Source organism: Mytilus galloprovincialis, chromosome 8, assembly GCF_965363235.1.
Source record: "Mytilus galloprovincialis chromosome 8, xbMytGall1.hap1.1, whole genome shotgun sequence".
Lineage (NCBI taxonomy): Eukaryota > Metazoa > Mollusca > Bivalvia > Mytilida > Mytilidae > Mytilus > Mytilus galloprovincialis.
Window position 1 is genome coordinate 70,763,793 of NC_134845.1, and position 72,089 is coordinate 70,835,881.

Here is a 72,089-nt window from a genome sequence, read left to right on the forward strand (position 1 = left end):
ATAAAATTTTATATTTACGCCAGACGCGCGTTTCAAATACAAAAGACTCATAAGTGGCGCTCGAATCAAAATTTTATAAAAGGCCAAATAAAGTACGAAGTCGAAGATCATTGAGGGACAAAAAATCCTAAAAGTTTTGCCAAATACAGCTAAGGTAATCTATTCCTGAGGTAATAAGACACTCGTTTCATATGTAATTTAAAGTAATGACATACTTCCTTTCCTTTAGGGTTTTTAGTTGTAATCTTCCAATTTTAATGTTAATTGAAAAGTTATAGAGATTACTTGTTTAATATCATGAGTAGTTAATAGTAAATGAAATTTTTGGTTTGCATTATTTTATAAAGTTAACGGGACAAGAGAGATAACTGAACGTTTTATATAAGCAATGTCTAATGGATCACATATATGAAGAGTTTATGAATGCACATTACACAATGCGACATAATCTGTCAAAACTATATAGCAATATGTGTTTGACAATAAGTTAATTTATGAATAAGACACATCGATGCTATTCCTGAAGAAAGCAATTTTCAAAGATCTAACTGTGATCTTACAGAATGATTTTATTTAATGGACCTATGAGTTTACATGTAGCGTATACATACTATCAACATGACATTTTTAAAGGCAAATATCTTACATAGGATACTGTTCGACCATGAGTTCCAAGTAATGAAGTTGAAATCATTTCTTCTTAAATTTTATGGACGTCGTCACGAGTTGGTTAACCGTTATGGAATGTCCGTTTCAGAGATGATAACGAGTATGGTGCTAATGTCGAAACTACAATTCCGTACCTTTTTGCGAATATGACCTACAGAATGAAACTTGTAACAGCGTTTGTTCCACCACGAGTAACACGATGGGTGCCATATGTGAGGCAAGATCTGCTTATCCTTCCAGAACACTTAAGATCATCCCCAGTGTTTTTGGTGTTCGTGTTGCTCAGACTTTAGTTTTCTATGTTGTGGGTTTTGAGTACTATTGTTTGTCTGTTTGTCTGTTTGTCTTTTTAGCCATGGCGTTTTTAATTTATTTTGGACTTAAAAGTTTGAATGTCCCTTTTGGTATTATATGTCCAAGAACAAGTGTATGTTTACCTTCACGATTGATTTCTTGTTCAGCACATGTACAATCATTTTACTATGTTTGCTTCTAATAATATTTAATGATATATTCTATATTTATTTAAATTAAATTGTGGTGGAATGACAAATCTTTGGAAATATATAATATATTATAGCTTATGAATGAAAATATCACATTAGTATTTGATAATTTCTGTCTCGCGGTTACATAATTAGAATATGTAATACAGTCAGACTTAGTCTTAAAGAACTACCACTATTTCCATAAAACAGACAAGAACAAAATGTAAAGTTGCTTCACTACGAATTCAAACATATACAAGATCAAACAATCATGAAAACAATGATTCTCTATAAATACGAACATTTTTAGATAGGTTGTCGAGGGTATACGTATCCCAATATAAAAATGGTGTAACACCTAAAGATACACGGGTTGAATGTCCGCTGTGAAAAGCATTCAAGCGACTAGTCAAGTTCCCATAAAATTATTCATTATTATGTGCGATATCCAGTGTTAGGACGCCATTCTTATCCAAATTCTAAGCAAAAGGTTATCCTAATTTAGCAATTTTGTTATTCCAATATCAAAATGGTGCAACACCTAAAGATATACGTTTTAAAAGTCCGATGAGAAAAAGCATGTAATCGTCTAGGGGAAGAACCGTCCAGGACCCTGAAAACTAATCATTTGGTTGATTTCGCGATATTTATAATTAGAACGCCAATCTTATCATAATTCGAAGATAAAATGTATCGTAATTAAGCAATTTTGTTATTTCAATGTTAAAGGATAGAGAAAATGTCATGCCAGTGTGACTATCGCGACTAAAGCGACAATAAGACACACGAAAAATCCTAATACTACTAAAGGATTTTGCACTTTTAAAACGTTACAGTTTTCTGTTCCATTCATATACATCATGTTCTAACAACTGTTCAAATAAGAATCTGGAACCTTTGTCCGAGAATTCCTTCTCCTTTAGATAGGACAACCATGTTTTGTACCAAAAGAATGCGTTACACTTCAACATTTTCAGGTTCTAAGATGATATGATTTGCCTGATATGATTTTGCAAGTGAAGATGGTGAACCGCCTATACTTTGGTTATCAGTTTCTCCTTCAACTGAAGTTATGTCGCCTTCCACTGTAGATGAAGTAGACAACGTCCTTTGTCTATCATTTGGACGATTATAACCTTCAGTATCTGATTCGTCAGGTAACGTTATACTTCGACTGCTTCTCAAAGTTCGGTCACCTTTCAGAACTTCATTGTCGTCTGATGTGAATGCAGAGTTCGCATATGTTAACTGATCCGTATCCCAGTCTTTGATATAAGGCATAAATGGACGTGGTATTCTAAAGGAATATTTCCCACTTGATTGTCTATCAAATGAAACGACGGAATTTTTGTCACTTGTCATGTCTCGTACCATTACTCTGAAAATAAGAAAGATCGTATCCATGTTAGGAACCTACACGCTGCTTATGACAGCCTTCTTTATTATAATTTTCAATCAGACTTCATACTCTTTTTTAACCAAGTAGATAGTACTCGACTTAACGTCAACCTAAAGAAAAGTTGTCTTATTAAACTGATTTCCAAATATAAGGTTAAGTAACGATAAAAGCATGCATGATAAACGCTATTTACAAAATATAGACATCTATTCAAAAGAATTATCGTATACAGTATGTGTATGAGTGCAGTTCATCGATTTTCTTCGAACAGAAATATATAACTGTTGCCTTAGTATAAGTTCACTGACAATTTTAACCTAAATGAAAATTTGTTACCGTTAACAGTGATTAAGATGCATTTGTATCCTCTTTGGTCTCATTTTTTAGTTTTAACGATGAGAGACTTGTAAGAACACTTCGAAGACAAATAAAACAATTAATTTTTTTCTGATTATTCTGTTTCAAATACTAACTTTCTCTGATATCTGCAGTAACAAATGCCACCGATTATAGAACAAATAGTAACTACTATACCAGCTATACAACCAAATATAATACCCTGCATTTTCCGGATCCCTGCAAACAGACAATTAGTTGTAAAGAAGAGCACACATATGTTTAATACTAAGGATTTTCTTACCCCAGGAGTAGATTACCTTAGCCGTATTTGGCACAACTTTTTGGAATTTTGGGTCCTCAATGCTCTTTAACTTTGTATTAATTTGGCTTTTTGAACTATTTTGATCTGAGCGTCACTGATGAGTCTTATGTAGACGAAACGCGCGTCTGGCGTATAAAATTACAATCCTGGTACTTTTGATAACTAATTATATATCATTTCCGCGGTAAGTCATTTCTGATCCTGTTTTTTAACTTATAATTTTGAAATATGTTATTATTGAGATTGTGACACAGTACCCCTATTTTGACAATTTTACCTAGTATGTCTGTTTTCGTCACGCATCGTTGTAAATATAATGAAATGTGATGCGACTGTCATACAAGTGACAGCTTTAGCGCTATAAAACCAGGTTCAATCCACCATTTTCTACATTTGAAAATGCCTGTACCAAGTCAGGAATATGACAATTGTTGTTCATTCGTTTGATGTGTTTTATCATTTGATTAGGGACTTTCCGTTTTGAATTTTCCACAAATGCAGTATTTTTGTGATTTTATTCTTTTTAGTGTATCAATAGTACTATCGTGATTTTTGTTTCATCATTACAGGAGTGTGCTAAGTCAATAGCTGCTCGATCAATGTTATTCAGAAGAACGACTGAAATCAACACTGCACAGGTTTTATGGTCGCAAGCACGGGTTGGTTTGGTGAAAAGGGTGTGTCTGTATGTCAACATATATATATAAAATGCAATGTTTTCAAACTTGTAGACCTTATGATAAAAATAAAGGCGTCTTGCTGTAGAATTTACCGATTCTGTTATTCTGTTATAATCCCTCTTATAACTAATATTTCATTATCCAGTCAGAATTACTCTTGTCGGCTTCCTTAGAATAAATACATTTAAATTTTATGACTCAAAAAGACATTAACGGGTCTAGGATATTAGTATGTTTTGTCTCTTTAATCTTATCGTATTTGGCACAATTTTTCTTTTTTTTATGCTTTTTTAGGCCCTACAACTTCGTATGTGATTCGGGTTCAAAACTGTTTTTATCCGAGTGCAACTTATCAGTAATATGTAGACAAAACGCGCGTCTGGCGCACAACATTCTAAGCCTGGTATTTTTTATGATTATAGATTTTTAAATATTCTTGCTTCCCTCTCTTATTACCTTTTGAAAGAAAATCGATTATAAGTACACTGTAGTTTCTTGAGGTTTGAGGTTATGTAATTAGCAATTAAATTCAGCAAGGTTTAACAGTAAGACTTCATTATTATTTATTGTTAAAGTAGCAAATTAACCTGACGATATCGGGATATGGGTTTTTAGGCGGATCTTAACATGTACTTGTGATTTGTTTAAAACCGGTTTTAACGAAGAAATGTCGAAATGTTCAGAACTTAATTAAATCTGTTTTTGGGTAAGATGGTGCAAGCATACGATTTTTATTGCGTCTTACACTTTGAGAAGCGAATAATCTTTAGCTACTTTATTTAAATATTGTGTAAAAACGTTAATTATAAGCTATGAAAGTCAAGTGGCTCAAGTATTTTACTGAGGAAGTTTTAAAAAAATGCAAAGAAATGTTTTAACAGTGGGTTAGATTTCATTAGTCTTTACTATCTATAGATTAACAACTTTTGGTTATATTTATAATTTAGAATCATCATTGAAGGTGGAGCGCGATTGCACAGTTAATTAATTATATTGATGTGCCATTTGTATGCAAGAGTGACATTCCGTTGTATTATGTGCCAATTCGAAAAAGTTATGCGAGTATTGTCTCCCTTTAATAGGTTCATTATTTTACAATTAAGTTTAGGTTTCTCATATAAATTTTAATAGTTACAAAATGTATCAATTCAATATATTTCAGTTTTTGTTATTGGTGTATCAAAAACATTGATGTACGAATATAATTTCATAAATTTGAAACGTTTAAAATGATTACATACCAATATAAAGAACCGTTCATCATTTTTGAAAAAGACTATGATTGAAATTTGTATTATTTATCTTTCTTTCATGATAGATTGATTGGGAAATGAACCAAAATTCTCTGAAGGTAATCACAGAGAGGGACTAGCAAGCAATTTTTAATTAGGTCTTTCCACTTTTCTGTGGAAAGACCTATTGTATTTGTTCTGATTATTATTATTATTATTAAGTCTTTCCACTTTTCTGTGGAAAGACTTATTGTTTTTGTTCTGATTATTATTATTATTATTATTATTATTATTATTATTATTATTTTTTTTTTTTTTCCGCCAAATTTTGTTCTTGCGATAAATGTTTGTTTCGCAATATGTCGCTTAGATATTTCTCATATGGTATCGTAAAGTTTATGCGCTTTTAAATTTCACCCTGCTAAGCCAAACCATTTACTTTGTAAGAGTTATCTCCCTATTCACTGTTTATCTTCAGAGCGCATCTCCTTCGTAACAAAAAAAGATATCGACGAAATTCTTTCTACAAATTGTTTGTTACATCCTATGGATTTTTTGGCTAATTTGGATTGAAGCGGTTCGATGAAATTTTATAGGAGTAATCTACCTTTACGGAATAAATTTGTCGGTATGTTTTTTTAACTCATAAACCGTTAACCATATAACCCTGGAATGTTTTTATTTGAGTCCCCTGGGTCCTAACTTAGAAAATTAGGTCAAGGTCAAAGGTCAAGGTCATATTTTAGATTTTCGTATGTCTTTGATTTCCCTATAATTCTTGAATGGTTATAGATACAGAAAATTTAAGCAGTGAAAAATGCTTAGTACTTCAAGGGGCAACTTTGTTACAGTATGACTGTATTGGTTTTACCATTATGTAAGGGACATAACCCCCATTGATGGTTTATAAAAAGCCATTATTAGGCAAAACTCTTAAACAAAAGGTCCTTGGCCCATAGGGTCTTTTGCAATGACATTGTAAAGCAATGACCTTGACAAAGGTCACAAGGTCAAAGGTCAAGGTCATCTCAAAGTGTCGATTTGGCTACACCCGGTTGGTGATTTAACCTGGAGCCGATTTGGGCCTGTTACCTGTTACCTTATCTGTAATTTCCGCCTCTGTCAGGCGCATCATACGGTGTAACTTGGGTGTTGGTCAACGATTTTACCGTCAAAATTTTCTTCAGGGAATTTGTTAGACACCTCCTCCTTCCTACGCCCTTTCAATTTATGTTAGAAATGTAATTATAATTTATACTGCTAAATAAAAGATCCACTATTCTGTTCTGTTTTTGTAGTATTCCTCCACTATCTTGGAGAACCGTTGTTTATTATAAATATTTGTATAATATACAACGTAATACGTCCACTACTGTTCTTCTTTTGGACTGAAACACCACCTAATCGTCTGAGGAGATACTTATTAATAAAATAAGATATAGATACTTATTAATAAAATAAGATATAGATCCTAGAATTAAAATTATTATATAAACAGAAATGCAAAGATCTCCATTACAGAATAACATTAATTTTGAAGACATGACAAATCCGGAATTTATATCCAGACAGGCCCGGGGTTGTTAAAGTATTAGAAAAGTTAGTCCGGTTTCCACATCCGCTTGCATGCTCGCTTTGCATACAGACACTGACTTATATCTCACAGGGTTTGACATTTCGAAGTTAGTTTGTACATTATTGAAGAAACAGTTTTCTATCGTCATTCATCCATCGTTCTTAAGTTTAGGTAAGCACAACGAAGTATCCGTTCACTGGTTATTGTCAAGGACGTGCGTATAATTCACGCCCACAGACACAGGCATTTGTTTATGAATTTATAATTCTTTGTTAATATCCATGGGAAGGTCGACTAACTATATAAAGCTTCTGTCTATATCATATGGACAGTTGACCTTCCCATGGATAAAAAGGGTCCTTGTTATTGTTAAGCTTTTTGACATTACTGCCATTAATAGGAAATAGAAGCGACTATACATGTACACCTTGTTGCTAGATGCTATGAGGTATCAGGTCCGTTTGTGCCAAAAACACCCTACACATTTACGCCTTGCATGGTCCTACCAAAGGTCTGTTCCCACTCTCACGTTTGCATCCAATTTTAAAGAAAATTCTAGTTGAATAATTAGAAAAAAGGGATTGTTGTTTTTTAAATTTAAAAGGGCTCTCCACGGTTAGTTCGGCCATATTGGATAGGGGCAGATTTTGTTGAAAGAGGTGGAAATAGTATGAAAGTATGGGAAATCCTATGCGTGTTTCCAAGCAACAGCTCTGTTTTAATTATGTTTTCCCGTATTTTTCACACCATTTTAACCTCCATTATAAAAATCTGCCCCCTATCCGATATGGCCGAACTAACCGTGAAGAGCCCTATTACGTTGATGTAAATACTGCATGTATCCAGATATAAACATTGGTAAGTTGTTCACCTAGGGACATTTTTTTCTTACTTTTTCTGAAGACTTAGGTTTGATTTTTTATTACCATGTATTACATGTATTAAATTGTCAAGATTGGTTACTTTAAATTCACCTAATCGCTATTTATTCCATTCCGAATAAGTTCTAAAATTACACAACTTTTTCATCCAGTTGAAAATATAAATAAGCTTTATTTAGAGTTGACAAGGTATATAAACATAGACAAACATAAGCTCTAATGAGCTTTAATGAGCTTTTAACCGACATATGTCATGTATTTGACTTTTTTAAGAATACAACATTTATAACAAGGCACTGGCTACGGTTACATGGAAATGTAACAATAATAAAAATATTATTGTTACATTGGAGACTAATTCATTGTAATTGCCGGAATGCATTGTTGGGTAAGGAACCGATTAATTACGAATGTAACAATAATTATTGAGGCTACGGTTACATGGCGTTATTGTTACATGTTGAAAAATAGCCAATGCACGAGGGGGCTAGTAATATGTACTAATGATAATAAAAGTTAAAGACATTTATTTTATATACAATATATACAATAATAACATACAATTTCTTGATTTTTTTTATTTACAATGACAGTTTCTTCATATCCAGTCATTGAAGTGGTTTTTGGAGCATGTTCAAGTCCGACAAATTTTGATGCAACAACTCCAAGCAATATTTGTATATATAGGTATATTGGTTAAAAAAGGGGGAAAAATACCTTTGGTTTGGGTGAGCTCTATCTGATTTTGAAACGAAATTGTTGAATAATGATATTTATTATTTATTATTATGAAAAGTATTATTTAGTACATATGAAAAAATTTAGCAACAAAACTATAGAAGATTTAAGTTTAATAAATCTAGCGTACATTGCTGTCATATTTTGATGTAACAATAACGCAATGTAACTGTAGCCTCAACTTTGCAACTTTGCGTTCCGGCAATTAGTCTCCAATGTAACAATAATATTTTTATTATTGTTACATTTCCATGTTACCGTAGCCAGTGCCTTATAACAATACAACACATTGTATCTTTTCCAAAATAAAAATATTCTTTTAAAAGTTTGCCAGGTTTGTTAAAAACTTTGGTTTTAGATAGATTAAGATTGACCACTAAACATTATTTAGTACAAAATTTTGGTAAATCATCAAGTCGTTTTTGAAGACCTGCCATGGAACTAGAAAAAATAACAATATCATCTACATACATGAGGCAGTCAATCCTGTGACCGTTTATATCAACAGCATCTTAGCTTTCCTTAAATGCATCCGGTAAATCATTTATGAAAATCTTGAAAAGGTTTGGACTTAAAACTTGCTTTTTGAGAATAAAAAGTAGGAGTAAGCACATCACCTCCATTTGTATTTTAACGCTTTTTTGAAATAAAAAAAGCAAGCATAAAGTTTCCCACCTTTCATACTGGTGTACTTATCCATTATAGTTTTTGATACAAACATGTGATCCGATGTCCTACTTTTACTTGAAAAACCAATCTGACATGTATTTTGTCGTTATGTATGACGTCATGAAGTCATAATGGATTTCAATATTGACCCTCAATATACATGATATACATAGAAATAGAGATATTGCGTCAATATACCTCATATGTACCTTTATTCTCAATTTCATATTGTCTACTGTTCTCCGGACAATATGCAGTAGCGTCATGACTATATGAATTCCAGTCAATGTTTGTTGTATGATAATACTCTTTACATTTCAATGAAGTAAGAATTTATAAGTAGATATACATGTAGGAAGATGTGGTATAAGTGCCGATGAGACAACTCTCCATCCAAGTCACAATTTATAAAAGTAAACATTACAGGTCAAGGTAAGGCCTTCAACACGGAGCCTTGGCTCACACAGTACAGCAAGCTAAGAAGGGCCCCAAAAATTATTAGTGTAATACCATTCGAAAGGGAAAACCAACAGTCTAAACTTCATAAAAACTAGTAAGGAGAAACACTTATGAACGACATACAGTCAGGGGTACTATGTGTACAAGTTTTTTTTATTTACTTGAAGAAGTGAAAAAAATATACAAATTATATTATAAGTAATTAAATGATGTTTAAATAATCTCTCTTTAATTTTCTCAAAAAATTACTTGTATAATAATAATAGTTTTTCTTACAATCCTACAAAAATTTTCAACTTATGAGATGTGAAATCAGGGCTTTAATGATTTTTCCCAGGTAAGCTCATATTTTTTAATTAGAGTTCAATGTTTTATCTCATTTATCAACTGAAATTACGATTATCCCAATATGGTGATGGTAGATATAGGTAAAATCTTTTCTTAAATGTAGAATGTTTTTGTCAATAGTTACTCAGCTGCAAGGTTTATCTATACCATTTCATCATATTTAAATCGTAACGGTGCACTGGAATTGTCTAAGCGCTTTAAAAATTGCCATTGAAAAATTCTGGATGATTATCGTAACTCGGAAAAAAGATAATCGTAATTATGGTATTTAAAAATGAAAAGATAATCATAACTGGAAAGTGTTTTATTGATATTGACACTAAAAACGTATATCTGATAGCATATTATGAAATTATGGCGATGAATTATTTATGAAACGTTCCAACATCTTATGACATTTCTTTTTATGCATATATTATTAATAGTTCTTATGAAAACGGCTACATACTAATATATAATAAAATTGGAAGGGTGAACAAGCTTCAAGAAATTTGGAAATGGGAAAAAAAACGAACTATTTTAATATACAGAAATCTAAAAGAACTAGGTATGCCACAAAATATGTGAATGAACGATGGAAATTATGATACATGACAATAATTGTCAGGCGACAGGCGTGTGTCACCCTACACCAGATTTCTGATTGAGACAGTAAATAAAAATTAATTTATCCTGAAGTAAATGATATAGTTAATATTGTTTAAATTCATACATTGCAGGTGGCTATATGGGCTATTTCTGCTCCCGGGAAGCCACTGTTGATTTAATTCTAGAACATATCCTATTATGCCATAACGAAGAAGGAAAGGCATTTAGTATTCGTCAAAAACAGTTTGGCGAGAAATTAGGGGCTACAGTTTTCATGACACTTTATTTTTCATGGATGATAACACAACTTAAAAGTCATAAAGAACAAGGGATAACTTTGAAAATTAACACAACCGACAAAAAGATTAAAATTCATACATACTCGGTATATATATGTAAAGTATGCTGCATACATATGCATGGAAGATATTGTAGAGAAAAATATTGAAGGTACTTAACAAGGAACATTTTTGTATTTGCATACTTGCCATATAGTTAGTACTTTTCTAGTAAATGAAAACAAAAAATATTTAAAATCATACATGTATTATATCAGTATAAAAGAGAAAAAAGTGAATTCAAGGGTAAAAATATGGACGGCAATATTTATTGAATTATAAGAAAAAGGGAAATATGAACACTCATATCTCCCGATAAAAGTATCAACTAATAAATCTGATAATGCAGTCATAAAGTTATTGATGGAAACTTTTGTTCATTTCGCACATAATTTTAGTATAAACGTATATATTGGAGGCAAAAATATGACATATGAAAATGTGGTATATGGACTTTCAATTTGAGCAATGAATTGAAAGGATTGCACTTTTGGGATATGGGATATAACTTATCCATCCTTTTTCTCCCCGCCCCACAAAAAGAAAAACAAAACCAAACAACCAACAAACAAAAACAAACTTAAAAGCGTACACAACATTGAAACTTTGAAAAAAAATAAGGATATCTACTCACCACAATAACTGACTTTTCCATATATCTTTAACAGGTACATGTATATATCAAAAGATTATGCATATCGTTGTCAGTTAATATGAATAAAAATGTATAGGTAAATTTGTCCTAGATATTAACCTGGAAGTTTCTTTATTTATTTTTATATGCGTTAATGTCATTGTTAAACTAAACATTTGCATTTTTAACACACAAAATACCATTGAAATACTGAAAGACACATTTATTATGTTCATGATGTTTCAGTTACTTTTATCATGTTTATCCGATAAAGAAAATTACGATTATCAAAGAAGAAAAATACTATAGAGTTATGATTATCATCCGGAATTTTTCAACAGCTATTTTCAAAGTGCTAAGACAATTCCAGTGCACCTTTACGATTCAAATATGATGTAATGGTATAGATAAACATACATTTAAGAAAAATGAGTATTAAGATTTTTCCTATATCTACCGTCGCCATATTGGGATAATCGTAATTTCAGTTACGATTATCTCTTTAATACCAGTGATTAATTCAACAAAGAAACTAATTGCATAAAGATCTGAAGTATTTGCGCAAGGTCTTCAAAAATTGCTCCTTGGGGGCTTGTAAATGAGCAGTGTTCTGAAGATAAAACCAGGAAGCAATTCCCCTGACATATTTTCTGTATGCAAAGTGACCTCAGTGTGACCCATCTTGTAAAATTCCCATGATCGCAATACGCATGGATGTCCTTAAAATAAAGTTAAACTATTATCTGAATTTTTATGTTAAACACGTTCTCAATTGCCATGCTTTTTTGTTTGTATTTTGTCCATTGTTTACAAAGTGGTGACAATCTTTAAACTTTGGGTTCAAAACACGAACTTCAATTACCTGCCATATTTTCACAACACAGACCGATTGAAAAAAAAAATTGACAATTATACGAAATTTACACGAAAAAAATGATAAATGTGTGCTCAAAAGACTAAGTTTATGATTTTTGTATCCATTGGTTCAAGAATTGGAAGACCATTATTTTTTACCGGTCACTCCTTTCTTATGACTTTAAGTATCCTACAAATTTACTTATAATGCGTATATTTTTTTTCTACTTCTAAGTAAATAAAAATAACTTAAATAAGTAGTACCCCTGACTGACATAAATAAACAATAAGATTCATTATGTTTTCTTATTTATTTTCAGATAATTAGCATTGGAGAATAAGCATTTGACTGGTCTTATGGTCACAGTTGGTTGCATCCTGTATAATTTAGTAAGGATAATTCAAGAACAATGTAAAACATTAGACAAATCTTTTCATACCATCAGGTGCACATGACAGATTTCTTAATTAAGCACATTCATGACATTTGAGACCAAAAATCTAAAAAGTTGCCAAAAGATCATAGTCATTCAACACATCTGAAACCAAAAATTTAGAAAACAAACAATTAATTTCATTAAACACTTTCAAAAACCAAAAGTTTAGGCAGCTAACAAAAGTAAAGATCAATAATATTGAGAATGGAAATGGGGAATGTGTCAAAGAGACAACAACCCGACCAAATAAAAAAAAAACCAACAGCACAAGGTCACCAACAGGTCTTCAATGTAGCGAGAAATTCCCGCACCCGGAGGCGTCCTTCAGCTGGCCCCTAAACAAATATATACTAGTTCAGTGATATGAACGCCATACTAATTTCCAAATTGTACACAAGAAACTAAAATTAAAATAATACAAGACTAACAAAGGCCATAGGCTCCTGACTTGGGACAGGCGCAAAAATGCGGCAGGGTTAAACATGTTTGTGAGATCTCAACCCTCCCACTATACCTCTAACCAATGTAGAAAAGTAAACGCATAACAATACGCACATTAAAATTCAGTTCAAGAAAAGTTGGAGTCTGATGTCAGAAGATGTAACCAAAGAAAATAAACAAAATGACAATAATACATAAATAACAACAGACTACTAGCAGTTTGAAAATCCAAACTTTGTAAAGAAATATTCAGTGTAGTATTGTCCACTCTTTAATTACAAATATATAACAATATGTCAAAGCTAAATGGTATTTTTATCCCAGTTGCAGTAACTACTGTAAATTCAGAAATTAATGCGAGGGTTTTATTATTGCGAAAATTGCGACAGAGTTGTAAACGCAATAAATTAAACTCGCATTTTGAAATATTTTATTTGAATTTAACAGGAATTTTCTCAAAATCGTAAAAATTAAAATCGCATTTAAGTCTAAAATGACAAAATCGCAATATTAAATGCACGCAACAATTTCTGAATTTACAGTACTATTTTATATTGATACTGAAAATATTAGTGTTAAGAATTTGTCAGTTTTATTAACTTTGCATTTTGATTTTCAGATCACAATATAATTACTGGAGAATTTGCAGTGAAATTAGCTAAAGGTCACAGTTGGCTGCCTACTTTATATCCTGGTAAGGATAACTCAGTCAGAACAAAACAAAGATTTGTGATAAAACAAATCCTGTTATGCTTGCAATATGCACATGACTGGTTTCTTACTCAAACTCATGTTAGACCAACAGGTTAAACAATGAAAAAATAAATGGTGCCTACATTTAATACATTTAACGCCAAAAGTTAAGAATCAGACATGTAAAGGTACAGTATTCTAAGGACATACTGGGATTGATAACTTTGAGAGGCATTGTGTCTGACATGACAGTCTTAAGGACAGGCACAAAAACCAGGTGTGATATCATGCTGTTTAGTAATTAAGGTTACCTGAATCATGAAGCATGAATGATAAACTCTTAAAAGTCTTCATCAAACACATTTTTATTATCAAAAGATTTAATAGAAAGCAAACACATATATTCTGTATAAAGTTACCTCCACCTATGTCATAGCAAAAGATTTATGAATTCAATAATACTTAATTTTAATTGTAATATACTGATTGGCATGTCCACAACATGAGTCTAAAATCACATCTTTTACATCACCTACTACCGGGCTACAGTCCATGCTTAATGCAATGTTAACTGAAAAAAATGAACATTCTTTACCCATTGGTGCTTACAAGCACTTTTATTAATGTTTTGTCCCTTAATAACCTAATAGGATATTTTTTTTCTGTTCTCTTACTTAAGTTTGTCTCAACTAAATTTAATAAAATGCATCTATAATGTTTGTGAACACTGAATTAACCCTTTATAATGTTATATGCTAGATGGGGCAGCATCTGTGTCCCTATGGACACATTCCTAATATTTATCAACAAATGCACAGAACTTAAAACTTTAGTCATGATTGTAATGCCAATGTATATGCTATACTTAAAAACTTTTTCTCTTATAGGTCACAGTGAAGTCCTTGAACTATAAATCTGGTTGTTATTCCTGGATACATAAACAGATTAGACTTGGTAGGAGTCATTTGAAAACAAAGAAGAATATATTGTAGATGTATATAATATAATTTTGTTTGATCTTAATTATGGATGTAAATTACCATGAGAAGAAGGGAAGGCTTACATGTATGCCCTTGCCCATGTTGCCCCAGAGCAAATGAACATTTTAAAATGATACATCTTTATGTAAGAAAAAATGTTTGCTTTGATTACTTCATTGCCACTATTAAGGAAAGAGCTATTTCAGTATTATGTATGGATTCACATTGATATGAGACACAACAGTGTTACCTAAAAAAATTGAAATTATAATTATACATTGCTCTTCAACTTCATACTTGGCCTTTATAAAAAAAAATATTATAGCATCACTGATGAGTTTTTTTATAGATGAAGTGCACGTCTGGCACAAATATCAAATTTCAATCCTGGTATCTACATTTATGATGAGTTTATTGTAAGGTCTTCTATGATGAGATGGATAAACTTCAACCCAAATAAAAAAAAACAGGATTGAACTTTATAATATAGCAATATTATCAGGCTTGTTGTGAAAAAAGTGTAGTTAACATGATTAATGAATGCTATTGTCATTTTATATTAAAGCAGACTAACATCTCCTGGCTTCTCCAGTGACATTTGAATGTTAAAATTGTTTGTCCATCCATTGGACAATGAGTTCAACCCATTGAGGCTTTTTTTTTTTACTTCTTCAACACTTACTCATTATTTTTTATGCCCCCCACTAAGCGGAGGATTTTATACCCCTTGTCTAAGCCGAGGGGCATTAAGTTTTACCCTTCAGTACATCCTAAAGTGGTTTTCCTATCTCTAACTCAAGTTTGCCTCAACCAAATGTTATGAAACTTACACACAATTCTTATTTTTAGCAAACTTAGATCAAGTTTGAATTTTTGTGTCGCAGATGTCACTTTACCACTCTTGAGTCATGCCCTTTACAAATTGAAAATTTACACAATTTTTTGTTTGGTTTCTGTTCTCCAACTTCAGTTTCCTCAACCAAATGGTTTGAAACTTTCACACAATGTTTATAAGCACAAAATACAGGTCAAGTTCTCATTGTGGTGGTATTGCTTAAACCGTTCTAGAGTTATGTCCCTTTACAAATGGAAAAACTGCTGAATGGTTGTTTCCATTTTCTTACTTAAGTTTGTCGAAATCAAATGGTATGAAACTTATTCACAATGGGTATTACCACAAAACACAGTTTACCCTAGAATTTTGGTGGCGTCATATTTTCTGTTCTGAAGTTATGTCCCTTTACAAATAGAAAAATTGCAGAAATTTTCATTTCCCTTACCTTACTTTAATTTGTTTCAACCAAATATCAATTTACTTATACACAATACTCAGGACTTATAACCTTGTAACTCAGATCAAGAACAAATTTGCGTCACTTTTACAGTCATAAATGGTTATGTCCATTTATAACTTTATATGATATGCAAGTGGGGGTATCATCTGTGTCCCATTGACACGATCCCTATTTACATAAAGATAAAAAAAAGTATAAATATCCTGTACATACTTGACATTGATGCCTTATGATTGGAAAATTTTGTCATGCATATGTCTTGTTTATGACTGCGTCAAAAAGTACTGGTATAGGGTTTTTATGAGCAATCTTTTATGGGATCATCGATGATAAGTTGTCTCTATTTTACATTTATATGTAGAATCATTGCAAGGTATATATGTTATCACAGGGAAATTGTAAATTCTTAGCATACTATACAGTTGGATATTTGTGGTACAATCATGTAGTTGTTTCATTTTTGTCTTTCGGGTTTTGGTGGATATATGTCTCATTGGCAATCAAACCATAAATAACACATTCTTATAGTTTTTAATTCTAGGGAGTTGTGAAACTGTAACAACACTATTGTTGGCATGATTATTCTTATTCTTCCTGAAAATGCAGGAAATATTTGCTACTGGATATTAAGCATAAGACTATCAACATAATTATACTTCTTGTCATCTTTCAATGGTAACATTAAGATTAAAAATCTAGATAGTTAAATATGTTCAAAACACCTCTAAACGAAAAAAAATATGGTTTACTACTGTGTGTATAACTGTTTGCTAAATATCTGTCAAATTGTAGTTTTCAGGTATATGAGAATTAGAGACATGGGAACATAAGTTGTCTATTGACAATAAAATAAAGAACTATATTTGATGTGCAACAAGTACCAATTACAAACTATCAAACATAGATCAACTGCAATAAAGTTGACAAACTACAATAAACTCATTATAGATACCAGGATTAAATTTCGTATTTAAGCCAGACGTGTGTTTTGTCTACAAGTTAAAAGACTTCAGTGATGCTCAATTCCCAAAAAGTTAAAAGGCCAAATAAAGTACTAAGTTAAAAAGCATTGGTGACCAAAGCCACTGTATACTATGCAACAATGATATAAACACATACATTAGTAATTATTAAAAATAACATGATGCTTTTATGAAAATGATTGTCAGTCTGCAAAAATGATGACAACAAAACAAACTTTTTAAGGAAGCTAATTTACTTTCAGGTATAAATTCCCTGATTTTGAATACAATATTTGATAGCTCAAGAACGATTCGGTGCAATAATTTAACTGTTTAGTATCCAGGGTTGTGTAACTGATAAATTACAAATATATTTTACTCCTTCACAACTTGTTTTCGTTATTTGAGAAACTAGAATATACGATATTAAATAATTAAATAATATATTAATTTTCTTTTTCAGATAATGCCAAAAAAAAGCAAAAAGTCAAGAAGTACAAGGGTGAAAGAAAATAAAGAAAGACAGAGAAAAGCTAGACAGGAAAAAAACAACAATCTTAGGGATGGTCAGTGCAACAACCAATCAAATAGTAAAGATCAGAGCAACACCTCTCTAATCTTTCAAAATATAGATCAGAGCGTCATCTCTCAAAACTGTCATGATTTAGATAAGAGCGTCATCTTTCAAAACTGTCATGATTTAGATAAGAGCGTCATCTCTCAAAACTGTCATGATTTAGATAAGAGCGTCATCTTTCAAAACTGTCATGATTTAGATAAGAGCGTCATCTCTCAAAACTGTCATGATTTAGATAAGAGCGTCATCTTTCAAAACTGTCATGATTTAGATAAGAGCGTCATCTCTCAAAACTGTCATGATTTAGATAAGAGCGTCATCTCTCAAAACTGTCATGATTTAGATAAGAGCGTCATCTCTCAAAACTGTCTTGATTTAGATCAGAGCATCATCTCTCAAAACTGTAATGATTTAGATCAGAGCGTCATCTCTCAAAACTGTCTTGATTTAGATCAGAGCATCATCTCTCAAAACTGTAATGATTTAAAGCAGAGTGTCATCTCTCAAAACTGTCATGATTTAGATCAGAGTGTCATCTCTCAAAACTGGCATGATTTAGATCAGAGCGTCATCTCTCAAAACTGTCATGATTTAGATCAGAGCGTCATCTCTCAAAAATGTCATGATTTTGATGTAAATGAGAGAATTATATTAGAAAATGAAATTGAAAATATATTAGAAAATGAAATAGAAAATATATTAGAGAATAGAATTGAACATTTATATGAGAATGAAACTGAAAAACTAGTTCAGAGCGTCAGCTCTACAAACTATCAATACAAGAGAAATAAATATGATGATAATATATATCAGAATAAAAGTGATATACAAAATCAGACAGAAAAACTAGACCAGAATCAGGTTGAAAAACTGGATAAAAAGCAGATTGAAAAACTGAATAAAAATCCGAATAAAAAAATTGTTCAAAATCAGCCAGAAAAACTGGATCAAAATCAGATTGAAAAACAGGATGAAAATAGGATTGTTAAAAAGAAGTATGAACATTTTATTGAACAACTAGATCTAAAACACAATTATCCATATATAGAAACTGAGAGTGAAATAGTACTTATGAATAAAGTTCAATTGGAACAATATCAAAGTAAAATAAACAACAACACTTCAATCAAAGCACAATGTAACAACAAAATAAACACAGCTATGGTTAAGGATTGTGTAAAGGTTAGTAGACCAGGTATTAGAAATACATTTGTACAAGGTAGTTTTCACCAAGGAGATTTAAGGTTTGGTTTAAACAGTGGTAAGCAATGTGTGGCAAATTGTTGTTCAGCTCTTGCTTTTAGTAAATTGAAAGATTTAACGTATTGGGATCAGACATATTTAGATAAGGTTCTGATTTATGGGAATGATTTATATAGCCGTGTTAGTGGTAATAATCATCACTTATTAATATCCGACCTACCACCAATATTAGATATATCAGGAAAATTGATGCAATTGTCACTAAAAGAGTCGATAGCTGCTGTAATAGATACATCAGAAAGTATTGATTTTAGTGAATTTGGTAATTCTTTGCCATTAGACCAAGCTTTACAGGAATCCCTCGTAGATTATGATGCTTGCTTTATATGTGCATATGATACTTCATTTTTAGCCTTGAAACATGGCGTAGATTTATTTTTGTTTGATTCACATGCAAGAAACGAGTTTGGTTTAAAGCACAGTAATGGCAAAAGTTTACTTTTAAAATTGAGCAGTCTAGATCATCTTTATCAATACTGTTGCAACATGGTATCAGGAGCAAGTCAAAATCAGTGGTTTGAAGTAACTGGAGTAAGCATATCTATAGTTGGAGAACCTGTAGTGTACAATAATGGTGATAAAAGTCCTGAAAACCATAAAGAAATGAACATCAACTATAGCAATATTGGAAATTATGAAACAATGAACACCAGTGACTATGAGCTGCCTGAAATTGTTGAAGTAGAAAACAAAAAAGGGTCAACCCTTACAAAAGTATACGAAAAAATAAATGTAACATTTGACATCTATAGCTCTGAAAGTAATGCCAATAATAATATCAACAAGAATGAGTCTGATGTTGAAATTGTGTCTGCAACTGACATGTCTTATGATTTTAAACCAATCAACACTATTGCAAAGAAAAAGCTTTGTCTCATTGTTAAGATACCAACTAAGCATATTCACAAGCAAATCACCAATACTATTTTTGATATGGGCCCCCCATCTACTACAAAATCTATCACAGGTGATGGAAATTGTTTGTTTCGAGCTATTTCATATGCACTTTCAAATAGACAGGAGTTTTATGGAAATATAAGAAAAGCTATAGTTGATCATTTGATAAAAAATGCAGATATGTTTAAATCTTTTTTACAGCCAAGATTCAAAACTATCACAGAGCACATACATTCTCTCCAGATGAAAGAAAATAATGTATGGGGAACTGAGTTGGAGATTATAGCATGTGCAGACCTGCTAAAAACTGACATTTACACTTATTACAATGATTCGTGGATTAAATATTCTTCATCTCAATTATGTAGCAAAAACAAAATTAATGTTCAGGCAATCTATCTTCAACATCTAACTGGCATCAATCACTACGAAGTTGTCACAGCTGTAAGTCAAAAGTCAAGGTATCAAAACAGAATGCAATCTAGTCAAGTTGAAAGGGAAAAGTCTGAATTGGATGATTCGGATAACTCTTCGGATGATGAATCAAAAGTCTTATCAAAAGCTGAAAAAGAAAGGATTAGGTACAGGAAAGATGAGGAATTTAAAGCAAGAAAGATTTCCACTCTGAAAAGAAAATATAGGGAAAATGAGACATACAGAGATATTGCAATACAAGCAGGTATCAAGAAATATCGAGAGGACAAAGATTACAGAGATGCTTTAAAAGAATCTGGAACTCAGAAATATAAAGAAAATGAGGATTACCGAGATAACTTAATACAATCTGGAATTCAGAAATATCAAGAAAATGACAAGTACAGAGAAAAATTGAAACGATCTAGTATATATAAATATGAAGAAGATGAACAACACAAGAAACATGTCAAACAAGCAAGTGTTCAAAAGTATAAGGAAGATGAAAAGCACAAGGAACTTGTAAAACAAGCAAGTGTACAAAAATATAAGGAAGATAAAAAGCACAAAAAACTTGTGAAACAAGCAAGTGTACAAAAGTATAAGGTAGATGAAAAGCACAAAGAACATGTGAAACTAGCAAGCGTAAAAAAGTATAAGGAAGATGAAAAGCACAAAGAACATGTGAAACTAGCAAGCGTACACAAGTATAAGGAAGATGAAAATCATAAAGAACATGTGAAACTAGCAAGCGTAAAAAAGTATAAGGAAGATGAAAAGCACAAAGAACATGTGAAACTAGCAAGCGTACACAAGTATAAGGAAGATGAAAAGCATAAAGAACATGTGAAACTAGCAAGCGTAAAAAAGTATAAGGAAGATGAAAAGCACAAAGAACATGTGAAACTAGCAAGCGTACACAAGTATAAGGAAGATGAAAAGCATAAAGAACATGTGAAACAAGCAAGTGTACAAAAGTATAAGGAAGATGAAAAGCACAAGGAACATGTGAAACAAGCCAGTATAAAAAAGTATAAGGAAGATGAAAAGCACAAAGAACATGTGAAACAAGCAAGTATACAGAAGTATGCAGATGATGATTCACACAGATGTAAAGTTAAACAACAAACAGAAACACGTCGTGAAAATTTAAAACAGGAAAACAAACAAATAACTGAAGTTATCAGAAAATTTAAGGATGCGGTTAAGAAAGGTCCAGAATGTGTTTGTTCTTGCTGCTTGAGGCTTTTCTTTGAAAAACAGGTTCTAATCTGTAAAAAGGGGTCCTATGATAGTTCTATATATGATTCATGCACAACAGAGAAATATAAACACATATGTACAGATGACTGCAATACTCATTGTGCTTTTGAAGGAACATGCAGAACAAGTCTATGGATTTGTTATACTTGTCATCGTAAAATGATGAGAGGTAAAATACCTGCCGATTCGTTTTCAAATGGTTTAATGCTTGAAGATGTTCCATTAGAATTAAAACAGCTAAATTCAATAGAGCAACAACTAATAGCCCTGAATATTCCATTCATGAAGATAATGGCTTTACCAAAAGGAGGACAGAAAGGTGTTCATGGACCTATAGTTTGTGTGCCATCTGATTTGAAAAAAGTTACTACGATACTACCACGATCAGAAGATGAAAGTCTTTTACTTAAGGTTAAACTGAAGAGAAAACTTAACTACAAAGGCTATGACAAATACCAATATGTTAGACCAAACCATTTGGAGCAAGCACTTGTGTATTTAAAGGATAAAAACGTGTGGTATAAAGATGTCGCTATCAATGATGAATGGATAAATCCTATCCCTGAGGTAAATGATGATCAAGTAGTGAATGATGAATCCGATTCTGATTCTGATGATACTAAGATGATGGGGAATAAAGAAATACAGAAAGATGAGTTAGAAAACATTTCAAAGTCTTCGAAAGTAGACAATGAAAGAGAGGTAGAAAGCGAACAATATAGCTATATTGATGATAAGTTACGTGGTGTTCAATTAGATACTTGTTTACAACCTGCTGACATAGGACAAGAGGCTTTAGATTTATGCTTTGATCAAGTATTTAATTTAGCCCCTGCAGAAAATAACAATCCTCTTAGTGTTCTAAAAGAACCAGGTATTGAAGCTAAAACTTTTCCTGTGCACTTTCCATCAGGTAAAAATACTTCGGATGAAGACCGTGATGAAAAACTGACAATTGGAAGATACTTTAATCTTCGATTAATGAGTGTTGAAAACAGATTTGCTAGAGATACCAACTACATATTTTTCAGTCAATATTTAACAGAGCTCAATAGTGTGATTTCAAACGTTCAGATATCTCTTAGAAAACAATGTCCTTTTTCGAAAGAAGGAAAGAAAGTTACAAGAGAAATGCTTTGCAACAAGGAAACCTTAAAAGAATTATTTAAGAAAGATGAAGCTATAAAATATTTAAAACCCATTCGTGGAACTCCTCCCTATTGGCAAAGCTCACAAAAAGATATATTTGCAATGATAAGACAGTTAGGAGTCCCCACATTCTTCTGTTCTTTTTCTTCTGCAGACTTTAGATGGTTAGAAATTATAAACACAATTTTAAAACAGCAAGGTGACACGAGAAATAGTGAAAATATGACATGGGATGAAAAATGTAAAGTTCTGTGTAGCAATCCTGTTACAGCAGTAAGAATGTTTGATCATAGATTTCATATGTATCTGAAGGATGTTATCATGTCAGAAGCTCAACCAATAGGGAAAATAATCGACTATTTTTACCGAGTTGAATTTCAACAAAGAGGTTCTCCCCACACACATTGTTTGTTTTGGGTAGAAAATGCTCCAAAATTTGGCGAAGATGATATTGATGACATTATTACCTTTATTGACAAGTACATAACATGTGAGATACCTGATGAAAAGGAAGACAAAGAATTGCATGACATTGTTATGGCAGTACACCAACACAGCAAAAAACATTCAAAATCTTGTAAGAAAAAGGGAACAGTATGTCGGTTTAATTTCCCAAGACCTCCCTCATCTAGAACATTTATCTCAGAACCAAGTGATCCAGATAAAGATTCAGAGGACGATGAAGAATTAGCAAAGGAAATATTGTCCGACTTATGGGAAGTTATAAAAAATCATGAAGATGAAAACTTAGATGTTTCTGAAATTTTCAAGAAGATAGGACTTACTCAAGAAAGCTTCGAAACATATTATCGTTTTATCACCAATCGCAATACAGTAGTTCTTAAACGTCAGCCAAATGAAATATACACCAATCAGTATAACCCACATCTTTTGAGGGCTTGGGATGCAAACATGGACATACAATATATTTTGGATGCATTTTCCTGTGTTGTATACATTATAAGTTACATAAGTAAAGCTGAGCGAGAGCTAGGATTACTTCTCCAACAGACTAAAAATGAAGCAGAAGAAGGAAATCTAAATGCTCAACAGACTATGAAAAAAGTTGGAACTTCATACTTACACCATAGAGAGATAAGTGCACAGGAAGCAGTGTTTAGAGTAACTGGATTGAGATTACGAGAGTGTTCAAGGAAAGTAGAATTTATACCTGTTGGTGAAAATCCATGTAGAATGAGCGTTCCTTTGAAAGACCTAGAGAAGCAACAAAATTGTAAGTCTTCTAAAAGAAAAAGACAAAATAGTGACAGTGAAGATGAAGATGAAAATAGTACTTGGATGAACAACATTGTTGATAGATATAAAGGTAGACCACACATTGATATCTTTATCAAATTGTGTCTTGCAAGATTCACTTCTGAATACAGTGTTATACTAGAATCACAATTACCACAGAAAATTAATAAAGACACAACCTTCAAACTTGATGGCTCACTTGGGTATATTAGAAAACGCACAAGAACTTCACCTGCAGTTATAAAATATCCACGTTTCTCTCAGGAAAATAATCCAGAAAAATATTATCAAAGCATTTTGCAACTGTATTTGCCATACAGATATGATGAACAGTTAAAACCACTCTTATTTCAAACATATGAGAATTTCTTCACATGTGGAAGAGTTAAGTTTCAAGGGGATAACACATTAAGTTCTGTGAAAGAAATTGTTATCAAAAACATGTCAGACTTTGTGAAAAATGGTCATGATTTAGAGGAAGCAGAAAAGCAATTTCATGAAAAAGATCCTAAAGAAGATGCTTGGTGTGAGTTATGCCCAGAAGCAGAAGTGAATAGAAGAGAATGTATAGATGAAGGGAAAGTATCTAGTGTGATTGAGGAGGATTTATCAATACCAGATTTGAATGAAAAGAGCTCATCATCTGTTGGAACTAATTTGCTGTCTGTTTCTCTCACAAAAAATGAAATTATTCCAAGGCTAAGAAGTTTGAATGTGAAACAGAGAAGAATTCTCTATAAAGTAAGAGATTGGTGCATTCAAAAATCAAACGGAAAAACACCAGAGCCTTTACATTTATTTATCACTGGAGGAGCTGGAACGGGTAAAAGTCACTTGATCAAATGTATTCAATATGAAGCAACTCGAATATTAGCACAAACAACAAATAATCCAGATGATCTCACAGTTCTGTTAACAGCTCCAACTGGAACGGCTGCATTTAATATCCATGGATTGACAATTCATAGTGCTCTTGGAATTTTCAAATCACTCTCACCTGATCATGCAACTCTTAGTGAAGACAAAATTAATTCGCTCAGATCAAAGTTAGAACATTTGCAAATCTTGATAATTGATGAAATTTCAATGGTCAATAAGAAATTGTTGTTTTTCGTTCATGAGCGACTCAGACAAGTTAAAAAAAGACCAGACAATTGTTTATTTGGAGGTGTTTCAATAATTGCTGTTGGCGATTTTTATCAGTTACCACCTGTTCGAACAAAAAGGGTAGACAAATTGTATGTAGATGACCCTTCTAATCCCTCAAATCAGCTATGGAATGGCTTGTTTGAAATTGCCGAGTTGGATGAAATAATGCGTCAACGTGAGGATGGAATGTTTGCTGAACTACTAAATAGATTGCGTGTTAAGCAGAAAAATGAAAGTTTGTCATCATCTGATAAAGAAACATTACAACACTGCTTTGGTGATAGCCCCGATGAAGCCTTGCACATATATTCTACAAATGCAGAGGTTGATACCTTTAACAAGGAGATGATAATGAAGCAATGTACAGAATCAAAACTAATTGAGGCACAAGATTTTCAAAAAGACAAAACTTCAGGGAAATTGACTCTGAAAAAAGTACATTGTTTAAAGTCAGATGTATGTCTCCCAATATCTATTCTTTTAGCTGAGGGAGCAAGAGTAATGCTAATCAAGAATGAGGACACAGCAGATGGTTTAGTAAATGGTGTAATGGGAACTGTTATATCTATCAAAGACTTCTCACCAAATTCCCTCCCAAGTACAATATATGTTCACTTTGACAATGAAAGGGTAGGAAGAAATGCACAGGTACAAAAACTCATCAGTGGAAAACACTGTGTTGGATTGAAACCTTCAAGTGAAGACATTCCTTTAAGCAATTGTGTAAGAAAACAGTTTCCATTGAAGTTAGCCTGGGCTTGCACAATTCACAAAGTTCAAGGATTAACAGTTGAAGAATGTGTTGTTGATCTGAATAAATGTTTCACATATGGTCAGGCATATGTAGCCCTTAGCAGAGTTACATCAAAATCTGGTTTACACATTGAAAGCATAGAAGCTGAAAAAATTGACAAGAAAATCTTCTGCGATCCTGATATTGTAAAGGGTGTTTCAGAAATGACAAGATTCTTGCCTGAAATTGAGAATACAGCAGAGGAACATACACAATCTTTTCAGATAATGTATCACAATATTCAAGGTTTACAGACTCATGCAGAAGATATTAAACAAAATCCAGACTTTAGAAGTGCGGATTACATTTGTCTTACTGAAACCTGGGCTAATCAAGAATTCACTTGCTTTGAAATGGTGGGATATGATGGTTTTCATTTGCCCAGATCTCTAGCTTTTCAAGAAGATGATTCTTTTTATTCTTCTTTAAAGGAAATGCAGCATGGTGGTGTGTGTGTTTTTCACAAGCTTTCTTCAGAAACAGAATTGTGCAACTTGACATCAAACTTAGAATGTATAGTTTTCAAGATTCCAAGTAGAAATGTTTTTGTTGCTACTGTTTACAGAACCCAGAGGTATAATCTAGGAAAATTTTTGGAGAACATGGAAACATTAATCTGTAAATTGGAAGACTTATCAGAAAGAGTTGTTGTAATTGGCGATTTTAATCAAGATATTTTGAAAGGTAGCTGTACAGTATTAAGTTTCATGTTATCAAAAGGTTTCAGACAACTTGTTAGTAGTCCAACAACAGAAGGTGGAACTCTTATTGACCATGTGTATGTAAAAGGATGTCATGATACACAGGTTACAATTATTCCAACATATTACAGCTATCATGAGGCACTGAAAATAGTTGTTCCATATGACTAATGAGGGTACGAAGAAACAACATGTAGAACCAAAAAACAACAACCATATCGTCAGTATTAAACGAATGTCAGTTTTAATTTTGATTTTAAGAATGACATAAATTAAGAAAATTGTGCCTCCTGAAGTCCAACCCTTCGTCCCCGTCGTAGGAGGCGGATGTCAGCACTGAAACATGACTTAGTGCTGACAACAAACAGGGCTCTGGCAACAAATACCGTAGATGACCATTGTAGTTATTTAGGTGTTTGGTCATCCTGAATATGCATGAAACATTTGCCACTGGATGTAAAGCAAAAAAAGATCCAATCAATTAATCAAGATAAATGACTAGAATAGAAAATTTCATAAAGTTTTTACACATATGTGAATGTTTATTTCATAATTTTATGTTGTATTCCTACAGTGACCATTTATGACTAACATTTGAAGATTAGTTTTATCAAAAATATGCAGCAGCATCAACATACAACTTAGACATGAATTCTTTATAATTAATTGATCATCAATTTATATATTTTACAGAATGAAAATTAACATTCTACAGAAATTTCAATTGTTTTAGCTCTTGTGCATTGTTTAATATTTAAAATTACAACTGCCATGAGGTGAAATAGTTGATAATGACTAATCATCAAAGAAGGATGATGTGACTTTTAGCATGGTTGTTGAATCTATGGCTTTTAGTAATGGTAAGTCATATATATTATTATTATAGAAGATAAAAGTATATAGAAACTTTATATTTTTGAAATCAATCTTAAAGAAGCTTTCATATGAGACTGGAAGAAACTTTACTTCACCTGAAGTAGCACATTATCACCTTATACGAAAAAATTGCTTCATTTCATAATTTCTTTGATGTGGAAAGACTTTCAATTGTTCTCTGAACAATTGGTTTTTAATTATTATTATTTTTTTTTTTTTTTTTTTTTTCTTCCGCCAAATTTTGTTCTTGCGATAAATGTTTGTTTCGCAATATGTCGCTTAGATATTTCTCATATGGTATCGTATAGTTTATGCGCTTTTAAATTTCACCCTGCTAAGGCGAACCATTTTCTTTGTAAGAGTTATCTCCCCTTTCACTGTTTATCATCAGAGTGCATCTCCTCCGTAACCGTAGAAAAATGCGACAAATTTATTTTATAAAATTGCTCGTTATATCCTTCGCATGATTTGTCCTATTTTAACCGAAGCGATATGAACACTCCTTATGAGAGTTATTCCCCCTTTTGCATTTGATATTAGTAATATGCATTTCTAACTGGTAAACCATAGGTAATAGAGACCTAGGGTCTTTTGATTTAAGGTCCTTGGTCCAAAAAAATGAAAATTAGGTCAAGGTCAAAGGTCAAGGTCATATTCTAAATTTTGATTTTGGCTTATTTTCACTCATTTTCATTAACCTTATCAGATATCGACAAATTATTTTTACTAAATTGTTAGTTGCGACATGTCGTAACATAATAATTTTGGTTGAAAGGGTGCGTAGACAATAAATGGGAGTTTTAGCCCCTACCACATCTAAAATTATGCGTAAAGTGATATTACTTATTAACCATACATATTAGAGACCTAGGGTCTTTTGATTTGAGACCCTCAGTTTGTGACCTTGAAATTGAGGTCAAGGTCATAGGTAAATTTGGCGTTTTAGATTATGACCTTTGGTTAAAATTCATATCTATACATCATAAAGCCATAGGAACTGACATTTTAGACTGATTTTTAATATTTTAATATCAAAATAGATATTTACTGGTGGAAAGACCTTCAATTGTTCTCTGAACAATTGGTTTTTAATTGTAGCTTATTTAACGTTTAAACAACTTTCCACTATAAACAAATGTTATTTTATACAAATATAAGGACCTTGTTAGCTAAATCTACAAATTTTATTAGATATTATGAATTTTTATTACAATAGATTAATATGCTAGAACTTAAAGCACTTTAAACAGCAATTTTTCAAAAACTGTTTCATTTTGATATGAGCGTCACTGGTGAGTCTTATGTAGACTAAACGCACGTACCGTGTGTTAAATTATAAACCTTTGATAACTATTAGCATGTCAAATTCTTCTATTGTAATGTTTATTTGTGTATGTCTTTGTCCTTAATGTTCTTGCATTTATTTATACTGTAGTCCTGTCATGTAATATCGTCATTTTAATGTTATATGCAACATTTGCATAAATGCGCGAGGTTTGGCTAGCCGCAAAACATGTTCAACCCACCATTTTTTCTTAAAATGTCCTGTACCAAATCAGGAAAATGGCCATTGTTATATTATAGTACGTGTCTGTGTGTGTGTTACATTTAAGTGTTGTGTTTCTGTTGTGTCATAGTTCTCCTCTTATATTTTATGTGTTTTCCTCATTTTTAGTTTGTAACTAGGATTTGGTTTTTTTCTCAATCGATTTATGACTTTCGAACAGCGGTATAGTACTGTTGGCTTTATCCATAAAACTCAGAATAGTTCAGATTCGAGATACTGTAACGGGTAGTAAAACTATCTGCACTGTGCAAACTTAAATATTCTCCAGGAAGAGGATAGCTATTTTATAGATCTCAGTTTAAAAAAATAATAATTACTTTTGATCGCTGTATGGTAAATTGGGTCTGAAATATCGTCTTCAGCATCACCACTACAAACTCTGGGCTCTCGATGACCTATAATGTCAAACATATCAATAATACTGGCCAATTAAACAATGCATTATACTATTTCATTCTTTTCATTCAATTCACTTTTGTCGCAGCCTTATGTAAGCAGAAAATGAACTAATCAAAGCTGATTATTTGAACTGTTTATCATTTTGCTTAAAGTAGCATATACTTCAAGCAGCTGTCATGAACGTTGATTGGCTATAAACCTATAAGACATCAAAAATAAACTATGAAAAAGATTTTTATAAAACAAAGGCTGTACCAAGTCAGGAATATGACAGTTGTTGTCCATTCGTTTGATGTGTTTTGTCATTTGATTTCGCCATTTGATTATGGACTTTCCAATTGAATTTTCCTCGGAGTTCAGTATTTTTGTGATTTTTCTTTGTATTGACTTGTTTATATTTAGTGTAAATGTATCTATGTATCTAATCTGAATTTGTTCAAAAGTTTAAAAAAAAACCAAAAAAACGGAACTGTCTATTACGTATTATAGTGTGGAATGGTTGTCCTTATATTAAAACGTTTGAAAACGTTAACCAATTTTATCCCATTTACAAGAAAATCAGACTATCACAACAGTTTGGAAAGGGAAAGTGGAAAGAAACTGTGTAGTCTCATAAGTGTCACTATGGAGATGGTGAAATCAGAAAGAGGAAATATTAGAGTCTAACTTACCAAATTCTAAGGAGTTATTTCTGCATTGATGATATATGTTTGAAGGTACTTTATTATCTTCGTCAGTTGCACGTCGTAAGCCTCCCTTACACTGACATTTGCCTTTCACACACTCCTGTTCTAGAGAATGAAAGCATTCGGCAAAGAAAGATGAACAACTATCTCCAAGTAAAGAAAATTTGACAAACCACGAAGTTTTATGAGTGCACCACAAACCATTTCTACTGGTAACATAATCGTCCTTACAACGGCAGGTACCACCTCTGCATACTGTGAATGGACCGATGCAAGACGCATCTTCTTCACAATCATTACCTAACTGTCCCACTGTAAGAAACAAAGGATTTGTTTTAAACTGTTTCAAATGGCAAACGAGGTGAAGCCTAGATATTTTCTAAAAACTCTGTAACAAAACGCATTTTTGCGCCTGTCCCCAGTCAGGAGCCTCTGGCCCTTGTTAGTTTTGTATTATTTTAATTTTAGTTTCTTGTGTACAATTTAGAAATTAGTATGGCGTTCATTATCACTGAACTAGTATGTATTTGTTTAGGGGGCCAGCTGTGGGACGCCTCCGGGTGCGGGAATTTCTCGCTACATTGAAGACCTGTTGGTGACCTTCTGATGTTGTTTTTTCTATGGTCGGGTTGTTGTCTCTTTGACACATTCCCCATTTCCATTCTCAATTTTAAATTTGCTGCTATAAAATTTTGAAATTATTCTAAATTATGGAAAGTATCTCCCTCGTCCATACCTATCATTCTTTTTGCATGTTTTGATTTTAACATTTGTGTTTCTAGTTTATCAACACATTTCAAATTTTGAAATATTTTGGCCTCGACCTTCGCTGGAAGGACATTGTCGAAATGTGCATCTGGTGCAATTATTTTCTTTTTACCTTAATGTTATTATAACTTTAAAATATATATTCAAAAGATTGCATGGATATTAAAATAATATTTCCTTAATCTTTCTTGCTAACTACAGCTTTTTAGAATACTTACATTTCAGATATCGGGACTTGTTCAAATTAGGTACAAACCCCTTCTGACATCGACATCTATTCTCACCACATAGATCTTTCTCGCAGATACCACCTTTAAAACATATGTGAGTATCACTGTTGCACTGTTTACCATCAGATACTGAAAAATAACAGTAATATCGTTGGTGTCAAAGATTTAATCTAATGAAAGCGAGATTGCTATTCCACAACTATGTCTATCAAACTCATTATGGTATCCATTTATAAGCAAACAATATGTTGCTTAGTAAAAGTCCCATCTTTGCAGCCAATAAAATTCGAAGAAGAGAAAAAAGGTGTTATTAATTGTTCACAAGACGTTTTTCCAGTGATATATTAATCATCACTGTTTTTATTTTTGTTCTACATATTTGCTTTACATAAGGGCTTCATGAATTATCATTGATATTGTTATATTTATAAATTAACTGTTTACAACATATTTAATTTTTTGAAATACTAAGGCTTTTCTACCTTAGGCATAGATTACCTTAGCTGTATTTTGCAACACTTTTAGGTATTTTGCATCTCAATGATCTTCAACTTCGTACTTTATTTGACTTTTTTCAACTTTCTTCGATTCGAGCGTCACTGATGAGTCTTTTGTAGACGAAACGCGCGTCTGGCGTATATATAAAATTTAGTCCTGGAATCTACGATGAGTTTATTTACAACCACTGGGTCGATGCCACTGCTGGTGGAGATTAATTTCCCTGAGGGTATCACAAGCCCAGTAGTCAGCACTTTTTGTGCTGACATGAATTATCATTTATATTGTTAAATTTATAAATTAACTGTTTACAAAATATTTAATTTTTTGAAATACTAAGGCTTTTCTACCTCAGGCATAGATTACCTTAGCTGTATTTGGCAACACTTTTAGGTATTTTGGATCTCAATGCTCTTCAACTTCCTAATTTATTTGGCTTTTTTCAACTTTCTTCGATTCGAGCGTCAATGATGAATCTTTTGTAGACGAAACGCGCGTCTGGCGTATATATAAAATTTAGTCCTGGAATCTATGATGAGTTTATATCATAGTTTTTTTATTATAATTAAGGAATGACTGTAATATTTTTTCTGCCGTAGAAATAACATCAAAAATGTGGTGCGTAGCGGGTTATTTTAAAGTGTGTACCACATTTTTTTATGTTATTTCGAATAGACAGAAAAAATATTACAGTCATTTTATATGATTTAATTTCTAAATTCCATTTTAAACCGGAGTTAAACAAAAAAAAAAACATTGACGACGTCACGATCACATGACTAAATAATGTCTATGAGCTGATAAACAAAACAACGTCAGCAAATCAGATGACGCGTTACATCCAAAATTAAATTATTGAAAAATGCAATCAAATACTCATTTATAGATCGTATCATTAGGATCAAAGTTTGAGAAATATTCTTGCCTCACAAATAGTTTGTGTTTTTTTTAGATGTTCATATGGTTGAAATATATATTTTAGAGTACCTTAAGGGGGTAGACCTTGGTTCAGGGAGATAACTCTTTAAATCAGTTATGCGTTTGTAAAAGTCAAGTTTCATCAATGTATTTTAAGCATTTACCTGAAACAGATTGAAAATAGTCTATGTAACCTAGAAGCTTAGAATATATTTTTGAAAATGGTTGACACAAACGTATGGATGATTTGAAGAGTTATTTCCCTTAACCTAGGTCTACCTCCTTAAACGTCTTTAGTTGATACCAACACCATCATCAGTTTGAATTTCCATTTGTTATTATCTGCCTCTATTTTAAATCTAACTTTTCCAAAAACTTAAAATAAAATTACACATTTGAAGTTACATATGGCACTGGGATATGTTCATCATTGTCGTAACGTATCTATAGCTTGTGACAAATCGTTGCAAATAAAAATAACATAAATTATAACAATATTCAACACATTTTACATGAATGTGACCTACCGAATTAGACTATTTACCGGATTTGTTATCACATAAGCAACACGACGGGTGCCACATGTAGAGCAGGATCTGTTTACCCTTCCGGAGCACCTGAGATCACCCCTAGTTTTTTGGTGGGGTTCGTGTTGTTTATTCTTTAGTTTTCTATGTTGTGTCGTGTGTGCTGTTTTTTAGCCATGGCGTTGTCAGTTTGTTTTAGATTTATGAGTTTGACTGTCCCTTTGGTATCTTTCGTCCCTCTTTTACAACAATCAGTTCATTAAGATTCCTCAATTCCGTTGTCCGTTTTAAAATGAAAATTTAAGTTTTTCCCCAGTTGAAAATTTTACAAGATTGTTTAATTTTACAACTTTTGTAATTCTATGATTTGGCGATGTTCTTAATATGATAACAGATTTTATTGCATAAAAATAGCGGGTGGGTATAGCATAGAGGGCATATCTTGCTTTTTCTACCCATGAAATAAGTTTAGGTTTTTAACAACTTATATGATTGTTTAGCATAAAATCGTCAAAAAAATACTACTCGATTCGCTCGGAAGATTCAAATTCTTATTCTACAATTATGCCGCCCTATCAAAAATTACCCATACAAACGATGCACAAAAATGTTGATATGCTTTACCTTTTGTTAAATAAAGTGTTGTTGTTGTATCAGTGTTATCAACTGTTGGTAAATTTTGTGGTGATGTCTCCTTGTTTTCCGCTGTAAGTAAATGTTGTGTTGTCTCAGTAGTTTTCCCTGTAGGTAAATTTTGAATTGTTGTTTCTCGGGCACTTGTAACCGTCTGCATAGAAGATGTCATCGAAACAGAAAATGTTGATGCAGGAAGAATATGTGGTCCGTCTGTCGTTGATTGATGACATGTAGTTTTAGATCTTGTAGCTACGACAGAGTTTAATGATGGGGTTTTAGAGTTTTTCTCCTCTACAGACGAAGAAACTGAGAGTGAATGAGGTGGCTCTAACATGTAAGAAGTCGTTATTAGGTCTAGGTCAGTAGTTTGACGACTCTGTTTTGAAATCATTGACGATGATAACAAATTAAGAGAAGCTTCTGTGTTTAGAATCGAAACTTGTATCGACGGATGTATTGTCTTCATATGTTTTGACAATAGAGGTGTTTCGGTTAGTTTGTAAGTATGATGATACGACGATCTTTCGTCAATATCTACTGTTTGTGAAATTTGTAAAGATTTACTGGTGAATAGTGCAGCCTCACTTGACTTGGAATAAGACGACGTTATGTGTTCCTTGCTACTTATACTTTTCGTAAACGATTTTATTACTGGTGTACTACTGAAATGATCAGAGTTTGTATGAGTAGATTGCTTCAACAAGCTTGGTGTAGGTTGTATAGACGAGTGTTCCAATAAGCCTGGCGTAGTTTGTATAGACGAGTGTTTCAATGAGCCTGATGATTGTTGTATTGACGATGAGGATTCTGCATAATACTTTGCAGGAGATAAAGTTGTTGTAAGAGTCTCTTTTGTGATTGGTGGAATAGTCGATATGCTCCCTGTGATATAAGATGACATTGTCCCTGGGGTTGTTGTGACATAGTGCTGTGGCCTCGTTATCGTCTGAGTACTTGTATTCTGTGATGTTGGCGTTGAAGTAGTGGTATGCGGTGAGAATGTCGATGCTGGAAATCCTAAAATAAGATTTATCTTTATTTCATATATTTTATAAAATGTTCAGGAAAGATTGAATCGGATGACCAATAACAAGCCGCCATTTTACAAGATATTTTTAATAATACTTAATCCTGTTTTAGATATTATATGCAAGGTACAGAAGTTTAATAAAGAATTAAACCTTTCTATGGAATTGTAGTCTTATAATTGGTATCCAAAAGAAATGATAACCAAAGAAGTAGAGAAGCAGAAATGACAAAACTGTTAAAAACATGAATATAAAGTATAATTGACGTACTTCAGTGTGTGATGTGTTCTATACATAATGTCTTTACAATGATATAATATACTTGTATTGTCGTTTTTGATTTTTGTCTTTTCTTAATGGTTTTTGGTTACATAGATTCTTTGTCGAGGTGTAACAACAATCATTTTCATCTTTTTGAATGCATTGTCCAAACAAATTAGCATGAAATTGCAGTTTTGTATACAATAGCACTTCCTTTTTTGTCTTTATATATAATGCCTACATCTCGGAAGCATTTTATGATGTAACACTTTTAGTTAAATAATAGAATGAAATTCAAAACAGTGTGGCTGTGGCGATTGATTGACACATTAAATTCATCCATTGACTGGGACAATTTACGTGAACGTTTGTCTGTAACGACCACTGTTCACGACGTACCTACGATAGACATTTAAACTGTGGGGTCACCAAAGGTTTCTTAACGCCTTTAATTATAAAATAATTCGAAAAATTAATCAGGAATAACCTTTATGTTTTGATTTATATAATTGATATAAATCAAAACATTGTTTTATTTCTGATTAATTTTTCGAATTACTTTATTAAGGTGTTGAGAACCTTTGGTGACCCCATAGTTTAAGTGTCTTTAAAAAGTACATAGTGAGCAGTGGTCGTTACAGACAAACGTTCACCTAAATTGTCCAAGTCAATGGATGAATTTTATGTGTCAATCAATGGCCACAGCCACACTGTTTTGAATTTCATTCTAATAAAATCTGAATTACAGTATCCTGATGCTAAGATCTAATTTCATTGGCCATGAAAATTGCGTCGGAGGCCATGATGAGGGTCCTTCGATTCAAAATATTTGCTATACGAATGTATCAAACGTTGACAAATCAATGATCTGAAAGTATATTAAATAGAACTGCGCTAAAACCATCCATTTGGAGGATAACCATAATATTTAAGTAATTTAAATGACTGAATTACTATATACTTCAAACATACCTTTCTGGAAACATAGATTACTTGAAACTGGTTTATCTGAAAAACATAATAAATGATTAAATAATGCATCGTTCGGGTAATAAGCTGATTGATTCAAAGTATTAAAAATCTTCGAGTCGACGTTCCTCGATATTTAGATTTGGACTGTAAGTTTTATAATGCTTAATCGCATGATGACTTAATTTTTTAAGACGATCGCATTAATATTGCTTCAACCACTCTTTCAAAAAAAGTACAGATTACATGTTTTCGAATCAAATGTTTTAAATGAATTTTTTAAGGAAGAATAGTTGAATCTCACGTTGATAAATAGGTTAATTTTACCCCAGAAACCTACGTCATTTCAAGATCAACGCAGGTCTTTAACACGATTATAGTTTTTTCATATGTTTCGTTACCTTCACATCATTTGTTTTCAAATATTTTGATTTTAATATGCGTTCACGATGAAGGTAAATTCCAGAAAGATCTTTTGGACGCACATAATTTACTTTGTATATTCATTTTTCATTGTAGAATAATGACAAAACGGCAAATGACAGTACACTTCATTTGTGAGGATCTGGGTTTGAAACTGATCTGGCATAACTAAAAGCAATTTGAGTCCAATAAACAATAAATTTGACTTGCCGATGCTAAATTCTACAGGTACACACTGTAACAAATGGAACGGATAAGAGTTTATTTCCGGTAGATTGGCAGGACGATATCCATTTATGCATTCACAAACTCCTCGTCTGCATTCTGTTGTCTGAAACCCATCTGCGCAGAAGCTGTTGCCATTATTACCACAACTCTGGCCTAGTAACAGGGGCTTTGTTTGAAAAATTGGTTTCTGTTTGCAGTATGTAATGTTTATTCTGGAAACGACCTCTGTGTAACCTTGGTTACAAACACAGTATCCAGTGTCGTTACAGCGACTATACAGCCCTCGACAGCGCGAACTTCTATCACATCTGTCACCAATTTCCGTGACTAAAAGACAACAAAGGTATTAATATTAAGAGAATCTAAGAAAGGAAAAAGTATCATTACTGATATTACAGAATTAGAAAAGGGAAGACATTTGAATATTGACATATTCACAGGAAACAAGGGCTATGTTACAGTTGTTATGCATGAGATGCCGATATATATTTTTTTATTATTAAACTGCGAAATCAATGAAGAGTTTTAAAAAAGATTTAATTTTAATGAAATTCAAAACTGTAATCTGAAATATATTGATACATCAGAAAATGGAGGAAAAACTATATTTTAAACAGCATCTCAAGTTTGTTGCCATAGATAGAGTCATTAAAACTAAGGACAAGTTGGAATATTTATTTGGTCTGTGCTTGTATTTATTTGACTGCATGTTGTATTTGTATTTTTATATTGCATTTGTATATTTGTCAAAGGCTTATTAATCTCAAGGAATAAATATTTGAACTTGAAATCGTTACAATGTCATTTTTTCAGGAACCTTTGAATGAATTTGTTTTTGATAAGGCTGTGATACAGTTGTGGTCTGTTTTTATATATTTAGTTCTATAGGAGAGGATATTTTGACAAAAACACTGGTCAAACATTGGATATAAAAGATCCTGTTATTTGTGCTGTTTCGGTATTATGCAAATACATGTAAAATTCGTAGGTATGTTGTGAAATAGAGGTTAACAAAATATACCGCACGGAAAAATGTTCATTCAATATATATGTTGTTTGTGAAGTTTTAGGGAAACATTAGATTTACAATGTCGAAACATTATAAAAGATGTCTTTTGGTGATTCGGAAACAGTTTAATCCTGGTGTTACAGTTGAAACGTTGTGTGTTTTGGTGCAATATGTAGTAAACGTTTTGCCTAGTTTGTCAATAACGGGATTTGAGATTGTGTTCATATTTACATTCCGGGTGTTTGAATTCAGAGAATCTTCCGTTCATTAGGTTGCATCGTAGTCGACAGATAACAGATGTACACAAACTTTCAAGGTGAAATTAATCCGCTAATCTATGTCCATCCGGGGCTGTTTAAATGTGGAGTAATTGATTGTTTGTAAATATAAGAGACAAATTCAATGGTGATTAAAGGTGATTAAAAAGTTACTATTTATTGATAAGTCCTGTCAAAGTGACAGTTTTATGTGAACTAATGTAAGGGTATCTTTCTCATATCTCTAATATTTAAAACAGGAAAGAAAATCCGACGTAACAGATTTGGAATCGGGTTTTCAGTCATTATATAAACCCTTATGTGGGCCCGGTTTATCAGTGTATTCAGTGCTTTGGTACTTGCATCATAAAATTATCAAAAATGTATACTGAATAGTCAATAAAATTGATAAAATATTACAGAAATAAAATTGAGAATGGAAATGGGAAATGTGTCAAAGAGACAATAATCCGACCAAAGAATAGACAACAGCCGAATGCCACCAATGGGTCTTCAATGTAGCGAGAAACTCCCGCACCCTGAGGCGTCTTTCAGCTGGCCCCTTAAAGGCTATATTAAAGCTCAATGAGCTCGGTTTTAAATGCAGACTGTTGTGAAATGAATCGTTGTCGTACCAATTTGATACAGTTCTATAAAAGTTCAAACTATTTAGTATATGCCAAACTAATTGTGAATTTGAAATATATTAATAATCATTTATATAGATGTTACATAGATATCAATACTTATAGTGAGAATATACTCCTACAAAGAGGTAAACATATAAATGAGTTTTTGATAATGTAAATTAACAACTTTTGAGAGAATTTATTAAATAAATCCTTACAACTTAACATTCACCATTTCAATGCGTAAAATCCTCGAATATTTTGATGTCCATCCTTCGTCCATGCTCAACATTAATTCTAAAAAAGGTTACTTTCAAATGTTATTTGGTATTGGCCATGTTATTGTATTCGGTTTCGCACAGTTGAATGTTAGTTATCGTTGAACGTTATCTCACTAGCTAGGACTTTAATTTTGCACATCTATAAACAATGGAATGATGTACTCTTTGAACTTGCATTTTAAGATGATTATATAGTGGCATTATTCTGCATTAAAGTTGAAATCATTACTGTAGTATAACTCAATCAGTTTTGGAAAAATGTAGTAAACCTTGAGTAAGTTTGGAAATTATAGTAACCGATAGCTTCAACTGTAGGTACAGAGTCTATCACATCTATCAAAAGTGTTGTTGCAAAGCCAACATGCCTGAGCATGTCAAATTGGTGTTTTGTAGTTTTCAAAATTTGTGTGATCAAGTTGACCATTATTTGCCCCTATTTTCAATCTTACTAAAACCAAAATGTCCGGAAAAGGCGAGACATATCTTTGTATTAACAGTTTTCAACGCCAATAGCTCAATCGTTCGCATTATTGGTAAGAGATTTTAGCTCCAAAAATTGTTACCCAACGTAGCTATTCTTCAATGACCGTACCAAGTCTGGCATATGGCAGATTTCACTTGTTCTGTTGGTTGAAAGCGCATGTTTTGGTCAGTTTTTATGGGCTCCCGCTTATTGAATTTGCCTTGAAGTTCGATATTTTTGTTATATTTTTTTCGATACAATTGGTGAATTTGAAATCATCGCTTCGTAAATTTTACGGACGCCATCACGAGTTGGTTGACCGTTATGGAATAACCGTTTCACAAATGATATCGGATATGTTCCTTACGTCGTAACTACAATCACCTTCCCTTTCATGAATGTGACCTACCGAATTAGACTATTTACCGGATTTGTTATCACATAAGCAACACGACGGGTGCCGCATGTGGAGCAGGATCTGCTTACCCTTCCGGAGCACCTAAGATCACCCCTAGTTTTTTGGCTGGGTTCGTGTTGTTTATTCTTTAGTTTTCTATGTTGTGTCGTGTTTGTTGTTGTTTGTTTGTCTTTTTCATTTATGGCCATGGCGTTGTCAGTTTGTTTTAGATTTATGAGTTTGACTGTCCCTTTGGTATCTTTCGTCCCTCTTTTTTAATTAGTCACGCAACAATGTTTTGACGTCTTAAATAACAAAGCTAACAAAGTTCCTGGTACTATACGAAGTTAGGTTTTATTTAAGTTTCATTAAATAAGATGTATATCCTTTGCTTAAGAATTTAAGTTTTTTTTCAATATTCAACAAAGGAAAGTAAGCATGTAAATAGTTTAATTGCTGACACATATTGTTTCATCAATTATTACTTGTTTTTCTCCTTTTTGCACGTCTTATACTTCCTTGTTCCTTGTTCATTGTTATCTGTCATAGGTCTTTAAAAAAAACAGCTGATTTAATACGTTCGAAGAACTTTTCTAACTTAATGAGGAAACATTTGTACTTGAAATTATGAAAATGAAATCAGTTATTGTAGTTTCTCATTATTAGTCGAAACCTTTATCTATACGTGAAATAGCAAACTTGCAATCATCTATTATTTAGCTGATCAGTTAATTGTAATGAGTTTTTTCTGTCCAATTTTAATCTAAAAGCACCGGTACATTTGGAACCAAACTTGCAATTTGAGTGAGATAGTGATGATAGAAGACACGGTTCGTCTGGAATAACAGTCGAGACCAAAATCTGATGATCACGTCGGTTAATAACCAATATGTTCTTTCTAAACGAAGAACATGGGTGGTAGGCAGGATAAATAACAATTTTGTAAATTTCTCTGTCGTCATCCTAAATATGAGCACCCGTTTTGATTTTTTTTTTAAGAATTCAGATATTGTTTAAACACTAGCATAGATAGAACTATTATGATAAGCTTGTGTAATTGGGTCTGATAAATTGATTGATTCAGTCAATTTTTTATAATTATCGGTTATATGTTTCTAAGAAGACATTTTCCCCTCAAAATTGGATCATATGACCCTGTATGAATTATGATCGACACCATTGAAGATAGTGATTTATATCTAAAATAAGGTTTTGTAAAAAATAATGAGCTAGTCAAGGAATTTATAGTGAGAGTCTCGCTATGCAAATCATTGGGGCTAGTATATTAAATACTTCTTCAGCACAAAAATAAAAAGGTGACTTCAAAATAATATATCTAGTAATAAATAATTAAACTTGGTATCTTCATTGATGCTACGTTCTCATCTTGATATTCATGTAATATTTGCCACTGAACGTCAAACACGGATCATCATTGATACTTACTTTTGACACACGTTGGAGTATCACTCTCGGAGGGCATATAAGTGTTTTCACATATACACACTCTGCCATCACATCCACGTTCTTTACAACTAGACTGAGATGGACAGTCCTCGTTACTAGAACATCTCTCTAACAGTTTTACTAGAATATAAAAATATATGAATTACAGTAATGGGGTAAATTTTATATTTTCATTATATTCAAATTGTTTCAAATCGATTTCTGGTACTCGTTTGATTTCTATACACATTGAACCCAATGGCCTTGGATTGTCCTGAACATGAATGAAATATTTGCCACTGGACGTTATGCAAACATCAACCATTCAATCATGTACTTGTTATAGTCCTTGTTGTATAATTCAAGGAACTGCAAAAATGATGGTTGGTTATCATTGTAAAAGAATACGTTGAAATTATGAAACAATTTCACGATCTTGTCAGCAATGATGTGGTCTGTCAGGGCATTGAAGCTATAGCACTGACTTATGGACTAATCATCAGAAATGTTTATAAACTTATAACAACAATAAAGCCCAAACGAACCATAAAAGGACATTGAAAACTGTCAAAAGTTTCTTCGCTTGTGTAAGTTAAAATCTTTTGAAATTAAACAGATATAGAAAGATGTGATATGAGTGCCAATGAGACAACTCTCTATCCAAGTCACAATTTATAAAAGTAAACAATTATAGGTCAATGTACGGTCTTATACACGGAGCCTAGGCTCACACCGAACAGCAAGTTATATAGGGCCCCAAAATCAACAAAAAATCGTATTTTAATGTTAAGAGTATAACCCGACAGATGTGATGCCTATTTGTTATAAAATTTTAAAATGCACATTCTGTATTAGATAAAATTCAGAGTGTGCGATACTAGAATTAAAGTCATGTATTCACTAGCGACCATAACTTGAAAATCCAAATGCTTATAAATATTATTTAAAAAAAAGATAAGGATTAACACGAAACCGTATATGATCACTTGAAACTGAAAGAAGCTTTTACAATCATGCCGAGAAGCAAGTGTTACTGAATCTGGTTATGATGATGGGAAGTGATAAAACATAAACAACATACAATATAAAATCTTCAAGTTTTAAATGCAAAAATAAAGGTATGCTAGAGCAGATTTATTTCCCTTGAACATGGAAATCTGAAAATATTACTAGTATTAGTCCTTCAAAAGCACTTTGTGATGTTGCTTATAGTAGTTTGTGTTTTTATATATACTGTTGTTTTGCTTTTGATCGTGTTTCGTTTTTTCCGTGGTTTTGCCATTTTTTTTTTCGACTATTCGAAGTTTGAATGTCTCGTCCCTTTGGTATTTTCGTCTCTCTTTTCCCGAAATTTGCTAAAAGATTGTCTGATGGAAATTTATTTTCATTTATTTATCTAATTTTGTCTTGCATTTTTGCCTCCGACTTTAAAACTTCTTACGTCAAAGAAAACTGCAATATTCGTTTTTTTAAAGATCTTTTCGCTAAAATATACACGTATGAGCAGAATGCTTACTCAAATGATACCTATACGAGAGGTTGATCTCATACGAAGATGAAGATGTTTATCAAATGAATATTTTGTTAAGAATTATATTGATTTTTGGCCAAAAAGGTTGGCCACTTTAAGCCAAATGTGCCAATTTTAGCATGTATTTGGTGCTAAAGTGTCATCGCATCTAAAATTCCCGTACCGTACAGTATTTTTTTACATATTGCAGTGTCAATAAAAAGCTAACTTGATTTTGAAAGGGTAAAAGTACTTTCAAATAGGTAATATTAAGATTGCTTTTGTCAAATAGTGTTTTTATCTCTATATATTTTCCTTTTTAAAAATTACTTGTTTGTGTATTATAATAACTTAGTGAGAACTTTTGAAGTGAAAAATAAAATTGAAATAAGCTAAGCTGGAAATGCTCATATTGAAAAGTTTGTTTGTTTTCTATATGCATTGTTGCATTTTTTCAATTACGTGAATTGCTTTGCTTTAAGTTGTTTTTCTATTGACATACCTTTGATAGATTGAACAGCTACAAACAATAAACAAAGAATAATAAAAAGTTTCATCGCATCCATATCAGTATAGCAAATATATATAATACAAATAATCCTTTTTCGTTTCAACACTATTGTTCCATTGATAATGTATTCCTTTGACACAAATTATGATAATAAGGCTCCATGATTTAACATGTTAACATATACCGGTATTATAGACAGGAGTTAAGGAGATGTGATAATCTTCTAGTTTACATAATGTGTATTGCCATCTCGTACTTATATCAAAGAATACCTTTGTAGTACAGCATCCAGGTCGCCTAGCAAGCTTCCGTCAAGTACAGTAAAAATGGAATGAAATTTTTACTTTTCGTAGGCTCTACCCAACTTTGTGACCTCAATGTAGTTATAATTGTTTGCTCAAGATGAAATTTAAGGAATGTTAATTTCAAGAATGTTCAAATGAGATTTACATGCGAGAGTTTTGTATGACCAGCTTATAGCCGTATTACAGTTAAGACGGAAATTAGACCAGTAACGTACCTCGAAGCATATTGGCGAAAGTTATTTCTGGAAACCTACATTATTCTAAACTGTGGCAATAAAACTTATAACTTAACATATGCATTTTGTCATCTCAGGGCTTTTTCAAGCTTAAAAGTTGGTATGCTCAATATGATGACAATATGGTGATATGTTATTCATTATACATAACTGTCTCTTCTTATTATTACGTTACCAAAAACATATTACTATAAATTCTTATATAAAACATATATTTAAAAAAAAAAGTAAGGCTACGTACCAACACAGATATCAGTGCATTACTGGAAACATAACTATTAATTTAGTCTACAGAACCTCGAGTAATCCTATTTATAGATTTATATTAAGTACAATAACACTGTAATAGTTTCATATATTTTAAAAGAAAATCCAAATTTGTCTTTGGATATTTGTTAATCATAAAATTTGTCAATCTTAATTGTATTATACAAATGCACTTACTTATTAACAATCACAAAACTTACTAGAAAATGGACATTCTTAAGACATGCAAAACTCTCAAAATTAAACAAATCTTAAAAAGTTCATTAGTGCATATTGACATAAACATGGGAACGATTGATTTTATTTTTTTATTTTTGGTGTGTTAACGCCACTTTTAATGGGAAACTAGCTCCGAGATATATAAACATATTTTAGTATGTTTTTTTTCAATTGTTAATGAAAGTGAAATAGTGAAATCATAATTCGCATTTAGCAGGCAGTATGATTCAATTTTGTAAAATTAAGCTAAGAAACATTGATGGTGAATTATTCACTTGCAAGTGAATTTATTCAATCCGTATTCATGTTAAATTCAATTTAATCCCATAGTCAGATATGGATAATACATGCATTGCGCATGTACGGCCATTTAAAGGAAAAGAATGTCAACATTGAAAATGAAACAAAGTTTAATCATTTGATTGACTGATTCGATCCACAAAAAAAATCATTCTTATACAGGTAAAAATGATGATTAACATATTTTTTTTTATCTGTAATATGAAATTAAACAGACATAGAACAATCCAAATGTACGAGTTAGATTTCTATTTCTATTATGTTTGTGTTTATATCTCTTATATGATCATCGGAGGTGTTCGGATGTCAACTCGATATTTAATTAGATGGCGTCAAGACTAAAATACACACGAAACGAAGCTACATATTATCGAGCCCATGCCCGGTAAATTTTTTTTTTTTTTTTAGACTTTTTATATTTTGAATAAATGTTTTACACGGTTTTAAATCAATGAGAATTTGAATTAAATAGGTCAACATGAATTTAACAGCTAGTGCCCCTTTAAGCACCACTTTTGGACTACTTCGTGGCGGCTTGTGTTTTTTGGTGGAGGAAGCAGGCGTACCTAGAGAAAACCACACACATTCGATTGGAAAACTGACCACTTGGCTAACACGGCCCTTGGGAACGATTGAGAGGTGTAATTCATTATATGGAGATGTAGTGGTAACTCCGGCCGTATCCTGGTTTGTAAAGTAATGCCATAGAGAAGAATTAAATCTTAAGTCCCATTCTTCTAAACACATTGACAGATGAGATCAAGTTCATACAGTTATAAACCTATATGACCAATTAAATCAAGGTCATTTACAAATAAACAAATATGACCAATGAGATCAATATCATACAGACATAAACATATATAAAAGGTGAGAACAAGGTCATACAGAGTGAGACATTAATATGTATGACAGGTGAGATGAAAGTCATACAGACATAACGAAAAATATGATTGATGAGATCAAGGCCGTTCAGAGTGATACATTAACATATAAGATAGATGAGATCAATGTCATACAGACATACACTAACATGACACATAACATCAAGGTCATAGAAGTAAACATATATGACCGAAGAGATCAAGGTCATACAGACATAAACATACATGACCGATGAGATCAAGGTCATACAGACATAAACATACATGACCGATGAGATCAAAGTCATACAAGCATAACATAAATCACCGATGAGATCAATGTTATAAATACATAAACATATATGACCGATGAGATCAAGGTCATACAGACATTAACATACATGGCCGATGAGATAAAGGTCATACATACATAAACATATATGACCGGTGAGATCAAGGTCAAACAGACATTAATATACATGACCGATGAGATGAAGGCCTTAGACATAAACATACATGACAGATGAGATCAAGGTCATATAAACATGAACATAAATGACCCATGAGATCAAGGCCATACAGAAATAAACATACATGACTGATGACATCAAGGCCAAACAGATATAAACATACATGACCGATGAGATCAAGGTCGTAGACATAAACATACATCATATATGAGATCAACGTCATACAAACATATACATATATGACCGATGAGATCAGAGTTACAGACAAACATATATGACCGATACGATCAGGTCATACAGACATGAACATACATGACCGATGAAATCAAGACATACAGACATAAACATACATGACCGATGAGATCAAGGTCATACAGACATAAACATACATGATCGATGAGATCAAGGTCATACAGACATAAACATACATGAAAATGAGATCAAGATCATACATACATAAACATACATGACCGATGAGATCAAGGTTTTAGACATAAACATAAATGACCGATGAGATCAAGGCCATACAGAAATAAACATACATGACCGGTGAGATCAAGATCATATAGACATAAACATACATGACCGATTAGATCAAAGTATTAGACATAAACATAAATGACCGATGAGATCAAGGTCATACAGACATAATTATACAGACATAACATACATGATAGATGAGATCGAGGTCACACAAATAACCATATACGAACGATGAGACGAAGGTTATTAAAACATAAACACAAATGACCGATTAGATCAAAGCCATACAGAAATAAACATACATATTCAATGAGATCAAGGTCATACAGACATAAACATACATGACCGATGAGATCAAGGTCATATTTACATATAAATAGGTCATAGAAATAAACATACGTGACCGATTAGATCAAGGCCATGCAGAAATAAGCATGTATGACCGATGAGATCAAGGTCATACATACATAAACATAAATGACCGGTGAGATCAAGGTCAAACAAACATTAACATACATGACCGATGAGATCAAGGCCTTAGACATAAACATACAGACAGATGAGATCAAGGTCATACATGCATGAACATAAATGACCGACGAGATCAAGGCCATACAGAAATAAACATACATGACTGATGAGATCAAGACCAAACAGACATAAATATACATGACCGATGAGATCAAGGTCTTAGACATAAACATACATCATATATGAGATCACGGTCATACAAAATTAAACATATATGACCGATGAGATCAGAGTTACAGACATAAACATATATGAACGATAAGATCAGGTCATAAAGACATAAACATACATGACCGATGAGATCAAGACATACAGACATAAACATACATGACTGATGACATCAAGGTCATACAGACATAAACATACATGACCGATGAGATCAAGGTCATACAGACATAAACATACATGGCCAATGAGATCAAGATCATACAGACGTAAACATACATGACCGATGAGATCAAGGTTTAAGACATAAACATAAATGACCGATGAGATCAAGGCCATACAGAAATAAACATACATGACCGGTGAGATCAAGATCATACAGACATAAACATACATGACCGATGAGATCAAGGTCATACAGACATTAACATACATGACCGATGAGATCAAGGTCATACAGACATAAACATACATGACCAATGAGATCAAGATCATACAGACATAAACATACATGACCGATGAGATTAAGGTAATAGACATAAACATAAATGACCGATGAGATCAAGGCCATACAGAAATAAACATACATGACCGTTGAGATCAAGATCATACAGACATAAACATACATGACCGATGAGATCAAGGTCATACAGACATTAACATACATGACCGATGAGATCAAGGTCATAGACATAAACATACATGACCAATGAGATCAAGATCATACAGACATAAACATACATGACCGATGAGATCAAGGTCATACAGACATAAACATACATGACCAATGAGATCAAGATCATACAGACATAAACATACATGACCGATGAGATTAAGGTTGTAGACATAAACATAAATGACCGATGAGATCAAGGCCATACAGAAATAAACATACATGACCGGTGAGATCAAGATCATACAGACATAAACATACATGACCGATGAGATCAAGGTCATACAGACATAAACATACATGACCAATGAGATCAAGATCATACAGACATAAACATACATGACCGATGAGATTAAGGTTGTAGACATAAACATAAATGACCGATGAGATCAAGGCCATACAGAAATAAACATACATGACCGGTGAGATCAAGATCATACAGACATAAACATACATGACCGATGAGATCAAGGTCATACAGACATTAACATACATGACCGATGAGATCAAGGTCATACAGACATAAACATACATGACCAATGAGATCAAGATCATACACACATAAACATACATGACCGATGAGATTAAGGTAATAGACATAAACATAAATGACCGATGAGATCAAGGCCATACAGAAATAAACATACATGACCGGTGAGATCAAGATCATACAGACATAAACATGCATGACCGATGAGATCAAGGTCATACAGACATTAACATACATGACCGATGAGATCAAGGTCATAGACATAAACATACATGACCAATGAGATCAAGATCATACAGACATAAACATACATGACCGATGAGATCAAGGTCATACAGACATAAACATACATGACCAATGAGATCAAGATCATACAGACATAAACATACATGACCGATGAGATTAAGGTTGTAGACATAAACATAAATGACCGATAAGATCAAGGCCATACAGAAATAAACATACATGACCGGTGAGATCAAGATCATACAGACATAAACATACATGACCGATGAGATCAAGGTCATACAGACATAAACATACATGACCAATGAGATCAAGATCATACAGACATAAACATACATGACCGATGAGATTAAGGTTGTAGACATAAACATAAATGACCGATGAGATCAAGGCCATACAGAAATAAACATACATGACCGGTGAGATCAAGATCATACAGACATAAACATACATGACCGATGAGATCAAGATCATACAGACATAAACATACATGACCGATGAGATTAAGGTAATAGACATAAACATAAATGACCGATGAGATCAAGGTCATACAGACATAAACATACATGACTGATGAGATCAAGGTCATACAGACATAAACATACATGACCGATGAGATCAAGGCCATACAGAAATAAACATACATGACCGGTGAGATCAAGATCATTCAGACATAAACATACATGACCGATGAGATCAAGGTCATACAGACATTAACATACATGACCGATGAGATCAAGGTTTTAGACATAAACATAAATGACCGATGAGATCAAGGCCATACAGAAATAAACATACATGACCGGTGAGATCAAGATCATACAGACATAAACATACATGACCGATGAGATTAAGGTAATAGACATAAACATAAATGACCGATGAGATCAAGGCCATACAGAAATAAACATACATGACCAATGAGATCAAGATCATACAGACATAAACATACATGACCGATGAGATTAAGGTTGTAGACGTAAACATAAATGACCGATGAGATCAAGGCCATACAGAAATAAACATACATGACCAATGAGATCAAGATCATACAGACATAAACATACATGACCGATGAGATTAAGGTTGTAGACGTAAACATAAATGACCGATGAGATCAAGGTTTTAGACATAAACATACATGACCGATGAGATTAAGGTAATAGACATAAACATAAATGACCGATGAGATCAAGGCCATACAGAAATAAACATACATGACCGGTGAGATCAAGATCATACAGACATAAACATGCATGACCGATGAGATCAAGGTCATACAGACATTAACATACATGACCGATGAGATCAAGGTCATAGACATAAACATACATGACCAATGAGATCAAGATCATACAGACATAAACATACATGACCGATGAGATCAAGGTCATACAGACATAAACATACATGACCAATGAGATCAAGATCATACAGACATAAACATACATGACCGATGAGATTAAGGTTGTAGACATAAACATAAATGACCGATGAGATCAAGGCCATACAGAAATAAACATACATGACCGGTGAGATCAAGATCATACAGACATAAACATACATGACCGATGAGATCAAGGTCATACAGACATAAACATACATGACCAATGAGATCAAGATCATACAGACATAAACATACATGACCGATGAGATTAAGGTTGTAGACATAAACATAAATGACCGATAAGATCAAGGCCATACAGAAATAAACATACATGACCGGTGAGATCAAGATCATACAGACATAAACATACATGACCGATGAGATCAAGGTCATACAGACATAAACATACATGACCGATGAGATTAAGGTTGTAGACATAAACATAAATGACCGATGAGATTAAGGTTGTAGACATAAACATAAATGACCGATGAGATCAAGGCCATACAGAAATAAACATACATGAACGGTGAGATCAAGATCATACAGACATAAACATACATGACCGATGAGATCAAGATCATACAGACATAAACATACATGACCGATGAGATTAAGGTAATAGACATAAACATAAATGACCGATGAGATCAAGGTCATACAGACATAAACATACATGACTGATGAGATCAAGGTCATACAGACATAAACATACATGACCGATGAGATCAAGGCCATACAGAAATAAACATACATGACCGGTGAGATCAAGATCATACAGACATAAACATACATGACCGATGAGATCAAGGTCATACAGACATTAACATACATGACCGATGAGATCAAGGTTTTAGACATAAACATAAATGACCGATGAGATCAAGGCCATACAGAAATAAACATACATGACCGGTGAGATCAAGATCATACAGACATAAACATACATGACCGATGAGATTAAGGTAATAGACATAAACATAAATGACCGATGAGATCAAGGCCATACAGAAATAAACATACATGACCAATGAGATCAAGATCATACAGACATAAACATACATGACCGATGAGATTAAGGTTGTAGACGTAAACATAAATGACCGATGAGATCAAGGCCATACAGAAATAAACATACATGACCAATGAGATCAAGATCATACAGACATAAACATACATGACCGATGAGATTAAGGTTGTAGACGTAAACATAAATGACCGATGAGATCAAGGTTTTAGACATAAACATACATGACCGATGAGATTAAGGTAATAGACATAAACATAAATGACCGATGAGATCAAGGCCATACAGAAATAAACATACATGACCAATGAGATCAAGATCATACAGACATAAACATACATGACCGATGAGATTAAGGTTGTAGACGTAAACATAAATGACCGATGAGATCAAGGCCATACAGAAATAAACATACATGACCAATGAGATCAAGATCATACAGACATAAACATACATGACCGATGAGATTAAGGTTGTAGACGTAAACATACATGACCGATGAGATCAAGGTTTTAGACATAAGCATATATGACAGGTGAGATCAAGGTCATACAGACATAAGCATACATGACCGGTTAGATCAAATTCATAGACATAAATATACATGACAGATGATGTCAAGGTCATACAAACATTAACATATATGACCGATGAGATCAAGGTCGTACAGACATTAACATACATGACAAGTGAGATCAAAGACATAAAAAATATGATCGATGAGATCAAGGTCATATACCATAAACATATATGACCGTTAAGAGCAAGGTCATGCAGACATTAACATATATGATCGGTGAGATCAATGTCATACAGACATAAACATATATGACCGTTAAGAGCAAGGTTATCCAGACATTAACATCTAACACCAATTTATTTGGACCAAATCAAGTCATTCTATTTCCTTTAATAACTGAGAACATCACGTTGATCACTGAACAAGGAGATATGATGATTAAATATGATTAAACTACAGATCATGAGCTTAAGCTTGCAAACATGATCTGTATTTTAATTACATTAGATGACGATGATTGGCATTAAATGTCTAATAGCAAATACCATATACTTATCAGAACAAAAACATGTGCATGTCATTTGAAAATGAACCATGTTTTTTTTCTAGAGCAACACAGTTTCTGATTGTTAAAATGTTAGTTCAAAAATAACAGGAAGTAATGTCCCCTTCCTTTTCACCTTATTCTGACTAAGAACCAAACAGACTTTGCACAAAAGCATACATGTCACGTAATTAGAAAAATCAAAGAAAATACTATTTTGGGAGTCTTTGGTTCAATCCTACCAATCATAAAACCATTAACACCTCTTTAAGACGATAGCAAGACTGGGACAGGGTGTAATGATCAAATTTAGGTGACCTTCCATCAGTTAATAGTGCATAGTAAATGTTGATCCAGGATGATAACATGCTTCTAAGTAATGAAAATATAATGTTCTACAATAACAACAAGCTAAGAACTAACAAAACAAATTATTCTAACTCTGGCCTAACAGTTCAATGCTTTTTATCTACTTATCTATACACTGTGTGCTAGGCAGAGAACCATCATATACGACCTGTCAGGAATCCAACTGATACCCCATAGCAGCCAGCAACAGTTTAACTTGACTTGTGAAAAGATATTAAGTTAGGGGGAAGGTTAGGCGCTCACCAACTTGTTTAAATTATGTCATATTCTTTATGTGCCTATCCCAAGCCTGCAGTTCATTGGTTGTTGATTGTTCATGTCTGCAGTCATATTTGTATTCATTAAATTGTTTTGTGATTAATTAGGCTTTTAGTTTTCTTCATTGATTTTTTTCCATGTGTTTCATGTCAGGGCTTTTTATAGCTGACTATACAGTTCTGTTTTCTCTCATTGTTGAAGGCTGTACGGTTCACAGGTTACGATAATTCCTTAGAATCACTTCATTTGAACTTTGGTGGATAGTTGTCTCATTATCAATCCTATCTCCTTATTTTTATGTCAAGTTTATGTGAAAGTTCAAGTCAATGTTAGAATTAGAAAATTCGTAAGGGTTCCACGGAACCCAGTGTCTCGCCTACTTTTGCTGTTAATCGCAGACTCAACAAAAATGAGGAAAAACATCAATAAAAATTTCCCTCTCGATACTGTCTTTTGATTGAAAGAAGCTTCCAAGTTTGGTAAAAAATCCAGGATAGTTTATGAATCTAATAAATGTTTTATAAACTTTAACTGCAGACTGTATGTATTGTTAACTGGAAGAAAAACTAAGTCCATTTATAAGTAAAATACGGAAAAAGTGATTTTTTTTTTACAAAATTTACTTCTGAATAATATCTTATGATCAGAAACAAGCTTTTGTCTAAGTTTGGTAGAAATCCAGGATAGTTTAAGAACATTATAAAAATTTTAAAAACTTAAAACACAGAGTGAATGTTTTGTTTCTGGCAAAAAAACTAAGCCCATTTATAAGTAAAATACGGAAAAGTGGAAATTTATTTTTACAAAATTTTCTTCTTGATACTCTCTTATGATCATAAACAAGCTTCTATCCAAGTTTGGTACAAATCAAGGATAGTTTATGAAAGTTATTAAAATTTTAAAAACTTTAACCACAGAGTGAATGTAATGTTTCTTCGCAGAAAAACTAAGTCCATTTATAAGTAAAATACGGAAAAAATGGAATTTTATTTTTACAAAATTTACTTCTGGATACTTTCTTATGATCATAAACAAACTTCTGTCCAAGTTTGGTAGAAATTCAGTATAGTTTAAGAAAGTTATTAAAATTTCAAAAACTTTAACCACAGAGTGAATATTTGTGGACGCCGCCGACGACGACGGAATGTAGTCTCGCTTAGTCTCGCTTTTTCGACTAAAGTCGAAGGCTCGACAAAAATGGGCAACCGTTTGGAGGCAGAAAATAAATTAACTACTTCGTTTTTTTTTTAACTTCACATATACTGTATTTGAAACTTTATTTAGAACATCATTATAAAGCAATAATGTAAACAAATACCTACACAGACATACATTCATATACTTGCTTCATTTGGTTGATGTCTACCCTACGTATGGTTACCATGAGATTTTAATAATCACATAAAAATATCACGATGTAGGACGGCCTTCATAACTATTTAACAGAACACAAAAATGAAACAGTGTAAAAACTACTATTTAACATGGTTATGAGTTTCTCTGGTATTCATTGAAAGGCACTACACTGTGCTACAAAAGACAATGTCAATGTTTGACTATAAAAAAAACTTAAAATTGAATTGAAATAGGAGATTACAATCTCCAGTAAATTTCTACTTTAGAAAAGAACTGATTAGAAAATAATGAAGCTCTTTTATTCCCAAGTTCAAAATATTTCAGAAATGTATTTCAATTACTTTTATCCTTACATTTCAGGCAATTTTTTCTCCTAGTGAATTTTCCTTTTACCTGTATACCTATTTGTTGCATTGCTATAAAATCAAATAATTACTTTTATGTTGATGTTATAAGATATGCTCAAAATTAGGTTTATTTAATTACAAAAGCAGACAACTGGTACTTCTACAACCGTACAGTTATAACAAGTTATTTATACAACCAGATATGAAACATAAATAGGAAAAAACCAACTCTGCCAAAATGCTGAACATTTTGTTCACTGTCCTGTGTTTTCATAACAATCAATAGAATGATGAGAAGAGTTAATGGCTATAAGCATTTTAAAAAATGAACATGTTTTTATGGCTGTTGTAAAAATAGTGTTACCTATTCATTTGGGAAACATCATGGAAACATATGAATCGAAATAACTAATAAATTCCAAGAAGTATACTTAAGAATGGGTTATGTAAAATGTAAAACTGGTTTTATTTAATTTGTGACCATTTAAAATACACATTAACATATTCTAACACTTTAAATTTATATAATGATTTTTTTTTTTTTTAAATCCAACTGAGAATGTATGTTTTCTGACCTGAGGAATACTTCCAACAGATTTACTGTACAGTTAATTCACGTACAGCAATATGTTCTAAATATCAATGGTTAAAGTTATAATTTGGAAAATAGAATTGTCATTAAAAAATCTGACATTAACTGACATCTTCAAAACATGCTATAATTAGCCTTATTTTTAAGAAAAGATTTTTATAATTGCACAACAAGTATCTGATAACTTCATAATTAAACAAATGAAATCATAAAGTCCTTTATAAAGCTTTAAACATGTTTATACAAAACTTGCACCATGTCCGTTTTAAAGACTTTTTTAAAACAAATTAGATTCAAATTTTTAAGTGAACAACAACTTTTAAGTAAATGATAACTTTAAAGTAAATGATGGCTGTTGAAAAAATAATGCTTTGTTATCAAATCTAATCTAATATAATATATGGGATTTTATCATGAAAAACTATTCAAAGTTATACACATCAATGAAAATAAAGAATCTATTCTAAACTGTTAAATATTACCTGCCAATGAAATACAAATTATTTAGGATTATAAAAATGAATGCTTATGGAATGGTGGAATTTTAATAGAGGTATAAATAGGCATCAGCGGCAAACCATGGCTCATAAAATCATATAGGTCAATTATCATTCTTAGTCAACCACCTATAGATAGTCTTTAAAGTTGCCAGTATACAATGGCATAAGCTAAATATGATGTGATGCTGGCATAAAAGAAAGCCAAGATGCAATGACATTATTGTTTACACATTTCTTTCGATTGGTAGTCAGTAGTTCCTCTTAAAATTTACAATTAACTGGAACAATTTGATGCTTAAAATTGGATTTTAAAAGTAACAATATACTTTCTGCAAAGTACAAAATCTGACACTTTTTACTTGTGTTACAAAATGAATTAAATTTAATCTGCAACAGAGGTAATTCAAAGGTACATGCCATTTAAATCAGACAATATCACATATTCATTTCTTATGGAAGTTTCTAATTTACCACAAACTTTTCCAATAATTTTTTTTTTACATATCATCATATTCAGATTTTATGCCAATCCCTCAAATATTATTTCGATTTAGGTAAGTCATATGCTTCATTATAAATTTTGGACATATCATTCACATTTTGTTGTAATTTTGGACCTAATATTTCAAGATAATTTTGGTTAAAAATGTCATATATTGTTATTATTTTGGGTCTATCTTCCATATTGTGTTATATTTGGAAATGTCCTACACATGTAATTCAATTTCATTAGCATATATACCATTTACATTTTAGTAAGATTATTGGATATATTATTCAAAATTTCACAAAAATTTAGGTTACATTTTTTTACGAAGACTTGGGACATATCCATCACATTTTAAATAAATATGGCACAATGAAATATCCTCACACTGTTGGTACACATACTTATAAATCTTTTTTCAGGACACAGCAGTCTTTGCATCATATATAGTTTTACTTATTCTTAATTAATAAGCCCCTTCTTTAAAACTATTGGTTTTGATGAAACAGCCATATTAACTGATTTTCATTTATGTGTATAGAGAACTCATTGCTTTTTTAGTCTAATAACACCCCCTAATCAATTCCCAGTTTGAATTAAGGAAATCTAGCAGAGCTTCTACATCAGTGTTAACAACCAAAATCAACAGCAATTGCTCTGCTTCACTGTAAATTACTTCAACACAACATTTATCAACAGCGATGTCTCTGCTTCACTGTAAATTACTTCAACACAACATTTAACACTAACAAAATCATTTTAACATCTTTTTTAAATTATATAATTTTGATAGAAAGTCAAAAACTAAATTTAAAGTTAAAACAAGTACAAAGTTATCTTTCTTTGGACAATGTACAATACTGTATTACTGCAGTAAGGAAAAATCAAACAACAAATCACAGCAGCAAGGGAAACATAGCTATAATTATTAAACAAAGTAAGTTTTCTTAAACTAAATCTATTTAGAACTTAAATAAAACAAATATCAAGGAATGATATTAACCCTGCCAACATGTAAATCCCTGTGATAGCTTATATATATATATATATATAAGTTTAACTTATATCATAAAACATTTTTTTTTAAATATTTTTAATGAACTGACCAATGGCTAAAAAAGAAAAAACTGTAGCGAGTGATGAAAAAATCAAAAATCTAAGTGGGCTGGGATTCAAATGAATTTTTAGATTTTAAAAATATTTCTAAAGTGGTGTAATGAAGAAGATTCCATTCCAAACCACCCCTACATTTTTTTCTTAAATGGCCATGACATTAAATTGATCACAACAATTATATATAACAAAATACTTTGTAATAAATATATCTTATACGTAGAATTTCAGCAAACTTTATTCTGCAATAACTTTGTATTCATGACAAAATATGATTAAACAATCAACATATACATACTGAAAAAACATAAAAAAGCTTGAAAAAATATAGAATACAATTGGTTTTATTTTCTGAAGAAGACAAAAACACCAAAAAGATATAATCTATAATTTTACAAAGGAATACTAGCATTTATTATTCAGTCATCAATGCCTGAATAACATTGCAAATTTATCAAGAAATATAGGCAAATTCATTTCTTTAAAGCTATAATCCTAATTTCAAAAAAGATGAGAAATGTACTACATACATTGTACATGTATAAATATCAGCAGATAAATGGCTGAGTGTTTTCACTGTTACATCTTGTTATCAACTTCCTTGATTAGTTGACCAGATAGAAATTATCGATAAATACAGAAATTGGATTAATTCCTATTTAAATGCTTCTATAAAGTTATGACTGTCCAAAATTTATCATGATGGGTGGAGCCACTCAAATTTATTCATTGTGGTTACCGGTAGTTGCATTTTCTATGAATTTTAAGTTAATTGAGCATTTTATATAATGGATGATTGGAGCCTTAAAACAGTGCCTCCAATGTCCCTGTTCTTGAACAACTATACTAGTGAGATTCTCTTTAAACAATGTCTTAACTTTTATAGTAAAACCTGATAATCAAACAGACATAAAAAGCTATATTCTGTTAACTTTGGTTTATTCTGAGAACCATTGCTTTAATCCACATATACCAGGACTTTTTCTATATTTATAAATGATGCTCATAAATACTCTAAGATTAAAAAAATCAGACTTTTAACATGTCCTAAAGCAAGGCTAAAATCATCATAATTCTATTCCATTCAAAAAGCACACTCAACCTTATAAGGGAGACAACCCTACTTCTAAAAAGAAAGGGAGACAACTGTACACCTATAACTTTTTTATTCTAAACACTAACAAACGTTATAGTCTCTACAATTGAGTTAAATTTCAAAGGCAGTTAGACATAGAAATAATTGTAATGTGCCTTCATAGTAGTGAGTTATATTGAAATAATTAAATTCAACTCAAGATACTTGTTTTTTTAATAAAAAAAATTATTATTTTTGAAAATTAGCAGTTTCTTTCCTTCTGGAATGGTTATACAAATGTATTATTATATGTGCAAAAGGAAATTTTTAGAACAAATCTTGGTCAATACAGGTGTCCAATCCAATACCTTTAATTAATACAGGGACCAAGAACAAAACAATGAAGGAACCCAGTACAATACACTTGGATGAGGCAATTTCAAGCCAAATTCATTTTGGTTGCTAATATCAAGTACAATATTTTGAGTTGCAGGTACCCAGTACAATAAGTTTTGGTTGCAGGTACCAGCACTTTTTATTTGGGTTGCTGGTATCCAGTACAATACATTTGGGTTGCAGGTACCCAGTACAAAACATTTATGGTTATGTCAGATTATTTTTGGCCATTTAGGAGAAACAAGTGTCCAACAAAGACTAGCATCATGACTGTGTCAGCTGGCTAAAGTTAAAGGTTAAGCTGTCATTGTTGCTGCACAGATTATAGATCACAAAGGCAAATAACTCTTCATTCTTCATAATACAAAAGGACACAACTCTATCTGGCTCATTTGATTCCAATTACATTCTTTATCTGAAAAGCAGAACAAAAATGATTTTATCGATTCAGCAATTAGAATTTTATAAAAAGTTAAAATTTCATTTTGTAAGTTTCTACACATCATTCTTTTTTAATTTGTTGTGTAACGTAAATTCAATTTTTTAATGGGTTTCAAATCTGGAAGATGTTTCCCAATCAATTCTTCAATATTCTGATGTTGCACTAAGAAGGCTTATTTTAAGTCTTTCATTTGTATATATCTGTATCACATGATACTTCACATCTCCAAACTCATTTTTTTTTTGCCTGTTACTATAGCAGTACAAAATACCCATAAACATTGTGTTTCTGTGGATACTTCATATTCTAATTCTAACAAATTTTATGAGAATTTCTTTTTTGTTGTGCTCTGAATTATTTCTTCATAGCAAATGTCAATATGAGTCAGATGATCAAGATTTTACGTGAGTGTTCTCCCCAGAAATTTTGGATAGCATCACATTTGGCGTAAAATAATGTATTTTTTTCAATGTAATTTGTCGCGTCGTGGCAATGCTCTATTTCCATTATTGTTTATTACAAAATGTATTATATTTTTTGTATGCTATAGGTCCTTATTTGGTGATTAAAATATTCTTTTCAACCCTATTCTTCGTGTCAATATTGTTGAATTCATGACTGAGAATACAATTTAACTATAACCATGATAACAGTATTCTCAGTTTATGTTTTCTATATTCATTTATAGTTCCACAATTATTTTTTCCTCTTGGGCCAAATAAAAATATATGTGTGGTTCCAGTTACCCTACCTACCCAGTTATCATGTCTATGAAATATATTGGTTCATGGTATTCAATGAATCAGTCCCAGTTGTTTCTTTTTATCAAAATGATAAATATTCTTAACAAAGTTATCTAACAAAAAGTCTGTTAATGCTTAGTTTTCTCTTTAGGTATCATTGTTTACTGTCTACTGTGCCATTTGTGCAAATGTAGTTTTTATCATAAAATACGGATTTTTGTCATATCTGGTCCGGTTCCGACCAGTAGTTTACACTAAAATATTAAATGGCCGCCGAAAGCAATGAAAAATACGAAAATAAACAATGTTTGACAAGAGTTTTGGAATGAATATGGCATTTTTAATGCATTAAATGAATGAAACATAAACTAAAGCCAATTATGATCAGTTTCTCAAGAAAGACCAAAACTTATTTAGCTCATGATCAAACTTTTCACTCTCGATTTACAAAAAGTGATAGGAAGAGAAAGTAATACTACTGTTATATTTTGCAGACCACGTGGTATTAATCATGTCACAAGTGACAGCTAGGGGTATTCCTATCCAGCTAGGGGTATTCCTATCCAAACAGTTATCCCCCAAAGGGCAATTAACACCTATTTGATCACTCTTAATTGTCTTTTGTCCGACTTGAAGGGATTAACGGTGATATTTTTTATGATCATAAGACGTAATTAGATGAAAGTTCAAAATTAAGGACATGGATTTGCCATATAGAAACGAGAAAAATAACATCCTCAAAATAATTATAGCGTCACAGGAAGAAAATAAAGCTTCGCGGTATCGCGACGCTAAAACGGCCTGGGTAGAACACTGTACGTGATTTCATCATTACCCCAAATTTACAATTAGCGGTAAATCTCTTGAAAAAAATATATTGTTGCAGGACCAAGATATTGCTTTTACTCATTAGAGTTTTTGACACACTAGAGTTTGACACAATGAGGTTCCAACTGTATTTCTAACATAAACAGCAATGTTCTAATAAAGTAGTGACATGTACATAGATGTACACTGAGAAATGTTTGTGTGTGTGTATTTTTAATTGATTTATACACTAATACAGTCACTACCTATCTACTTACATGATTTACATGCACAACTGTAATAACATTAACTGATATCAGGATAACATATCCAATATATTGTACAAAGTTCAGGAACTCCTATAAAATACAACAATACATAAATACAATATACTGTACAAAGTTCAGAAACTACTTCAAAATACATAAATACAATATATTGTATGGAGTTCAGAAACTCCTACAAAATACAACAATACATAATGTACAAATTGTACAAAAATTGAAAGGGACCTTTTCCATGTTATACATGTATGAGACCATAGAGTATATGTGACTCAATATTGGAGAACATGTATGTGACCATATTTTTATGACTTATTATATGTGAATATATATATGTGACTCATTATATTTGATCATTAACAATCATACCACATCTTATTCTTATAAATTTTCAAGTATGTTTGCAATCCCATATATTGGGTTTGATTCAGTATGTGAAAACGACTTAGCTGCAGAAACATCTTTTTTAAGGAACTACAATGTATGACCTTGGCCTAAAAATCAAGGTCCTACATTGTTAGGCCAACTAAAATTAATTAGTAGATTTTGATCCAAATTTTTGAAAAACATGGGGCGGGTGGGAGGATTTTATTTTTTAAATTTTATTTCATATGAAACCCTTGTCACAAGTTCTTCATACCGCGGGTACATGCTAGTGGAAAACAAGCTTGTATAATGTATATACATGTTGTATAAGGAATCTGACACTATTTTTTAAACTCTTAAATAAAAATCCCGGATTGGCAACCACTGTTATACATGTAATTGCCGCTTTAGAAACCTATTTATAGTATACATCAAAGGGAAGAGAAATGCTCTATTCAGTTGGACTAGACCTACACCAAATTTATTTTGCTTTCTAAGCAATGGTTTGTAGTCCACATAAAATCAATAAAATGTATTGGTTTAATTGTATGCAACACAAGTATTATGAGTACAAAATAAAATGTAAACTCAGTGTGGAAAGTAATTATGTGATGTAAAACATAACTTAACCAAAAAGTAGTTTTTTAATGACTAAATTGAGGGTATTGGGACAGTTACAGAGGGTGTTTGCTGTTTGTCAACAAAAACAACAGCCATGGGTAAATATAAGGGAATTAAAATGCGTGTTTGTCGACTTTTTTTTTCTCAATATACAGTCATAAATCAAACAAATTCTTGCTTGTGTCAATTTCTTTAATCCAGTCATGTTTTTTGTACCAATTTGTTCTACGATTCTTGCGCTTTGGATATCATTTACAGTCCAAATTTCCTGACACAAAGTCATCGTATAAATAAAGAAAAAACACGGTTTTCGATTCACTTGTGACTACCGCAATTTGCGTTAAATGACAAGGCGTTTTACTCGTTACTCGAATATTTCATGCCCTACTCGTTATCAATCTCTATTCTCGGTAGATGTTGTCATAATAGAGCAGCAGAATATGTCGATTCAATCATATCGTTATTAGATTACTCGGAGAAACACAAAAACGAAATTTGAAACAGGAAGTGTTGAATGAAACGAAATTATAGATGGTTCCCGGTAACGGACATGATAAAATCCGGAAATCGTATTTTTGTTAAATAAAAAAAATCGGGGCGGGACGATTTCAGAGGGGCGGGCGGGGATGAAAATCTAGCAATTAATTTTAATTGGCCTTATCAAGGTCGTAAATAGATCTTATGTTGCACTACCACTGCCCCAGGTTAGGGGAGGGTTGGGATCCCGCTAACATGTTTAACCCCAACACATTCTGTCTGTATGTGCCTGTCCCAAGTCAGGGGCCTGTAATTCAGTGGTTGTCGTTTGTTTATGTGTTACATATTTGTTTTTTATTATTTTTTGTACATAAATTAGGCCGTTAGTTTTCTCGCTTGAATTGTTTTACATTGTTATTTCGGGGCCTTTCAAAGCTGACTATGCAGTATTGGATCTGATTATTGTTGAAGGCCATATGGTGACCTAGAGCTGTTAATTTCTGTGTTATTTTTGGTCTCTTGGGGAGAGTTGTCTCATTGACAATCATACCACATCTTCTTTTTTTCAAATGACTCCATTGAAAATCATATTCTTTTCTGTAAATAAAAGAATTGAGAAGATGAATCCAATTGATCATCATTACCATACCAAAGTTCTTGATGTTTTTCCTTGGTGGTTCCTGACTACTACATGTATTTCTCAGGGTCATAATCTTCAGAGCACCATTTTTGAGAACTCTGCAATACAGCTTTACCTTTTATATCAAACTATTTTAATGGCTTTGCTATTTTATATGAAGTAAGTGATATGGTCAATTATATCGATCTCTTCCACTATCATCTTCAATTATGTGAACTAGAACTTACCCAAACTTTATCCATAAAAATAACAACCAGGAATACTTGGAAGAGGGACTGTCCATCACACAGTCTCCACATATACATAACTAACCATGTACTGAAGGAGTGTAACATAGATGTCTGTAATGTCTGGAAAATATAAAACATATATACATAACTAACCATGTACTGAAGGAGTGTAACATAGATGTCTGTAAAGTCTGGAAAATATAAAACATATAACCAACCATGTACTGAAGGAGTGTAACATAGATGTCTGTAAAGTCTGGAAAATATAAAACATATAACCATGTACTGAAGGAGTGTAACATAGATGTCTGTAAAGTCTGGAAAATATAAAACATATAACCAACCATGTACTGAAGGAGTGTAACATAGATGTCTGTAAAGTCTGGAAAATATAAAACATATAACCAACCATGTACTGAAGGAGTGTAACATAGATGTCTGTAAAGTCTGGAAAATATAAAACATATAACCAACCATGTACTGAAGGAGTGTAACATAGATGTCTGTAAAGTCTGGAAAATATAAAACATATAACCAACCATGTACTGAAGGAGTGTAACATAGATGTCTGTAAAGTCTGGAAAATATAAAACATATAACCAACCATGTACTGAAGGAGTGTAACATAGATGTCTGTAAAGTCTGGAAAATATAAAACATATAACCAACCATGTACTGAAGGAGTGTAACATAGATGTCTGTAAAGTCTGGAAAATATAAAACATATAACCATGTACTGAAGGAGTGTAACATAGATGTCTGTAAAGTCTGGAAAATATAAAACATATAACCAACCATGTACTGAAGGAGTGTAACATAGATGTCTGTAAAGTCTGGAAAATATAAAACATATAACCATGTACTGAAGGAGTGTAACATAGATGTCTGTAAAGTCTGGAAAATATAAAACATATAACCAACCATGTACTGAAGGAGTGTAACATAGATGTCTGTAAAGTCTGGAAAATATAAAACATATAACCAACCATGTACTGAAGGAGTGTAACATAGATGTCTGTAAAGTCTGGAAAATATAAAACATATAACCAACCATGTACTGAGGTAAAGTAGTAAGAGAAAAGCATTCAAATGTCACTGCTAATTCATATAATTTAGCTGTCAAAGGGCAGTAACTCAATAAACTTTTTTTTTTCTTCAAAACTTTTTTATAGATATTCATAAAGAGAGCTTACAATGTTCATTCCATATACTTGTCTTCTTTCTCTTCTACTGGGTAAGGAACTTCATCCCATTATTGAATGTTTAGTTATTAATGTACATGTATCTTATTTCCAAGAGACATTTACCCCTGTATAATGATTTGGAAGAACCTGCTCATATGAACCTTTGACAAATTCACTAAAATCTGACAAGAAAAATTAAATGTACACAACTATTTTCCAGACTACTTTAAGTAACAATGACCTTGACTATAGACATGGTCACCTCCTTTACAAATAGCTGATCAGATTTGGAATGAGAAATATGTTCTGCTTAAAATCATTTACAAACCATTGTTGGTATACAGTTGTACTTACTGTTTGTGCATCATTTTTAAGGTTGGTTTCCAGTGCTTCTCCCATCTGCTCTGTTCTCTTGTCCCAAGAACCTGAAGCCATAAAAATCTGGAATCCAAAACACCAACACTTCCAGAAGATAAATTTTTTGCTTGGTTTTGTGTATTTTTCTCCATTTCCATTTGTCACACCATTTTCTGTTGGTACAGCTGGTTTACAAAATGGTAAAATGTATTCCTGAGTTTTACTTATCAAAGGTGCTCCTTTGAAAAGAAAGAATACAACTCCGAGATTGAATGCAACTCCCCCTAACACATCCAGTGTAGTGTCCATATAATATCCTAATGTTGATTTGTTAGATTTATAAACAGTTTCATGAGCATGACTCCTGTAAATAACACCATCCAAACTATCCAGCCAGATTCGAAATTCATAAATTACAACAGCGATTCTTCTGTGTTTTAAATTTTCTGAGCTGACGAATTTTGATGCCACTAATGCTAGGATAAAATGAGTGATAGTCACCATATTAGGAGTCACAAAAAAGAAAACTTTACTAAATCTTGTCAATTCATCAAAAATTTCTGTAGTGGGTACCATGAAATAATGATTTGTGTGGTCACTCATGACAAGTTTTGCACTGAGCGGATGAAACATTGAGTATGATTCTCCGCGTGTCTGATCGGTGAATGTTGTATCCTGTATAGTCACATACAATATGACGTCCATTGTTATGTAATAACTGAACAATAATAAGAAAAAGAGACAACAAAGGTTACGTTCGTTCCGTAGAACCTGAGGTATCAAGGTCATCATCTTGGAATCTTTGTCACAAATCTATCTGAAAAATAATAATATATATTGATAATAATTTATGTAATTAAATCCAATCAAGAAATGAACTTGCATGAAGTATTCTAAACTTTTTTGTTTCTAGCTTCTGTATTTACTGTGAAGCCCAATAAATAAATTACAGTTTCCTCCTTAAGATAAATGGGGTGGATTTATGAAAGTACACAAATGTAAGAATTCTTTTTTTTCTTTTTTACCATGAGCACCTGCATTCTGTAATTGTCTTGCAATGAACAAGAAAAATAGCCACTAAAACCTTGGGTTAGTCATTTTGAGGGGGGATAGGGTCAGTACATGTAATAAAACCCTTAACATGTAGGTCTTTTTCAATTTCAAATTATTTGCTTATAAACATTGACATCATCATACCCATATCTATACATTTACTATATGTACATGTATAAATAAATTATAGTCATTGATAACAACATTATCATGATTATTGATAATTGACACTATTCTGACGTCACAATTATATATTTAATAAATTATTCATTTATTAATATAGGTACTTATTTACCTTTCTAATTATATGTAAATCTAATTATAAATGTTATACAAAATGTATGTAGTACATATGTACCCTAGATCAGTCAAAAAAAATATCAATAACCTACTTAAGAGGTTTTAGTCCTAAAATCCCAAACACTCTTATTCAGAAGTAGGTAAAATTTGTTCAACTCTGAAATGATGTAATAAATCTTCATTAAAATCGATTTTCACACATCTTGGTTGAGCCTTCTTTAAAGATAATTACAAGATGTTATTCACAGTCATGTTATCATACTTGTATCTACTAGTTAAACTGAGTTACATAAGTAGATTAATTTGACCTTTAAACAACAAGGCAAACTAAAACTTTCCATCATCATCATGTCAACATAATGGTGTACGGATTCATATTATCATGTTTTTCTCACGAGGTTTCTTATTCATCAAGCATGTCAAATAGCCCTTTCTTGTTCTTTTTAGCCTCTTTAATGATAAACCATACTTTTTTACACTCCAATTTTTCAATCATCTTTAATTCCAATTCAATACATTTTTGTCATTTATTTCAAGACTTTTTTAATTTAATAAACACAAACAAACATGCATCTGGTTTTAATCGGTATATTATATTGTATTTTTAGAAATATCCATAAATCTAGTCTACTGTATAGTATGTGACAAATTGTAACTGATATACAGATAATTTAAAAATGTCAATATTCATTGAAGTCTGGAATGGTCGATTTATTATAATTCATACATTTAACATTTGATAGTGCTTTTTAAAATCCTATAATAAATAATTCACCATTTATATACATTTGTATGTTCTAGACAAACAAACATTGACATTGTCCTAAACTATGTTCCAAAAAAGGCTCACACTATTACAATAACAAAACCTAAGCACTTTTTAAAACTAATCTCCATACAGATTTTTTTTTAAAGAGCAGTAAAATGCTTCTATATTTTGTGTTGTAGCACACTGCATATATAGAGAGCCTAAGAGAGGCAATGAATGACTTGTTTCCCAATCCATTAGAACATATATAAAGTTGTGTAGACTAGAGTTTGTATTTACTAAACTTATTTCATTATGGAATTGTTGATTTGAATAAATATAAAATTAAATATATTATCACATTTGCAAATATAACAGTTTGTTTTTACTTTGTCTTCAGTAAGTCTATTAATTATCTATACTCCAGTTTAAAACTTGTTCTTCTCAGGTTCCAATTAAACATGTACATCTATTTCTTACACTATCCCTACCATGCATGACCCTCATGGGTAACTGTCAAGGTCATTAAAAACCACCCATTTCAAATATTATTATTGTATTATATAAAATAGTTTGAATTGATTGATTGTTGGTTGCTTTACGGTGCTAATGCGGCGCAATGCAACCAACAATAAATCAATACAAATTCATTTAAAAAAACATAAACTTATATATTGTTGGCCAATGATAACTTACTAGCTACAGCTACATTTTTGTACCAGATTTTATGATTTGAATATATTAATGTAAAATCATATGGTAAATCAAGGTACATATATACAATATCAAAATAAGGAGGTAGAGCGAATAAAGAAATGCAGATAATGTAAAATATTGACCCACATCTTGGCTCTTTTCAATGAATGAAAACATCCAATTTCATTTATAATGACAATAAATTTTGCACAAATTCTTTCGACTCTTTAGTCCTTGTTAATAATCATGGCACTTTTAAAAGCAGAAAATAGAAAACTAATTATTAGTATTACTCGCTCTATATTTTCAATTTGAAATGAAAGCAAAAGTAGTAAATAAAATAGCATGCGTTCAATAGTCTTGATTTGATTAAGAAAACACACTAATCAGGGAAACTAAAATCAAGTACCTACATGTAACAATTTCCAGTATACATATAGATAATATAAAAAAGAATACCGGTATGTGGTATAATTGCCAATGAGACAACTCTCCACAAGGGACCAAATGACACAGAAATAAACAACTATTGGTCATTGTACAGCCTTCAACAATAAGCTCATTCAATATTAATATTCAATTAATTTGTATTCTACCATTGATGAAATGTCATCCATTATATTGACTAGTAATCATGATTTATCTCTTTTTAACTCCCTTGAGTAACTTTGTCAGTAGGTCAGACTATCAATGTCTACAACAGGGAAAGAAAATAAGTGTTATCTATTTAAAATCTGTCCTCGAAAAGATAAATTATATAACTTCAAGGATGTCTTTTAGATAATTACGTTAACTTAAAAATGTCAATGTTGAAAAATTTATATCTTTTTTTCCTTTTTCCTTTTAACTTTTAAAAATTTTGAACTTCAAAACCTTGCAACTGATAAGTTTTCTTAAAATGTTATAAATAATTCCACTTGTACATGTTATAAACAATGAATATATAAATACTTTACATGTTAAGTGGTGTCGAACAGTAATATATATCTTTTTACAAACCTATATATCTTTTTACAAGAAACAATGTCAATGAATTCAGGCTTATAAATCATTCAAATAGAACTTAAAACAGTTTAGTTAAATCATTTTCTCATTTAACAAAAAAAATCTTATGTATAATATATTTACTATAAATGTAAATAAACTTAATACTTGCCAAAAATTTTGATCTCTGAGTATTTCAAAATATTCGACTGCAGTCTATTTTGTATCCTTCCTTTTAAAAAGTTTACATACGTAGAATATATTCCATTGTTTTCAATAAAATGTTTATGATTACAATCACTTGTTTCTAATTGTACAGAATATACCCTGCTAATTTAATCAATAATGGCCTGTTTATCAATAAGGATTAATTTGACCTTTGAACTTGTCAGATCATGAATCAGACCATGAAACATCCAACCAAAATTTCAAAATCAAAAACAATCCAGCTTAGGAAAATATTTGTATTTGGACATTTAAAATGAAAAATAATTCCCCCAGGTAAAGTTTAAACTTGAAAGAAACATTTCAAAATCAATTTAAATACTATTGGCTAAAAGAATCTTTAATTATAACAAAATGTGTAATTTGTTAACCAATTTTAGAATTACCTGTTTGAACAAGCACAAGACACCTGGGTTGTGTCATAAACTGAATACATAACTTTAAAACAATTACCTAAATCGATTTTTGGTAAAGTCTCTTCCAGTAATGAATGTAATTTTCAAAATCATATAAATTATGTACACCAATAACTTTTAAAATAAATGCAAAAACATGGATATTTATTATATAATCAATTTGTCCATTACAATTGGAAGAGTAAAACACAAAGACACAATTAAAACCTCTGGATATTGTATTATACAATGTATTCCTATATATTTTTTTGAAAGACAATTTTTCAAAACACACCACCATGACCACCATTACATGTTAATTAAGTAAAGAGTTTGAAAATTAATGTAAAATTAAGGTTGAAAGCATTGGGTATAAAACTCTATATTAAGCTAAAACTATTATTAAATCAATATTGTCTGCCTATATCTATCACAAACTCTGAACAGAAGTTTAACGTTAACTTAACTCTTCAATGGAATGAGACAAAACTGAACTAAAAAATGCATCTACATTTTTGTAAAAAGTATAGGTTTAGTTTAAACATATTTTATTGTTCAAAAATGACAAACAGATTAGACACAAGTTTTTCTACTTAGTTAGTAACTCTTGTACAGAGTATAGGTTTGACTGATAAACAAATAGAAATTCTGACCTTTTTTTTTTTAACAAGAATAAATATCAATGCTACCAAGTCATGTAAGTCTAAGGTAAATAGATGTAGTTCAATAAAATTACTTTTTACAAGTTTGTTATGCAACATGATCATTGGTATCTATAGTTTATATCTATGTTGTGATTTACAAAACCAATTACTAGTACTACTCTTTTTCACACCTATCACCTTTCTATCTTTTTGATCCTGCTTTTAATGTTATATATGGAAGTGTTTAACGACCTTGACTGGCTATACAGCCCTCGCCTTGATCGGCTCGGTGCCCCAAGGCGTTTAATGTTATGGGCCCGCAAACATTTATATATTACAGGGGAGGATCCAGTCATTTTCAAAAGGGATGGTTCCAACTAAATGTCCCAATTCAAATGCAATGATCATCAAAAAAAAGTTGGGGTTAAAAAAACCCAGAACCCCACCCCACCCCTTCTGGATCCACCACTGGATTATCATTGGTTATCTGAATGAGATTGATTGTAATTGAGTTGAGATGTCCAATGATAATATTATCTGTTTATGCCTGTTTTATTTATGACAACCTTGTTAATTTCATTGACAACAGCCATGTGCACCCTTAGTTTCTAGCGATAACTTTTCATATCATTCTACTGGTCCGAGACCACAATTGTCGTCCCTTGATTTTCATTGTCCACAAATATAGTCCCTAGTGTTGACAGTGGGTTACTTGCCATTAATTTTTATACCCCTTTCAAATTTATTTCTCCATGTTTAATGCCTCAAATTGCAAGTAGGGGGGGGGGGGGGGTTGAAATTACACTGTAAAAAAAATTGGGTCCAGAATTTTAAAGGAAAGTAGTGATTTGGTCCAGCTAAAAAAGGTTAAAAATTAGCACTTCCGAAGCTGTCAAAAGATTTCAAGACGCCCTAAACATAAAATTGTCCGTATTTTGAGATAGAGCAGATGATGTTTTCTATAATTTTGATATAATTTGTCCCAAAAGTAGTACAACACACTGTAAAAATTTCATTGAGAAAGTGCAAGTGGGATTTTTTTAATTTTCATTTATGTTCTAAAAGAAATGCACTACGAAATAATTGTGGTCTCGGACCTACTGTGCTAATTAAGAAAAATATCAGTAAGTAAGATGAAAGGTAAATTTGGTAAAATAGTGATAATAGCAGTTATCAATGTTATGGGGACAGTACTTAAAATTAGTCTTAAAATTGAAATATGTTTTCTAATAAATAATACGAATTACATCTTATTATGATTTGACATTTATTTTTGGATAAGCAAGCCTCTCACTGAAAAGTTCATTCTTTGAATATCTGTATTTTAGTATAATGTATTTGTGCCATTATGGAATTTTAAAACATTAAATTCTAGTCAATTGTACATATTGCCTCTGGCTGTTTGCAATCCTCTTTAAACAATTAAAGTGTGTTACCTATACTTAAGTATACCAATCAATCCATTACAAATAAATGTACATCTTTTTATTTTTTAATTAAAAACCACAAACTCATCCACTGATAACAGAAAAATTTATTCTTGCATCTGAATTTATTTGTTAAATGGAAGAGAAAAAAAAGTGTCTTAAGTCAATGTATTTCTTTTATAAATACTGACCTGTTATAAACCAGACAAGCATGACAAGTGACCACTTGAAAGAGATAAGAGGTTATTGACATTCATTGATTAAAGTCTAATTGACATGTAAATCACATGACACACATGCATGTCTTTTCACTTATAACTTTAACTTGAGGTAGAAAAAGTTAAGTTGCTCTATACAAGCTCTACAAAAATAAGAACAATCAAAAGCCCTTTTCACACTAATGGTGCCCAATTATATTTATTGATGTTATCATACATCCAAAAATGATAAATAGCTTTTTAAAAGAAAACTTATTTATCCATTCTTTGCAATTTTTTTAAATGAAATGTCCAATTATTAACATAATAAACACAATAGTGATAAGTTATAATTATATCAATACATATATATAATATGTGAAAGTAGTATCTTGTTTATATAACTTTAGCCCTCCTATGTATAACTACTTACACTAATATTTCGTTAAATAAATTTGGACAGGTTGCATTTATCTGGCTTTTCAATACCATAAAATAAAATGGATGAAGGACACCCCCCCCCCCCCCCCTAAATTATTGAAAACTATCATTCAGCATTGACCATTATATCTTGGATTAAATGGAGTAAACAAGATACATCCATTCAGTCTGACGCCCTCAAGTTGATCTATATTTGTCATGTTCGTTATCCAACATGCAGCAAGTACACATACTTTAAAAAATGTTTTGAAGGAGTATGGGCATTGAGGCTTGGTTTAGGCCCAACGAAATAAAGTGTTTTGAGAACTGTTTTAAATTTGAACATAATGTTTCAAAATGCATGAATAAACAAATATGAATGCATAGTATGAGTATTTTTATGTTCTGAATTCACAATAATGGGGATAACATATTTGTCCAATGAGTTAAAAGATTTTGTTTCAAAAAAGTTGGAAACCATGCACTTTTCTTTTTTTGGCATGCTAATGTAATCATGTGTTAGTGATTTGAAATGGGGCATTGAATCATAAAGGATACACCAGAAAAATAATTTTCTAATTTTCAATTTGCAAGAAGTCAAATGGAAGTTGATTTTTAATTTCTGCT

At 31.9% G+C, this 72,089-nt stretch overlaps 2 protein-coding genes and 1 long non-coding RNA gene across 3 annotated transcripts in view; 1 reads left to right on the plus strand and 2 right to left on the minus strand.

Annotated features, from left to right (window-relative positions):
* Positions 1 to 1,215: 1,215 nt before the first annotated feature.
* LOC143042489 (uncharacterized) lies at positions 1,216 to 43,128 on the minus strand. The gene is made up of 10 exons (XM_076214797.1): positions 42,995 to 43,128; positions 40,983 to 41,123; positions 36,483 to 36,827; positions 35,853 to 35,888; positions 33,580 to 34,608; positions 31,001 to 31,141; positions 30,000 to 30,326; positions 29,247 to 29,324; positions 3,030 to 3,132; positions 1,216 to 2,535 (listed from the first exon to the last, which is right to left on the minus strand). Exons 1-10 carry the CDS (start codon positions 43,056 to 43,058, stop codon positions 2,115 to 2,117), a joined length of 2,685 nt encoding a protein of 894 aa, XP_076070912.1. The 5' UTR covers positions 43,059 to 43,128; the 3' UTR covers positions 1,216 to 2,114.
* Positions 6,737 to 15,090, plus strand: LOC143042490 (uncharacterized). Its single transcript, XR_012968018.1, has 4 exons — positions 6,737 to 6,876; positions 12,536 to 12,605; positions 13,713 to 13,787; positions 14,674 to 15,090. It is a non-coding gene; the product is annotated as an uncharacterized LOC143042490 (long non-coding RNA).
* A 13,843-nt stretch (positions 43,129 to 56,971) lies between the features above and the next one.
* The window catches only part of LOC143042491 (ceramide phosphoethanolamine synthase-like), an 18,581-nt gene continuing 3,463 nt past the window's right edge, over positions 56,972 to 72,089 (minus strand). Inside the window, exons 2-5 of the mRNA XM_076214799.1 lie at positions 64,371 to 65,190; positions 62,830 to 62,952; positions 60,493 to 60,573; positions 56,972 to 58,637 (exon numbers count right to left, since the gene is read on the minus strand). Coding sequence (XP_076070914.1) covers positions 58,611 to 58,637; positions 60,493 to 60,573; positions 62,830 to 62,952; positions 64,371 to 65,165 — 1,026 coding nt within the window. The 5' untranslated portion in view covers positions 65,166 to 65,190 and the 3' untranslated portion in view covers positions 56,972 to 58,610. The remainder of the gene's footprint in view (positions 58,638 to 60,492; positions 60,574 to 62,829; positions 62,953 to 64,370; positions 65,191 to 72,089) is intronic.

What these genes read in the sequence shown, in the direction of transcription:
- LOC143042489 (XM_076214797.1), bottom strand. Translation starts at nt 43,058, where the DNA reads ATGGATGCGATGAAACTTTTTATTATTCTTTGTTTATTGTTTGTAGCT. An exon ending in ACCTGTAGAATTTAGCATCG is followed by an intron (nt 35,889 to 36,482) that starts GCAAGTCAAATT and finishes TATGTTTTTCAG; the next exon opens with ATAAACCAGTTTCAAGTAAT. An exon ending in TTACCATACAGCGATCAAAA is followed by an intron (nt 3,133 to 29,246) that starts GTAATTATTATT and finishes GTCTGTTTGCAG; the next exon opens with GGATCCGGAAAATGCAGGGT.